Consider the following 55,580-nt stretch of genomic DNA (forward strand, 5'->3'; position numbering starts at 1 on the left):
GGGAGAGCCTGCTTCTCCCTCTCCCTCTGGTGCTCCCCCTGCTTGTGCTCTCTCTGTCAAATAAATAAAATCTTTAAAAAGAAAAGAATTTCCCATTTTACACATGGAGAAACTGAGGCACGGGGAAATTAAGTAACTCAACTCTAGCTACTAAATGGCAGAACCAAGACTCCAACTTAGTTCTGACTTCAAAATCCACTACCTTTGCTTCCTCATTTTACAAGAGGAGGGATGACTTGCTGAAGGTCAGCACATTCTCCGTACCTCCGTGCCACAGCCGTGGCACCCATTTCAAGATGGCACGAATGGACCTCTGAGCCTCTGTGCCACTGCCCTGGGCGTAAATGCAACAGGAAAAGGGAGGCAGGGGCAAGGCTTTAGTTACATGCCACCTAGATTCCTCCAGCTGCTTCTTGGATACACAGGATTCAAGATTATTCAGGAAACCAACCCCCCCCCCCCCCCCCGCCACTCACTCCCCTCAACTCCGTTCCAGCTCAGTCTTGATGGTCTTCTAAGCACCACACGGACTGGGGCCCATCACCCTTACCCGGCTCAGAAAAAGGCAAGAGGAGTATCCAATGATGGAGTAGGAAAAAAATAGAGCTATTTTACTGCTAAAGACGCATTTTCTAAAAGCAAGGGGGTTGCTGTCTTGAAGAGACGAAGACTTCGGGACGAAGACGGAGCTCCAGTCCCGCTCCACCAGGCGGGCCCTCAGCGGCCTCGAATGCGCTGGGAGATCCGGTAGAGCTCCATGGTCGCCCTGGCGTCTTCCACCGAGCTGTGTCCAAAGCGGCTGTTCTGTAGACATAGGTACAAGCAGGGGTGTGGGCTGGGGGTGAAGGCAGAGACCCCGTGTGACCCGGGCCTTCCCCGCTCACACCCCAGGTTCCAGGGCCTGGATGTGGGTCAGTGGGAGAGCCGGGCTGTGCCCTCCAGGTGCTAATCCACCAGTGGGGGTAGGGGGTGCTGCAGACTTGCTGTCAGACACTTGGGGAGCTCCAGGGCACCAGGCCCATATAAAAAATAGGTCAAAACGATGTTTCTAAAGTGCTACCTCAGTGAATCCGTGTGATGACCACTCTGTCCTTGGTCCTGTGTGCCACAAGGCTAACAGAGGGGCCCAAATTCAGGTCCCTTCCCTGTGACCTACACAATCCCCGGTCACCCGGCCAAGCGTGCCTCACACCTCAGGCTGGGGCTCCTGCTCCCCCCTCCCCGTCCCCCTCCACGAAGACTCACCCTTCGGACCAGTGCACACCTGCCCTCCTCCCGGCCCACCCGTCCACCAAGAGTTGCTCAAGCACAGGGTCCAGCCCTGCCGAGCCGTGCGTCTCCAGTACCCCGTCCAGCCTGGCCCAGAGTAGGTGCTGATAAATGGCTGTTGACTGGGAAGGCCCCCACGTGGAGCTGCGACTGTTAGTGTCTGGCCCACCGCCCTGGGCCCTGCCAGCTTGGTGACCTCCCAAGCACCAGCACCCAGGCGCCTTCGCCTGGAGGTGCTGAGGAGTGGGGGGCCCCGGGAGCAGCAGTAGCTGTGCCTGATGGGAGCTGTCAATACCTCCACTCCCTGCATAAATCTGAGGTCTGTGGGATTTCCCAGAGGCCTGCAGTGGGGTTAAGCTTCAGTCATCCCGGGGCAACTGGCTTGAGTTTAAAAACACATGAACAAAACCTTTATTGGGTGCCTTCCCTTCCCTGCCTCACATCCTCGCTCTCCCAGTGCAACCTGGGGTCACCTCTTGAATAAACCTCCCGCACTCTGGTGCTTGTCTGGGGCCGGGGGCCGGGGAAGCCCGAAGCCAGCACCCCTCCTTGCTCGCGAGCCCACGGCTGCTCAGGACTTTGTGGGGGGGGGCAGGTGGTGGGCAGAGCATCTTTGGGGCCAAATGTGGGGGTTCTGGAGACCCTGGGGGGAGGGGGCCCCCCGGAGCCCGGGAAGGCAGGGGGTTGCTCACCTGGATGTGCCGCCCGAGGAGACGCTTGCTGAGCACCCGGAGGGAGACCCGCTTGCAGGATAGCAGGTTGGCTTCTTGCCACAGCAGCCTGTCGGTGGATGTGTCGTAGATGGTGTAGTTGCTCATGTTCTCTTTCAGCACCTGGAAATCGTGCTTCAGGTCGTGACCCACCACCAGCTTGCCTCTCAGGAGCTGCAGGATCTGGCCGGGAAGACACACAGCCCATGCCTCACGCAGGGTCCTCTGCGTGGATCTGGGGCAACTGGTAGGAAGCAGCCCCTCCTCGGCTTGCTGTGTGACTGTGAGCAAACTGTCCCCCCTCTCTGGGCTTCCAGCCTATCCTCTATAAAATGAGGAGACTGGACCGGGCCCCTCCTCACGCTCAGTAGTTGAGGTCCATGCCAAAGGCGTGTCCCCAACTCCTTCAGTGGCTTCCACGTGTAATAGCAGTGGCCGTTGCTGAGCACGGCCCATGTGCCAGGCTAAGTATGTCATCTAATCCTTTCAACAACCCTACTGTGGCAGGCACAATAATGACCTCCCAAAGATGCAGACGCGTTGCCTGGCAGAAGGGAGTTAAAAGTTGCAGATGGGCTTCAGGTAGAAGACAACCTCCCAATAAGGGAGATCACCTGGATTACCCGTGTGGCCCAACATAATCGCAAGGGCCCTTATATGTGGATGTCAGTGATTTGCCCTGAGGACTTGACATGCAGCTGCTGGCCTTGACAAGGGAGAAAGGGGCCAGGCGTCCAGGACACGGCGGCCTCCAGAAGCTGGAAAAGGCAAGGAAACGCACCCTCCCGCAGAGCTTCCAGAAAGGAACGCAGCCAGGCCCACACCTCGATTTCGGCCATTGAGACCCGTGCCAGACTTCTGAACTGTGGAACGGCGAGCTAACACATGCCACTCAGCTTATGCTTTGTTACAGAACCATAAAAAGCTAACACAGCGATGAGAGAGGCCTGTATTTGACTGACATTTTGCAGAGGAGAAAAACTGAAGCACCAAGAAAGGGAAATAATTTGCCCCAGGTTACTCTGCGGATTTTAAAGCAAGTTTGCGGATCCCTTGGCACCTCTGCTCTCCAAAGATGGAGCTCAATCCCCCTTGCCTCAAACGAATATGGGCCAGCCTGTGTGACTTCTGACTTCTCTGGGGGCCAGTCCCCCAGCAGCCCCGAGCTACCCCGAAGCCACCTGCTGGAGCGACCACAGGCAGGCAGAGAGCCATGCCCGAGGGGCCCCGGCGCCAGCCACCGGATGGGTGGGCAAGTGAACCTCCGATGATTCCGGCTCCGGGCCTGTGGGACACCTGAGCCTCCCAGCTGGCCCCATCAGCCAAGCCCTGTCCAAATTGCAGATGCACGAGTGAAGTAAATATTGACCTTTGTTCGAGCCACTCTGTTTGGAGGTGATGCGCGAAGCACCGTTAGATCACTGGGATAGTCACAGAGCTAGTTAGTGACTCTGCGAGAGCCAGCCTTCAAAGCCAGCAGGCTGCTCATCTCCACCACACTCCCAGAGAGGCTGCTCCAGGCCCCCACCAGCCACACAGCTGAGCTTTGGGGAGCAACCCCTGAAGTACCCTCACACGTGCCCAAGCCCACCGTCTTGCCTCTATCCTGACTCCTTTCCCATGGTGGCCCAGTGGACAATCTCCTACCTCGAGCCACAGGGGCCACTCCCCTCTCTTTACCTTGGCTGCCATCAGAGAGGATGGGAGGGGGGATCTCGGGCGGAGCTGGAGGGGCAGCTTGGGGCTCAGGCCCCCCTTTGGACAGCTCTCCAATAGCTTCTGCGCTGTCTTCTGTGCCTGGGGGAAGACTTCTTACAGGGCTAACACCCTCCCGTGCCCCGCTTCTGCTTCTAGTGGCCTCCTGGGACATCACGTGGGGCATTGCACGCTCTCCCTTGGCCACCACAGGATCCCTGTGGCCACTCTACAGAAGGGGAAGCCAAGGCTCAGAGACACGAGGCGACTTGTCCATGGGGTCTGTCCATCTCCTGTCAGCAGGCAGTGTCACCAGCCTGCCCATCACCCCCTCCCCGTTCCCGTGGTTTTGTCGGTTTGTCAAGGCCACCGCTGCACAGAGCCCACAGTCAGCCTAGGGACTGGGGAGGCTCGCTTGAGGAATGGAGCTGGGCCGGTCGGATGGACACCAGGGCTGCTCACGCTTGGGCTGAGGCGTCACCCGGTGAAGCCCCAGACATCCAGGACTCCCGATTTTGCATTTCGACAGCTGGTGCCGCCGCTGCTGATCCAGGGCTCACGTGAGTGGCGAGGGCACACGGCCTCAGCAGCAGCTCAAGGCCTGCGTGTGGAGGAGAGCGCAGTGGCCAGCCCTAGGGCCGCGCTGGCGGCCGGGGGTCACGCGCCCTTTCTTGCAGACATCCTTTAACATTCCCGAACAATGTGGCCTGTTTTCCCCCAATGAGGAGCTGGCTCGGGGCCCAGTTCACACAGAGCCCCGAGGGACTGTTTGCCATCCCAGAAACGGCAGCCACGGGGTCCCAGGCACAAGATGACGAGTCCCTGGGAGGTGGATTCCTGGGAACTTAATCACTTCCGGAGCCCGAGGGTCTGGGGGCTGGTTGGGGGGCAGGGTGTGTGGTGGTGGCTACAGTCAGCACCACGGGACTCAAGATGAGACAGATAAAATACAAGGGGAAGACAAGCAGAAGGAAGAGGAAGCCAGGAAAAGAGAAGAATCTATTTGGCAGAGAGATGCCCGCAACTGTGCAGGCCAAGGATGCCGGGCGCGGGGCAGGGAGAGACTGCAGGTCCCGGCTGTGTGCTCTCAGAGGTCAAAGACCACGTCTGGGCTTCGGCTCCCCAGCTGTACGGTGAAGGCCGGGAAAGGTCAGGCTCCAGCGGCCCCTTCGCAGCCAGGGCTCCACGGACTTCCTGAGGCAGGACTGGGGAGGGAAGTGGGGGGCCTGCTGGAGCCCGGGGGCGGGACCTCAGGGCTGTGCGACCTGCTTTGGCCGCGGGACCTGCCCTGAGTCAGCGTCAGGAGGCAGGTGTGTCAGACACAGAGGCAGAGTCTCAAATTCCTGGAGAGAGCCCAGTGGATTGGAGGAGGGCCATTCACCCACCTGCTCTCGTCGCTGGCCCCGGGCCAGGGGACTTTCTCACCTCCCCCGGGGCAGCTCTCAGCACGAGGATTCCGATTTCCCCGCCACAGGGGAGGGGACTGGGGGCCAGAGAGGTGGAGAGGCTTGCCCAGGGGACATAGATGGTGACTTGAGAGCTGCAGCGAGGTGGCCGGATCTGCCTGACCCCGTCCCTATCATTACAGTTGTCCTTGTCACCACCTGCTGAGAACCTAGTTCAGCGGTAATGATGTCGGAGGGGAGAGTGGTGACGGACCCGCGTCAGCTCTCTGAGGATTTGCTGAAGCAGGAATGGGGCCCCTGTGAGGCTGGAATCGTCATGCCATCTTACCGACGGGGAAAGGGGGACACGGTGGCGTGTGCCGGTGCCACACGGAAGGGGGGTGACAGCCTGATGCCACCGCATTCCCACTCTCGTTCCAAGTATTTCCCAGATGTGCCTGATCAGAAAAATCACCTGGGGCCCTTGTTAAAAATCCGGAGGGCCAGGCCCTTCTGTCACCTTCTGGAGTGGCCCCGGTCCCCTCCTTCCTCCGGTCCCCTGCCCCACTCTGCAGGTGTGCCCACCCCAGCTTGTGCCTGCATCCCACAAGGCTGCTTCTGCTGGGGGAACCCTGGATGGTGAAGTCATCCTCCTCCAACTGGCCAGGCCCCAGAGATACCGGCCCAGTGGCGGGGCCCCGACAGTGCGCTTGGCCCAGGCAAGGGCGGCTATACTGGAAACAGCTGTAGGAGGGCTCCCTTCTGCTGCATTTCCCTCCTAAACCAGAAGGCTTCATGGGATTCAGTTGGTTTGTGTGCCAACTAAAAATGTAATTATCCCTCCCCAATCCCGGTCACGGGTAGATGCTATTCAACAGACTGGGTTAACATTAAGAGAGCATTAACTTACAAAAAATAAACTATAACCGATTAAAAATTACTGTTAGAAAAACAACAACAACCGCATTAACCCACCAGGTGAGAGCCCTGAATCCGAACATCGAGTTGAATCACAGCTTTGCTATGTGTCCTTAAGCAAGTCGCTGCCCCTCTCCGGACCTGTCTCCTTATGGGTTCTCTCCTGCGCTGACAGCCTGATTTGTGGGGCTCTACAGAGCAGTTTCTCAACTTGGACACTGTCGATACTTCTTTGGTGTCTGTGTGGCCGGGGAAGGGGCTGTCCTGTGCATTATAGGATGGCTTAGCACCATCCCTGTCCTCTCCCCACTGGATGTCAGTAGCAGACCCCCTGCCCCACTTATGACAACCAGAAATGTCTCCAGATACTGCTAAATGTCCCTTGGGGGGGGCAAAATCACTCCACATTGGGAACCACCGCTCTAGATGATGGTCAGACCTAGAGGTTTCAGAAGATAACAGGCAGTCACTTTCCACTATAAAAGTAATGTGACCACATTTCAAAAAAATAAAGAGAGAAGGGAGTAGGAGTAGCAGGATCCCATGTACAACCCTCCTGGGTGGGCCGGGTGGGGCTTCGTGGCTCCCCAGGGCCCTGCTGGCCGCCATGGGCTAGTCTATGGCTCAACAGGAGCAGGGCCCACTTGCGGCTCCCGTCGGAGGAAGACAGGCTGGTGAGCAGCGTTTGAAAGTTGCCTGCGTGAAACCAAGGCCTGGCGAGCCCTAGACTCACCTGAGAGGTGTCACCCAGCCCTGGGGGGGGGGGGGGGGGAGGGGTCTGATAAATGGCTGATAGGCTTCTTCCTTTTGGGACCCCCCCACCCCAGCGCATCTTGGGACCCGTGAGCCCCGTCTCTGACTTTGGGATTAGAACCTATGGGTGATAGAGTGGATCGAGCTGCCTCTGTGTCCTTATTCATGGAAACAAATGACTGCTGTTGCGTTGTCCCACATCTTCACGCACAGGCTGGGCCTGACACCGTCCCTTTATATACACTGGACACTTAGCATTCCGAGAGCACATTTATACATGTCGATCATGGGACTGAATATCCCAGAGCAAATTCTGGAGCAAATTCTGATTTGGGTCTCTGCTCTACGCCTTCCTTGGACAGTTTGCTCAGCCTTGTGCCTCTGTTTGCTCTTCTGTAAAATGGGGTAGCGATGCTGGTTAACGACTTCCCAGGACTCTTGTGGGGAGCAAAGGCAGTGGTGTGTGGAGAGTGCTTAGAACAGAGCCAGGACATGGTGCTGGATTCCCCTGTGCTGCTTCACCCACCCTGTGTCACAGATGCTCCTACCGGCACAGAGAAGTTTAGCAACAAGCCAGAGGCCACAGACCCATCCACACACGTCTAAGGACAGTGTGCTTGCCCTCCGGCCCCAGGCTGGGTGTGCATCCCTGCCTCCTGGCAGCCAAGGCCAGCATGAGGGCAGAGGCAATTTTGTTCCACACAGCTGCCGGAACTCCTGTATTTTGTGAAAATCAATTCGACTCTAATCCCACAAACATTCTCAGGGTACCTTCTGTGCGCAAAGCACACCATCCAGTCTGGGGGCAGAAAAAAATACATCGCAGCCATGTGGAACTAGGCAGACCAGGTGTGTGGACGCGCAAGCTTTAAAGTACAGGGGCCACAGCAAGGAGAACTAGAGGCCCCACTTGGGGAGGTGGGGATGGTGGGCAGGGTGGGGGAGCGCATCACAAAGGACTCCTCTGGCCTGAGCCCGCCAGCCAGCGTGGTAGCTGACTCCGGGGCAGGGATGGGGGCTGGGGGAGAGTAGGGGTGTGGCTGGAGAGTGGCTGAGCTAGGAAGGAAGGCAGGAAAGGCAGGTCGGTAGGGTTTGGAGGTCCACGAGTGTTGTGCTGGGGGACCTTGGGCAATGGGGAGCCATGGGAGGTATTTGAACAGTGGTATGGGGAGGCTGTGATCTGAGCCAGGCCTGGGAAAGTTTCTCTGGAACAGCATCCCTGCTGTTCAGGCAGAAAATGAGAGCCCGAATCTAAGACCACGGTTCTCAAGGGAAGTCAGAAAGGGGACTCAGACCTATCATGTGAGCGTCTGCCCTTCTTTCTCCATGGGCACAGCTAGTGACCATCGGCCGCGGGCCCGGCATTGTGCTTTGGGCTACAGGCCGTGGCACTGCATGCAACCTACTGGAGGCCAGGGAGGAGGCATTAGCACCCCCTGTCACTGATGAGCAAACAGATTCAGAAAGGTTCGAGAACTTGCCAAAGGTCACGCCAAGCAGTGAGTGATGGAGCAGGAGATGTAAACCCCAGATGTGGTTCAAAGGTCTGCCTGGTCTCTAGATTCTTGGCTCCCTCTCTGGGCAGGGCTCTGAGCTACACACGGGAAGCCTCGTGCCTGGCCCGATCTCAGCTGAGATTCGAAGCATTCTGCACCGAATGTGGATGGGGACCTAGGCAGCCCGATGCCCAGGCCGGTGCTCAAAGGCATGCAGGGACTTGGTTGCATGTCGAGACCAGGGAATGTGAGCAGCATTTCCCTGCTGCCTCCTCTCCCCCCCCGCCAACTCTGGGCTCTCCAGCCTTTCTGCCGCTCTGCCAGGGAGGCAGTGGAGGGCTGGGGAGAGGAAGACCGTGAAGGATGGAGACACCTGACTGCTCAGTGGGGAGCTGAGTGTGGGGAGCTCCTGCCGTGTCCCCGGGCCTCCTGCTGACCCCTGAACATCCAACCCACCCTTCCTTATGTTGCCCTCCCTTGCTTGGTGACTTTGGCCACCTCCATCCTGACATGTTTTTTCTTCCCAGTCCACTGTCCGCTGACGCCTTCCCAGGGCTTCTGACTCGCCCCCTACTGCCATCTCTGCTCACTACCGTCTGTCCTCCACAGCAAGCCCCAGTCTAGTCTTCTCGAAACTTGGGTTTGATCCTGCCATGCTCTTGCTCAAGAATCTTCCATGGCTCTCTGCGGCCCACTGGGTTGCAGACACAGGCTCCAAAAACCCCTTGTGAATACCACCAGCCTCACGGAGTCTTTCCAGAGCCCTGCGGACGTACCGCATCCCCAGCTCAGGGCTCCCTGGCCTCCTCTTAGTAGGTATGTACACATGTGTAATTTTAAATCATCCAATCACCATATTTAAAAAGGTAAAAAGAGGGGAATTTAGTTTTAATATGTTTCATTGAACCTAATATTCCAAAATACTATCATTTTAACATGTAAGTGATATAAAAAAGTATTGAGGTATTTTATGAATTTTTTTAATACAAGTCTTTGCAATCCCATGTGTATGTTACACTTACAGCACATCACGGTTCAGACCAGTCACTTTTGGGGCGCTCATAGCCACATGGGGCTCGGCGGCCCCCTACTGGACACACAGCCCTAGAGGTCTGAGCCTAAGCTCTAAATCCTGACCACCTTTCATTATGTGAACCTTTGCGAGTCACTTAGTGTTATGGGTTGAATTCATACGTTGAAATCCTAACCCCTAGTACCTCAAAATGTGACTTACTCGGAAATAGGGTCATTGCAGATGTAATTGGTGGAGGCCATCAGGGCCCTAATACGACAGGACTGCTGTCCTTATAAACGAGAACAGGGGCATAAAACACGCACACAAGGAGAACACAGGCGAACATGAAAGCAGAGGTTGAGCTGACGCTTCTACAAGCCAAGACACACCCAGGACTGGCGGCCGACCCCCAGATGCTGGGAGAGAGACGCAGCATGGACTCTCCCGCACAGCCGCAGAAGGAAGCAAGCCTGCCGACACCCTGAGCTTGGACTTCCAGGCTCCATGACTGTGGGACAATAAATTTCTGTTGTTTGAGCCCCCAGTCTGTGGTACTTCGCTACGGTGGCCCCAGCAAACCAATACACTTAGTTCAATCAGGCCTCAGTTTGCACATCTGTAATATGGGGATAACAGACGATTGTAACAGCTAAGGAGTCCTTATAGAGGCACTCTCTCTAGGCACTTTCTCAGTCCTCATGATAATCCTATGAAATTGCTACTATTATTACACTCAGTTTCTGTTTCAGGAGCTGGAAACTGGGTACACAGAGAGGCTGCCCAAGCAACTTGCCCAAGGTAACTCAGCTGCTAAGTCACCAGCCAGGATTCAAGACTGGCCCTCTTAACTCTGGGTTTACAGCTCCTGAGAACCCTCCTGGTGGTTGTCCCGTGAGGTGTGAGCGAGCTCCAGACCACCGGTGCTTGGGAAACAGGAGCTATGGTTGCTTATGTTTTGCGTTTAAATCGGGCATGTGGTGTGTGCACCTGGGCCAAACCTTGGTCCTCTGTTCCTCCGGGACTTCCCCCAAGCCCAGGCAGCCTAGAAACTGGTGAATTTACTTGCCCTTCTAATCTTCCCAGAAGTGACTAAAGCTGGTGCAAGAGAGACTGAGTTTGCTTTCCATCTAGTGATTCAGAGAAACAGAAACAGAAACCGGGACCGGGCACCTGGGTGGCTCAGTTGGTTAAGCGACTGCCTTCGGCTCAGGTCATGATCCCGGAGTCCTGGGATCGAGTCCCGCATCAGGCTCCCTCCTCAGCGGGGAGTCTGCTTCTCCCTCTGACCCTACCCCCCCTCTTGTGCTTTCTCTCTCACTCTCTCAAATAAAATAAAATCTTTAGAAAGAAACTGGGACCTGAACAAGTTATCACAACTAGGTGAACCGGGAGGGTGGGAAATCTTGGGGCCACATACTGACCTCAAGCTGATGGAAGGCCTACCATGGGTCTGGGCACAAGCTCTCCCCTCCGTCCAGGGGCTCCAGCCTATTCTCCAAGACCAGGAGCCCCCTACCAAGGGCCCAGCCAGTGAGAGCCCTGTTTCCTCATTTCCTCGTGGGGCTGACCAGGGGCAGCCAGGGGAGAGAAAAGAATCCCACCGTGGGGAACATCAGGTGGAACCCATCACAAGGCCAGCAGGGTGGACCGGATGCCCTGAAGTTTCCCCAGGTGTGAGTTTAAGGCTGTCTGAGGGCAGGAGGCCTTCGAAGGGATGCCCTAGTGCACCCTCATGTAGAGGTGGGGGGAATCTGCCACATCTGGGGTCACAGGTCACAGATTTGGCATCTGGGGAAGGTGCCAGGGAAGTGTGCATGTGGATGTGTGGCGGGGGCGGGCGGGCGGGCCGCGGCCTCCCCGCCGCGCTGGCCTGACCGGCGGACAGCCCTCCACTCACCTCCTGCCGGGCCACGGCAAATGGCGTGGCCGCCTCCATGAGCTGAGGCGTGATCCCGCTGACCGGGGTCCTGTAATCAGTGATCTCCCCCTCGGGCCGGATGAACTTGTCGTAGAGCACGGTGCCATGGAAGTCCACAAGGCTGCAGCGAGCCAAGCCGCTCTGCCGGCTGGGCCCCAGCCCCACCATCTCGCAGTCCATGGCCACCACCTCGAGGCCGCTTGCCATGCTTCAGCGGGACCCTCAGACGTACTGGAGAGGGGAGGCAGGGGGGCATCACCCAAGGGCCAACCATGGCCCCAGGTGTCTTCGGCCACCACCCCACCAGCCTGTGCCCTCTGCCCGTTTGTCATGAACACCACCCAGCAACAGGCAAAGCTGGCCTCTTGCCCATCCCGCCCGGCTTCCCGAGCCCAGCAGTCCCGGGTCCTCGAGACAGGAAGGGCCGCCCCCCACGCCCTCTCCCCCCACACCCCCCACACCGCCCCAGCTCCCACTCACCTGCCTGCCTCTGCTGCCCTCAGCTCACGTCTGCCTGTCTGGTACCACTTCTCCGCTAGTGCAGTCACTCTGAGCTGTGACTCATCTCTGACTTCACGCCGGGAATCCCGACCCTGTTTCAGTTTCTGTTTTGTTATCAGGCGAAGTCAGGGGCAGGAGGCCGGGTACACGGGCTGGGCCGTTCCAGCTCCTCGGGCTGCCCGCAGCCTCCCTGTGCTGGTGGCTCACCTTCGCCCCTGCGCCCCCCCCCCCCACCAAGTTCTCGGAGCCTTCCCCTTCTCAGATGATGTGGCTGATAGGAATCGAGCGGATTGCCACACCTTCCCCTTCCCTTTCTCACCCTCCGCCTACCTGGAGAATAAACATCCCCAGGATCAGAGACCACAGAATGTCCCACAACTTCCGGGACCACTACCAACCTGACACTCAGGGGGCGGGGGGGGGGGCTCTTGGGACATTGCGGCTATTAATAGGCAGGGCACGAGAAGGCTGAGAGTGGGGCTAGCCCACCCCCACCCAGGGAAGGCGAGGAGGCCGGGAGGGAGCCCCTAGGGTCTCCAGGGCTTCAGGGGTGTCTCAGAATCCACCATCTGTCTGCCCTCAACAGGTTCTGCCTCCAGCTGGGCTGATACTGTTGGAGGACGATGACAAGAAAGCCCGGGAGGAGCCCCCACCAGCCTGGCTACACTTCCCAGGAACTACACGACCCCCTCCCAGGCTAGAACTCTTACCTCTTAAGACAGGGCCTGACACATAGAGCACTCGGTACTTACTGAATAGAGGAATGAATTACAGCTGGGACAAAAACAGAACCAGCTTTCAATAAGGAAGGCGTCACCGTGGACTGCAGTGAGATTCTTGCCTCCAGCCCCAGGCCCACAAGGAGTAAGCTTTGAGTGGTGGGATCTGACTGCCCCTAGATGTCACCAAGATGTGTGGCTTGGAAAGGAATTCCCCCCAGGTCCCTGGTGTTTTCACCAAGTGACATCTGACGTGAAGAGGCCTCAAAAATAAAATCAAGTCCTGAAGTATGTCTAAATGGTAAGGCATTGCTCATGTTTGTCGTTCAATTGGTTCAAATTTGAGATACGAGATTATTTTGGGTTCCCATCCTGAATGAGCAACTTTTGCTTGAATTCAGACTGTTTGGGGACTTTTTGTTTCTCAGATGCATAAAGGATTGTGACCCTGATTTAGGGAGATGAAGCAAAATGTGCTACTTGATGTGAATGTGCATTGAAAAAGTAACCCCCTGAAGATCCAATGGTGGGTGAGGTTTCTGCTTCTACAACCCCCCCTAGGACCCCACGCACCTCAACCCTTCACCCTGCTGGCCTCCTCAGGTCTCAGACAGAACATATGCCCACCCCTCCTGTTCTTTGCCCCGCATTTCCCCTTTGCCCCATCCCCACCTGCCCATCAGCTCCCGGGTCTTCCTGCCGCCACCTTCGTGCCCTGCTCCGAATGTCCTTCAAATCCGAAGACTTTCGTTTCCCCACATCTAACCTCTTGCACTGTTTGGGACAGTAGGTTCTTGCTCAAGAACCTACAGTGGTTTCCTGTTGTCCAAAAAAGAAAGCAAACCTCAGCTCCCGTGCAGTTTCCAAGACCCTGTCACCTGCCCCACCAGCCTTTCCAATCTCATCTTGCATCACTGTTTACACCTAAACCTGAGGTCTCTGTGTTATTCACATGGTGCCTCCGCCCAGGCAACGCCCCCCCCCCCCCCACCGAGCCCCCATCCTCCCATTCTGGGTCCTAGGGCCAGTAGGGCAGGATCAGGTCTCCGGTCATGCTGCAAAGGTCAGCCCCTCTCCACGCCTTCACCACCCCTTCTCACCTCCTTCCATCACACTGGCTTTGTCTGTTCCAGAGGGCCTGGGCATGTGCTACCCGGATCTCAAAAGCTCTGCCTCCAGGTTACCTACCCAGTTTGCTCCCTCTCCCCCAGGCCTCCCACTGAGGCCTTTTCTGGCCTCTATTTAAAACTGTACCTCCTCATTCTTTTTTTTTTTTTTTTAAGATTTTATTTATTTGACAGAGAGAGAGGGAACACAAGCAGGGGGAGTGGGAGAGGGAGAAGCAGGCTTCCCGCCGAGCAGGGAGCCCGATGTGGGGCTCGATCCCAGGACCCTGGGATCATGACCTGAGCCGAAGGCAGCCGCTTAACCAACTGAGCCACCCAGGCGCCCCTCCTCATTCTTAATCTCAGGAAACAAACTGAGTGTTGCTGGAGTGGTGGGGGGTGGGAGGGATGGGGTGGCTGCGTGATAGACATTGGGGAGGGTATGTGCTATGGTGAGCGCTGTGAATTGTCTAAGACTGACAAATCACAGAGCTGTACCCCTGGAACAAATACATTATATGTTAAAAAAAAAAAAGATAGTAGGAAGGGAAAAATGAAGGGGGGGAATCAGAGGGGGAGAGGAACCATAAGAGACGATGGACTCTGAGAAACAAACTGAGGGTTCTAGAGGGGAGGGGTGGGGGGATGGGTTAGCCTGGTGATGGGTATTGAAGAGGGCACATACTGGGGCGCCTGGGTGGCTCAGTCATTGAGCGTCTGCCTTCAGCTCAGGTCATGATCCCAGGGTCCCGGATCGAGCCCCACGTCAGGCTCCCTGCTCAGCGGAGAGTCTGCTTCTCCCTCTCCCTCTGCTGCTCCCCCTGCTTGTGCTCTCTTGCTCATGTTTTCTCTCTCAAATAAATAAATAAAATCTTTAAAAAAAAATAAAGAGGGCACGTATTGAATGGAGCACTGGGTGTTATACACAAACAATGAGTCATGGAACACTACATCAAAAACCAATGATGTAATGTATGGCAATTAACATAATAATATAAAATTTAAAACAAAACAAACTGTACCTCTTCTCCCTTCTGGATTTCTTCTGTAGGAATAATTAGCATCATCGGAAATAACCGTGTATCTTGTTCATTTACTTTTCCGGCTCCCATTTGTTTGGTTTGCTGCAAGGCCCCCAGCACCTGGAGCCCTGCCTGGGACCTACTGAATTTTTTTCCCAGGTATTGTGCACTGAGGTTAGACACAGGCAGTGTGAAAGCCCAGGGGAGGAAGCCCTGACCCCAGCCAGGGGGGAGGGGGCAGGTGGGGGAGGGGCTGCTCCTAGAGGGGATGCTTCCCCAGTTTAACAGGTGTCACCCTTTGGCCAGACCATGCCGGCAAATCCCAGGTCAGGTGAGTCACTCAGGGCAAACCTCTCAGCCTTACAAGACACACGTCCTGCCTCAGTTGGCCCACCTGTGATTGTACAAGGTTCAGAGGCTGCCAGTGTATGGCCCCAGGCACAGGGCACAGGGCACAGGCTGGATGGATGATTCATAACAGTGGGTCAGACACCACTCCCTACGGGCACCCTGACCTTTGAATTCCTGTCCAGCCATCTGTCTCTGCTAGGCCTATGCTCCAAAATGTGATGTGTAAATTTCTCAATCCTGGGTGGCAGGCAGAAGCGTCCCAGTCAAACGTCAGCAATTTCATGTGGGTCATGCAAAATTGCTAATGGGATACATTTTTTAAAAGACATAAAAAATGAAAAATGAACTATATATCAATAAACATGCAAAAAGAAGTTCAAAATCTACTTGTTAGGGAAATGCAAATTAAAACCAGAATGAGGTATCACCCCACACCCACTAGGATACCCTACCAAAAAAAACAAAACAAAACAAAAAAAGTAAGTGTGGGTGAGGATGTGGAGACACTGGAAAGCTTATGGGCTGTTGGTGGGAAGGCAAACTGGTACAGCCACTGTGAAAGACGGTATGGCAGTTCCTCCAAAACTTACAACACAGAACCACCATATATGACCCAGCAATCTTACTTCTGGGTCTACACCCATGGAACCGAAAGCAGAATTCCAAAGATACTGTACATCCACATTCACAGCAACATTATTCACAACCAAAAAGGGGAAGTAACCCAAGTGTTCACTGAGATCAACAAAATGTGGTCTATGCAGCCAAATGATTATTCAGCCTTAAAAAGGAAGGAAATTCTGACACATACACATGAATGCACTTTGCGGGCCGTAGGCTAAGTGAAATAAGCTAATCACAAAGATACATACTGTACGATTCTACTTATATGGGGTATCTAGTCAAATTCAGAGAAACAGAAAGTAGAATGGTGGTGGCCAGGGGCTGGAGGGAGGAGAGGGTAGACAGTGTTTAATGAGCAGTTTTAGTTTCGCAGGATGAAAAAGCTCAGGAATTTGGCTGTACGACAGTGTAAATATATTTAACACCACTTAGAAATAGTTAAGATGGTAACTTGTATGTTATGTGTATTTTATCACAATTAGAACTAAACATTTTCTTGAAAAGTGAGTACATAGCTTCAGGAGAAACAAACTTTGGCTCTACAATAAGGCAGTTATAAAACTTTTAAAAATAAACAACATAAATTCTGTAGCAATTCTAGAATGTTCTTGTCACATCCCAAAGCATCATCTTGAAAGCTCCCACCTCAAAGGCCAAAGCACCCAGCAAGACTCAGTGCCCCAGCACCCCACATCCCTCCACCAAGCCAGCCCACTCCAGCCTGAGAATCCAGAAAACGCCCCTTCACCCACTTTTCTAATTGAGTTTTATTCCAGAACAAATGGGTTTTACAAAAAAGCTGATTTTAAACCCAGTACATTTTCCCACTGGTAATAGCTCCATCTCCCTTCAACCCATAGCCCAAAGAAACTATGGCATGGCTGGGCTGGGAGTTTGGCGCCGACTACACACTTTGAAGGACTCCAGAACAAAGCGTGGAGCCAGGCCAGCAGAGGTCAATGCCTCAGGCGGCTCCCTGCCCTGCAGTCGGGGAGGGAGCTGGTGACAGACAACTTGGAAGTAGTGTGGTTTCAGTAGTGTCTCTCAGTTCCTGGCCCTGCTGCTGGGGTCAGACTGACATAAGAACCCTTGTCATTTCCTGCACACAGAGGAGGGAGATGCTGAGTGTACACAGGTCGCCCAGCCGCAGGGCACAGCGAGGACCGGGAACCTCCATGCTATGTCATCAGCCCGCCCCCACTGGAGCAGCCAAGTGAGGACAGCCTTGTCGCAAAGTCACTCAACTCCAGGGGCGTGGTTCAGATGTTATACCCAGAAGAGGCTGAAACGGATCCCTAAAGAAAACACAGCGTGCCAGGCACGGTGCTGAGCACTCAGCACTTGATCCCCAGGACAACCCTATGAGGTAGGCTGTAGCATCATCCCCATTTTACAGAGGAGGAAACGGGCTCGAGTGAGACTTCGCTCAAGGTCTCAAAGCTATTAAGTGGCAAGCAAAGATGGGGCTCAAAGGTCAGTGTGGACCTGAGCTCTTGGTTAACCTCAATACTCCCAAATTGCCCCTTGGGAAAGAAGGAAAAAGGGGTGGCAGATGAGATCCTGACAGAGAACCTATCCAGAAAGTTGGAGAAAACCCAATGACCACAGCAACTGTGGGTCAAAGTGCCTGAGGGGACACCAGCCCGTGTGTGGACATGGCTGCCCTGGCCTGGCCCTCGCCCCGCGGACACGTCCTTGGCGCCCCCTACACACTGGTGGCCTTGCAGAGGGGTCCCAGAACTCAAACTTCTGTCTTGTTTCTCAGGCTTGTGCCTGAGTTGGGTCAAAATTAATACGCCACCCTCTCCACCCAAAGTTCCCATCCGCCTTCCCCGCTCACAACAGTGCCTGGTGAGTCCTGGTGCCACCTCCCCACGAGCCTGGACGCTCTGCTGTCCGTCACAGCCTAGCTGGGTTCCTACTATGGCGACAGCCAGAGTTCTAGTTCAGACAGAAAGGAAGGGAATGTCCCACAGAGTGGCCTCAACTCTACAGGTTCAGGGACATATTCATTCTGAACCTGACAACGCCTGTGGAGGAAGAGGCAGAGGAAAAGTAAGAGCAGAGAGCTTTACCCCAAGTCACGGAGCTGAGTGACCACCACAGGGAGGAGACACCACCCGCCAGGACAGCACAGCACGGGGGTGGGGAAGGCCTGCCAGCATGGCCTCCTCCCACTGGGTCCTCCAAGCTTGCCGCCCTGACATTTTCACAGTGCCTGTAAAGTGCCATTAGCAAACCACAGGGCTGGGGGTGGGGTGGGGGGTAAGTGCCCACAACGGCCCTGGGCAGAGGGAGCCAAGAGGACAGATGGTCCCAACTCCCTGGACGCCAGCAGCCGGCTGGCCACACCCTGCCCTGCCCGCGGTGCCATGCCCAGGGCTCTGCTGGCCCCCCCGCGCCCCACTCCTCCGCTCGGAGGCTGCCTGGGGGCCTCTCCCGCCTCACTCCCTTCTGTCCCCTGCCTCCCCCGTGCCCCCGCGGGCGCCCTGGGCCAGGTCCTCGGGCCAGTACTGGTCCTCCATGTACTGCTCCATGTCCGTGCTGCTGTCCGGCTCTCGGTCCTCGGGCTGGGGCGGGAGGCTGACGGCCTCCTGCTGCTCCCACTGCGCCTCCACCAGCCGGTAGAGCTCCATGGCCGTCACGGCGTCTTCCACGGACGAGTGCCCGTGCTGGCCGGCCTGCGACGACAGCCCTCATCACCGAACGCGTCCTCTCGGGACGGCGGGGGGCGGGGCTGGGTGCTACTCGGGAAAGCGAGTTACTGGCTGCCCCTGAGGGAGGCCCCACCTCTCGGGCTGCCACAGGTGGGTTCCGTGTGACGTGCAGGGACAGAGCCTGGAACTGGGTGGGGGACAGGTCTGGAAGAGCCCAGCCCGCAAGCCTGCGGCCGACTGTCACAATCCGCTGGGGACGAAGGACGGTGAAGAGAACACCCAGGGCTGCCCGTACGTGTGGGACACCGTGCTTTACCCAAGTCCCCGGGGAGGGGGGGGAAGAATGACAAGCAGCCTGGAGGTACAGCCGCCTGCCCTGTCCCAGGGCCCCTCCTCGCTTGCACCACCTGCTCCTGTCCCACGCACCTGGATCTTCTTGTGTAGCAGCTGCAGGGCCAGGTCCTTCAGCGAGACCCGGGTGCGGGTGTGGAGGCCAGGCTGGTGGAGGAGGCTGGGCACATAAGTGGTGTCCCGGGTCTGGCTCCGAGGGTGGACATACTTGAGGGCCTGGAAGTCATTATGGAGTGCGTGCCCCACCACCACCTTGCCCTTCAGGAGCTTGAGGATCTGTGAGCAGACAAAGGAGGCGGGGAAGGCCCCACTGTCAAGGAGGCGCAGGCCATGTGCTGCCGTGCTGCTGCCCTGACCACCAGGGCGTGGATCCCTGCGAAGGGTGGCAGCATGGAGACGGGAGCCTCGAGCCCCACACTCAGCCACGCTGCCTCAAGTCCAAAGCCTCGCCCCTCGACTTGCCACGCCCCGGGGGCGCAGGTCAGCTCTCTAACCAGTAAAAATGCGCTCTCAACGGGGTGGTTGGGTGCATGCAAGGAAGTCACACGTGGAGTTAAGTCTCCTAGTGAATCAATACAAGCAACTGTGTCCTGCTGGCGCAGGCTCTCCCTTCTCAGCCTGGGAGACCTCACCCCCTCCCCTCCCCCTCCCCCCTCCCCCCCCAACTCTTGCCCGTCAGGAGGCCTCCCCCACCACTGCCCCGGCAACATGAGGACCCTGTGGTTCTCTCCTGTAGTGGAGCAGATTGGTCACATTTGCCAAGCACGCCTTTAGCGCTGTCAGTCTATCCACCAGCCCTCCAAGGCAGCTCAGCTAAAATACCAGGGACCATGTTTGACTTGATGAGTGAGGCTCCACGGAAGCCTCACAGGAGCTGACTGACAAGAGACCCGCTGGCTGACGTCCACAGACCTGTGCCTGGCCCTGGAGATAAGCCCACAAGCAGCAACTTCTGTGAGCATCAGCAGACACGGCCTCTCTCCTCGGGATTCTGCCCCTCTGCCCCCCGGCCACGAAGGACTCCACTTCCCACCCTGGAAGCCGTTGCTCTCTGGCTCAGTGCTCACCATGTGCACAATGTGCGCCTCTCTTCCCTGCCTTCTGCCGTCCTCAGGCCCCAGGGAGGCCACGTCCAGGCCCCAGGCCTGCAACACCCCCCAGCCCTCGGCACTGAGCCCGGCTCTCCTTATCACCTGCCACGGGCTCCCGCGCGCGCGCTTCTGCTGGCCAGGTCCGGCTTATCACCAAACCCAGCTTTCACAGCAGATGGAGAGGGTGCCATTTAGACTTCCGTGGTGGGAACATGCCACCACACTCCAGTCACACCGCCCCACCAGCATGTGGTAGGGAGGGACCAAGCACACTCTGCACGGGCTGAGTCTGAGCAGACAAGAAACGGTGCTGTTCCTGGAGCCCCACCAAGCAGGCCACGGGAAGCAACAAGGAGCTAGACGGTTTGCCACAGGCGTCCCTTCCCGTTGCTAATACGCCCGAGCGACATGCTCGGTTAAATCATCGCCAAACTTTCTGAAGGCCATGCTTAGGCCATATCTCATGTGAAAAAGGTGGACACCAGACCACATGTACCAATATTTCCCAAATTCACCTAAACCCAAGAATAACCCAGAAACACGAAGCAGTTCTGCTATAATGCTTATTTTGAAAATGCATGTTCCGACATGATTGATATATTAGGACACTATTTGAGAATAATGCAAAATTTCACCTTTACCTATGCATGATTTTGCCCGTGAGAAACATTTAGGTGGACAAAGAAAACTGCACCTGGGGGGCGCCTGGGTGGCTCAGTCAGTTAAGCATCTGCCTTCGGCTCAGGTCACGATCCTAGCGTCCTGGGATCAAGCCCCACGTCGGGCTCTCTGCTCAGTGGGGTCTGCTGCTCCCCCTGCTCGTGCTTTCTCCCTCCCTCTCTACCTCTCGAATAAATAAAATCTTAAAAAAAAAAAAAGGCAAGAAAGAAAAAAGAAAACTGCACGCAGCTAACCTGAGGCACGTGGGAAGGCACAAAACGCACACGCCTCCAACAGCCCGCAGGGAGCTCACGGGTCACCTGTGTGATGAGCCACCTCCACTTGCACCTGACGCCACCACTGTCTCATTTCTGGGACCTCGCCACCATCACAGAAACCGCAACCGTCCTGACACCCACTCTCACAAGCAGCCACCAGGACGTTTTCAGTGCCACCCTTACTACTGACATCCCAAAGTCTCTCGTTTCCAGTGGCTAAGTGGTGACTCAAACCCAGGGCTGCCCTTCCCTGGCCATCTAGGCTGCGCAAAATGGGGGCTACCACTGTCATTAGGTTTCTAGCTTTTTGTCTTGGGGGTGATTTTATTAGGAGGGGTTTTGAGTGTTGTGTTCCTAATTCCATGTTCCCCATAAGCTCTGAGGTTTTCGTTGTGCAAGTTGGCACAGCATGGTTTTCAGGAACACACACATCAGAGCCATCCCCACGCCCACAGGGCTACGAGATGAGAATCTCCGTGGAAGGATCTGGGCACAAAGAGCTGAGACTGTTAACAAGGCTTTAGGGGCTTCCTACGGTCAAGCACAACTGGGAATTCCTGGCACATCAGTGCTGTCCCAACCACTTATTTATCTTTTTCAAAGCACTGAAAAACTAAGAAAATATATGGAAACATTAAGGCCTGAAGGTGACAGGATTGTGGGCCTTACAAATTCTAAACAGATACATAGTACTTTTATAACAGAAAAGAAAATGCAGGGGCACCTGGGTGGCTCAGTTGGTTAAGCGTCTGCCTTCGGCTCATGTCACGATCCCAGAGTCCTGGGATCAAGCCCCACATTGGGCTCCCTGCTTGGTGGGGAGCCTGCTTCTCCCCCTCCCTCTGCCGCTCCCCCTGCTTCTGCTCTCTCACTCACGCTCCCTCAAAAAAAAAAAAAAAAAAGAAAATGTAACATGTGAGCGGTCTACACCTTACAATTGGCAGTCTTTCCACAAACATTATCACGTTGGACAGCGCAACAATCCTTACATAGAGATGGGTCAGGATTTTAGGCACCCTTGTCTATGGAGGAGGAAGCCACAGTTCAGCAAATTTAAGCAACTTTCCCAAAGTCTCTCGTTTCCAGTGGCTAAGTGGTGACTCAAACCCAGGGCTGCCTTTCCCTGGCCATCACCCATCCACATAAGCCCCCACACCTCCGCCCTCACCTCTTTCTGGGCCACCTGGAAGGGGATGGCCTTGCGCATGTGCTGCCGAGTGATGCCACTCCAGCGGGTGCGGTAGTCCACGATGGGCATCTCGGGCCGGATGTACTTGTCATAGAGGACGTCACCATGGTAACTCACCACAGAGCAGCGGGCCAGCTCGCTCACCCGCCCTCGGGGTCCCGTGCCCACCATCTCGCAGTCAATAGCCACGCACTTGCTGGGCCAGGGCCCCGCGGACTCCCTGGGGGTGGGCTTTCTGCGCCACGAGGCACCTCCCGATTCATTCCTTGGACGCTGCATCCCGCTGCTGGTGGCTTCAGTGCCCTGCAGGGCCACCGACGGCGTGGGCAGTGGGGAGGATCGCGGCTCCGGGGGCATGCTCAGCAGCCCCTGCTCCTGCAGCAGCGCCTTCCGGGCCATGAATCGCTGGTGCTGTCGGCTCTTCCTCTTGTGCTTCCTCCGGAGCACATCCTTGGCATGCAGGCTAGCCAGGGAAGGGCACGGGCACCGCGCAGACTCAGGGCCTTCCCGGGGTACCATCCCAGTCAGCTCACCGCTCGGGGCAAGTAAGGCCTGGGGCGGGGGGGGGGGTGATCTGCCAGCAGGGCGGCGCTCTGCAGAGAGAACACATGGGGCAGAGGGACTGGGTGAGGTGTGCCCGGTCGCCCCTGCCTCTGCCTGCAGGGCTCATAGCAGCGCCGCCCTAGAGCCCTATGCTTTAGCTCCCACACTGAGGCCAGGACCTTGCTGAATCATCACTGCACTCAGTCAAGCCCCCATGCAAATCACTGTTCTAAGTACTTTACAGGGAATCCCTAAATATTCCCAACGACCTGAACCACAGGTAAGAAAACTGAGCACAGAGGTTAAGTAACCTGCTCAGGTAGGAAGACACACAAGCTGAGGTGAACCCAGAATCACGGTCTCGGCCTCCAAGCCACTGCTTACCTCCACGAGCATCAGCATCAACAAGTTTTAAGAGAGGTACAGATAGGGGAAAATAAAGCCTACAGAAACATATATATACACACACAGACACACACACAATCTTTTTAATTTTTTATTTAAAAATTTATTTATTTATTTAATTTTTAAAATTTATCTTTAGTAATTTCTACCCCCAGCGTGGGGCTCAAACTCATGACCCCGAGATCAAGAGTCACATGCTCCTCCGGCTGGGCCAGCCAGGCAACCCCATCCCAGATTTTTGAAAAACAAAGAATCCCTTGTGAAAGCACAGGCCCTCAGAAACTGGAGAAAAGAATTCACGAGAGGCTCACAATAGTTGTATTTTTGGTTATGTGTTGACCAAAATAAGGTAATTTATTAAGTGGTTTTCTACTTCACTCATCACAACAGTTTTCAATAGCCGGGCATGTGGCTCAGTCACCACAGCCTCCAGGCAGGGGTACGCTGGTAAACCGGCTCAGCTCACAGAAAGGAGGAACAGAAAAGGGAGTGTCTGCAGGTCCCTCCATCACTGGACACTGGAAATGTGTGAAGTTCTTTTTTAGAGTTGACGAGATCAAATCCCACGCAACAAGGCCAGCAGCTGCCCAAGAGTGAGGGGCCGTGCTTAGAAAGCTTCACTCACTTGCTAAGTCAGCTGGTACATTTTTAACAGACCAGAAAACCAGGACTTTCAAGTAGGCAGAGCAGGGTTTAACTCGGCTCTTTAGAAGGTACCTGACCTGCTGAGCTTCTGCTTCCTTCCATGCGAAATGGCCCTACTCCCCCCTTTCCTGCTGAAGACCTGACGACACAATGCACGTGCACTTGCTCTGCATACATTACATACAGGCGGGGCTCATAACTACCTGCTCCCTTTCCCCCAGAGAGGGTAAGACTCTCCCCAGGTTGGTAACCAGCTCTTCCCAGGCCAAAGCTGCCCCGGCCCGGCCTCACTGGCCCTCCCAAGCCACAGGCCTTCCCCTTACTGCTCTTCCGCCTCGCACACCTTCCTCCAGGAAGGCCTGCGGAACAAGCCTTCATCCCACTGGGTTTCAGAGACCTCCTGAGGCTCTCTGGGGTCCCAGCTGTGCCAGGTGCTGAGCCCAGAGTAACAAAGGCAGATCCTGGACTCCAAGAAGCTTAGCCTCGCCGCAGAGACAGAAACAAAGCACAAGGCGTGTGCAGGGCTGGGTCAGAAGGGCTAGGGAAGCAGAACAGGCTGGAGGCTGATTCTGGGAGCCTTGCTGGAAGAGATTAAATCTCAGTGAAGAAGAAAGAGCAACCCGCCAGCTGACAGGGAGATGAACTGGTGGCCATGTGAGGGGCAAATGCCGGAAAGAGAAGGAACCCAGGGCTAAGGAAGAGGGGCCCACGAGTAGCCTGATGCCACTGGGGCGCAAAGCACAAGGTGGGACACAGCTGGAGGAACTGTCCCTCTTCCCTTTTTACCACTTAACCTTCTGTCCCCACTCTGGGCAGGCCACCACGCACCCTGGTGGGCCTACCCTAAGCCCCTAAGCTGGTATCCCCAGACTGGTGTCTGCTGATCAACTGAAGGAGTCCCAGAGCAATGAGGGAAGTCACTGACTTCCTGACCCCAGACATTTACAGTCTAGCTGGGGAGCAAAGAAATTCACCCCTCCATGCCTGACAGCACAACCACAGAATTTACCACACTTTAAGACAACAGTTACATAGCGTCTACCTCAAAGCGCTCCGAAGGCAGGGATAGAGACGTGTGTGTCTTTGCCCCTCCCCCAACAGCCAGCCCCAGACGTGGCATTGGGCAGGTCCTCTCCAGAAGTGTGTGAAGGGAGCTGAAGCTGGGCCTGCTACCCGCCAGACTGTGGGGAAGACAGGGCTGGAGGTGACAGGGAATTGTGGCAAGGAGACCATCAGGCTCACACCAGGGTGCGCTAAGGATGGGAGCAGTGAACGAAGGACAGACTCACCTGTCCGAGTACTGGACAGACAGAAACGCTGGGTTAGTGAAGGGTGGCAGTGGAGGGACATGCTGAAGGGTTTCAGGAAGGTCTGCCAGGAGCACAGAAAGGGAAGGGCATCCAGAGAAAATCCAGGAGGCAAAGCACCTGCATCCAGGAGGCAAAGCACCTGCACTGTGAGAGGGCAAGGAGGCTGGTGGAACATTTGAAAAGGAGGTCGTGGGGGAGCAGAGAGGGTGGAGGGAAGAGTGAGAGACCACTGTTTCTGGAGGGGGGTGAAAGTTTGGGTGTAATCCAGGCACTGATGGGGAACAGGATCCCCACTGCCTTATAGGAAGAGCTCTGGAGAAGAATCTGAACAGCAGTGGCAGAGATGAAGAGGCGTGGGGAGGAGTGCTACTTGGGTGATGCCAGGGCGAGGCACAGTGACCCATCCTGACTCATCTTCCCCCTGGCTTGCTCATCCACTCCCCAAGAAACCTTCTCCCTTTTAAAAGTGCATGTAACTATAATCGACATCCTCACCTCGACAGGTCACATATTAGAGCTGACCGATACAGAACCTCAATTTGCCCCAGCCCAGCAAGGGAAAGAACAGGGCCCCTTCCCTTCTTTGAGAGGGCTCCGGGTTCTGCAGGTCAGGAGCTGAGCCCCGGAGCAGGGTCGGTGGCCTCCCTGACCCTGCTGGCAAGGTTTCAAAGAAGCCAGAAATTCAGTTCCCTGAGAAAAAGTGGCCTTGTGTTTCGAGGGATGAAAACAAGTCCTCTTCTACAGGCCCTGACCCTGCTGACAGGTCAGAACCAACAATTAATTATCTAGGACATGCCCCGCCCATCCTGGGCCCCAGTGGGAGCTCAGCGAAGTCGGAGAGAAGTTTGGCTCAAACAACACAACAGTTCGGGTAAGGACACACTCAAATCTCCCTCCAGCCAGGAACTTGGGGATCAGCAGCCACCGGGCCTTTCGCGCGGGGCTTGTGGCCTAAGGCAAGGACCCCAGCAGCAGAGTCCTCAGAGCAAAGGCCCCAAAGGCACCACGAAATCACAGTCGCCTGCGGTGGCAGGGCTGCCGACCTGCTGGCTGGTCGGGAAGGCGGCAGGCGGTTGTAGGTCCACTCCTTGGTGCCCTGGCACTGAAAGCTAGATGGCCTGGACCAAGTCTCCTTCCCCTGAACACAAAACGAGGGTTTACTAAAACCGCGGGTGGAACTAGGTTTGGGGCTTCCACCAAAGCAGTCAGAACGTCTGTTTAAAACGCCGATCCTCAGACCTACCCGCCCCCCCGCCACGCCGTCCTAACTGCCATTTTGGGGAGCGGGATCTGAGAAGCTGTATTTTGCAGAGCGCGCGACCCCACCCCCGAGCCGTGGTACTAATTAGCGCCCGAATTTGAGAAAACCGGGCTCGCCGAGATCCCCCCGTGCTACTCAAAGTTCTGGGCAAGGCAAGGAGAGGCCGGGAGCCCCGCACGATCTCCCGCGGCCGCCCGCGTTCCCCGAGGAGCGCCGCGGGGGAGGCCGGGCCTCAGCCCGGGAGGGACTCGGGCGGTGGTCATTAGCTGGCCGCAGCGGCGGGGCCGAGCCCGCCAGATCGAGCCCCAGGGCCCCAGCGCCGGGTGGCGCCGCCCCCCGCAGGCCCCAGACCCCCGAGCACGGCGGGGACGCGGCACAGGCGGCGCCCGGGCCTGCACACCGGAGGGCCCCGAGAGCCGCTTGGCCGGGCCCCTGCCATCCCTCACCGCAGGCCGGGGACGGACACCGCGCGCGGGACCCCGGGGCCGGGGACACGCCGCGCCAGCCCGCCCGAGCACCCCAACCCGAGCAGGGTCCCCGAGATCACCTGAAGCGCGGCGCGTGTCCTCCGGCCCGCACGTGGTGTCCAAGCAGCCCGCAGCTCCCACATGCCCGGGCAAGCCCCGCTCCGGCTGCCTGCCCATTGGCTCGCCGAACCGCAGCGCCCGCCTAACGTTTCTTCTGATTGGCCGGGAGTCTGGCTCGCGGCGGATAGGTGCAGGGCAGCAGAGGGGGCGGGGATTCCCAAAGGGGTGTGGTTTGTGCCAGGAGCCGGGCAGTCCCGCAAGAAATTGTAAACCAACCCGAGCGGAGCGTGACTCCCGGGTCCCGTTCCCGTGTGTGTCCCCCAGCCCCAATCCACCCCGCTGCCTGGATCGGGATGTGGCCTCCTACGAGCGGCGTGCCACTAAACGCGGAATGGCTTACAGAAGGCACACCCACATTTGCAGAACGGGAATTAATAGCCTCTCCCTCCTCTAGGTCATGGGGATTCAGGGAAATAATAGACATGAGGGGCACTAAAGAAAGATTTTTAAAGGCGGGTTTGCTCCTTCGGCGCTAGTCTTTCATTTATCCCTTTGCAATACTTTCTTCCTAAGTATTAAGTTTCTACTGTGGGCTCAGCCCTGGGATACACGGAGTAAGCACGATCCTTCAATCTCCAGTTGCTCAAGGTCTCGCCGGGTAGTAGATAGTTCACCGCGACGTGAATAATAATAAGAACAATAATAAACAGTTCACATTTATTATGTGAGCACTACTGTGTGGCAGGCAACATACATATATAATCTGCACAAGAACCCCATGAAATATGTACTATTGTTTCTGTTTTACAGTTAAGGAAGCTGACATTAAAAGAAATTAAGAGGAAACAGCCAAGGTCGAAACAAAGACCCTTCCTTACCAAAGCAGTCTGATGCCTCCTAGCTCCCTCTTGCAAGCAGAGGGCATTGCTAAGGTACCCAGAAGGCCAGGGATAACCTGTGTCCAGGAATCTGCTACTTGAGACCGCAATATAGATTTGAAGGAAGCAGGACAAAAGGCCACTAGAGAGATGAAGTCCTTCTACTCAGACTTCTGATGGCTTTGGGGAGCTAGGAGGAGTTTAATCCAGAGCTGGTTCATTTGCATTTGGGGAAGCTCCCTCTGGCTGCAGTGCAGGGAGGAATGGATTAGGTCTGGAGAAAGAGGGTTTAGGGGTGATTGTGGACATTCAGGCAAGATAAGATCCTGGGGGCCAGCGTGGTAGAGAGGATGAAGAGCTTGGTAGATTCCAGAGGTTCTTAGGAGGCAACAGCAATAGGACAGAGTGCTGGGAAGAGAATGGAAGGTCTTCAGACATGGACATTTTGTGAGAGCTATAACTCTGGGGCCACAGAGGGTTTTCAGGGACTCAACATCCAGATTCTCTATTCCCATGGGGCTGGACCTGAGCACAAGCCTGGGGTCCTTGAGGTTCAGGCTCCTTCTCCCCTTTTATAATGAGCTCCCCTTTTATAACAACCTCCCCTTTTATAACGAGTTCCCAGCTTTACAGAGGAAAGTCTTATGCACACACTTATGCTGAATTTTGCTCTGCTGCTTTACCCTGGGAAATAAAAGTAGTCTCCAGGGAGGAAAAACAATAAGGCAGTTCTCAATATGGGTTATTACTGAGGAGTGGGCAAATCAGATGGTTTCTGATTTACTTTCCCTGTGATCCAAGGAGGATTTAATCATGTTGTCAGCTAATAGGGTGTTTAAAATATATTTTTTTGAGAATAGGTGATTATCAGGAATTAAAAGAACTGAGAGACACTGACAGAATAAAGCTCCTTCCACCTCTATCCACTTTTTATATGAACAATATCAGGGCTTACAAAAGGCCCAAACTCTGTCTCGTTCTTGGAAAAATTAATATTCATCCCTGGATCTACAAACTTAGTGGAAAAATAACTGGATCAACCTACCTCCTTAAGAGACACATTTTCAAGGGCACTTCTAATGAAAACTTACTTTTTATGTGTAAAGAGGATCTCTCCTGTAACGAAACGCCATGTATTTGTTATTTGATCGCTTGTATGGAAAACGCTTGCAACAATATCTCAATTTAGAAGGGAAAAATGAACACCTAGAACTCTGTGGGTCACAGAACACTTTTTTAGAGTTGACGAGATCAAATTTATGTACATAATTCTGTGACAGAAAGGTATGATTGGCTGCCCCAGAAAATACTGCCAAGCATGAAAATACATTATGGCTGGGATTAACTCCGTAGCAGCTGAATGGAAATAGAAGTTCAAGAGGGGAAAAGAACGTTGCGTATAAGGTAAATGAAAAACAAATCCGGATTTAGTAAGGAGAGACGTTATTTGAAAGGATTACTGGGGGCAGGGTGGGGGGAGGGGAGAACTATAGTCTTAGGGGGTGGGCTCTGCTAGGTTAGGCAAAAAAAGGTTTTCTTTTATAGGGAGGAGTAAACAAGGCTAGAAAGAACGGGGATGGGGAGGAGGGATGAACGGGAATGATCAAATCCAATATCCAGATGGTAGGTCGTAGAGCAGTTGGGAAATTGTTTTCTCCTGAGGCCTGTTCTCTGGAGGGATCATTAAGGAGGAATGGTAAACTGGCTCTGACTGAGAGTGGGCCATAGCTGAAGAACCTAGAGGAAGAAGAGAATCTTAGCCAAAGTTTGGTTAATAGGCATTTTGTTCCGATTGATGGGTGTGCCCAGCAGTTCAGCTAACCACTGAGGAATCAAGGAATGGGCATTTAGAGTGTCTGCGCCATGCCTAATTAGAGGTGAACTAAGGGGAAGCCAGGAGTCTTATCTCAGTCAAATGGGACAGGCTGTTTCTTTGAATAATTTTTTTTTTAAGATTTTATTTATTTTGAGAGAGAGAGACACAGCGAGAGAGGGAACACAAGCAGGGGGAGTGGGAGAGGGAGAAGCAGGCTTCCCGCTGCCATGGAGCAGGGAGCCCAGGACCACGACCTGAAGGCAGAGGCCTAACGACTGAGCCACCCAGGCGCCCAGGATTTGAGAATTTCTTAACCATTGCTTTTTTCCAGGAGCACAGGGCTCGGGTAAAATTCAACATTGTCAGTAAGAGTTTTTCATTTATTTTTGAAATAGATAACGTTATTATCAAATTGCTATGATATTTATTTTTTTAAAAGATTTTATTTATTTATTTGAGACAGAATGAGAGAGAGAGAGAGCACATGAGAGGCGGGAGGGTCAGAGGGAGAAGCAGAGTCCCTGCCGAGCAGGGAGCCCGATGCGGGACTCAATCCCAGGACTCCAGGATCATGACCTGAGCCGAAGGCTGTCGTTTAACCAACTGAGCCACCCAGGCGCCCCTGCTATGATATTTAGACTTCACTGCATTCATTTAAGGACACTTTAAAAAAAAAGGAAAGGTATCAATATTTACAATGTATCCTTTATAACTATGTACACGTATGATTAAAAATATTATCAAGAAGGGGGGCACCTGGGTGGCTCAGTTGGTTGAGAATCAACTTTTGATTTTGACTCAGGTCATGATTTCAGGGTCGTGAGACGAGCCATGCTGGGCCTGGAGCCTGCTTAAGATTCTCTTTCCTTCTCCCTCTGCCCCTCCCCATCTGTGTGCTCTCTCTCAAAAACAAATAAATAAAATATTAAAAATATATATTATCAAGCAGGGGCACCTGGCTGGCTCAATCAATGGAGCGTGTGACTTTTGATGTTGGGTTTGTAAGTTCAATCCCCATGTTGGGTGTAGAGATTACTTTAAAAAAATAAAGTCTTAATATATATATAGTCAAGCAGAAATGTTGAAGGTCCCCAGGTATATAATATAAATGGCCCAATACCGGCATCTTGACTGTGGATGGCAGTAACCCCAACCCCACCTCTAGGGACCCCACCCTCCCATTCCTGGAGTGTAAATATCAGAGGAGTGAAAAGCCCCGGAGGCTGGGGCTTCTATATAGCAGAACTCCTTTGAACTGGGCTTGGTGGGAGAAAGCCCATAACGGGTCCTGTCACTATGGACCCCACCATTACCCCCTCCACCTTCCCAATCCCAAAGCATCTGAAACATAGGACTTGATCAGCGTTGCGCTTACAAATCATCATTGCCACGGTCAAAGCACCAATCTGCCCGCCCGTGTACCTGTTTTGAGGACTATTTGGGATGCTACGGGATTCTCATGCTGCTGGACCAGGTGCAGACTTGAAAGGGGGTGTCAATCTGGTCATTTTTTAGACCAGTGGTTCTCTAAGTGTGGTCCTAGACCAGCAGCCCAGGCACCACCTGGGGATTGGTTGGACCTACTGAGGCAGAAATCCGGAGGGTTGGGGCCCAGCAATCTGTTTTAATGAGCTGACTGACAGCTTTTGTGTTCACGTTCAAGTTTCAGGGTCCTTGTTTAGAGCGTATGAAGCTGACAAACTCTGGGAGCCAAACGAAAATAATTTACTCATTTTATTAAAGCAGATTGCCTCTGTATAGCACTCTTGATCCAACAGTGACTTTGGACTTACCCAGACACAGCCTGTCACCAAGATACCTTCCCTCAACTTCTGAGAACTTCCAGGATTCTTAAATGCAGGTTAAGTCTCATGTGACTGATTTTTTTTTTTTTTAATGGAAAAGGGAGGGGAAATGATCGAGGGGAATTGTATCCTCCACTGTTGCCGGTTCCATTCTAGACTAGGAAATTTCTTCACATATAAAATTAACCCTTGGGGCGCCTGGGTGGCTCAGTACATGAAGTGTCTGCCTTTGGCTCAGGTCATGATCTCAGGGTCCTGGGATGGAGCCCCGGGTCAGGCTCCCTGCTCAGCGGGGAGTCTGCTTCTCCCTCTCCTTCTACCTCTGCCCCTCTGCGTGTGCGCCTTCTCTCTCTCTGTCTGTCTCTCAAATAAATAAATAAAATCTTAAAAAAAAAATTAACCCTTACATTTGTGGTCCTCAATCTAGGCTGAACATTGGAATAGCCTGTAGAGCTTTAAGAAATACTGATACTTGGTCACATCCCAAGATTCTAATTTAACTGTTCTAGAGTGAGGCGTGAACATGCAGATTTTTTTTTAGTATTTATATAACTTTTTAAAAAATTTTATTTTATTATGTTATGTTAGTCACCATACATCATTAGTTTTTGATGTAGTGTTCCATGATTCATTGTTTGTGCATAACACCCAGTGCTCCACGCGGAACGTGCCCTCTTTAATACCCATCACCAGGCTAACCCATCCCCCCGCCCCCTTCCCCTCTAGAACCCTCAGTTTGTTTCTCAGAGTCCATCGTCTCTCATGGTTCATCTCCCCCTCCGATTCCCCCCCTTCATTTTTCCCTTCCTACTATCTTCTTTTTTTTAACATATAATGTATTACTTGTTTCAGAGGTACAAGTCTGTGATTCAACAGTCTTACACAATTCACAGCGCTTTTTTTAAAGCTCACCAGGGGATTCCAGTTTGCAGCCAAGACTATCTCCGCTAAAGCGCAGCTACCTACAGGACCCAGCAGAGGGCGCTACGTCCCTGCTCATCCAGGAAACCAGATGTGCGCGCTGGAAACCTGGCTGCCGGTTGCACAAATCGGGTACATGCAGTTAAGGAAAGGGGACCCAGATGTCCTGACCCTTGGATCACCAACAGTTTTGTGTTCTGAGACACCTAGAAAGTTACATTAAGAAATAGTAAGCTGTCTATTTTCCTGAACGACCTAGAGGTAAGTCACGGACTCTCTCCGATCCTTGGTTTCTATTTTTTTTTTTTTTTAACAGGGTGGTGGCGCGGAGGGAGAGGGGGGATCTATGGCCTATATTCATTCTTTCATTATATATTGAGCCTCCTGAAATGGACAAGATACTGATACAAGATACCAAGGAGGGAAAAGATAAACCTCTGAATGGGATAAAACTCCTACCTGATAGGGGAGACTATATGAGAGACATGGTAGTTCTCACGTGTTCCTACTTCAGGAAAGGGGACCTATGGCTGCCCTAGGTCAGGGAAGAGAAAAACCATGAAAGAGGAGGCAAAGAGACTAGTATTGAGTGTTTACATATACCATTATGTATTATGACGCTTCTCTTGCTTGATTATCATTAACGACCTAGCATGTTAGTTGTGATAAATTCCATTTTACAAGTGAGGAGTCTGAGGCTCAGAGATGTTAAGTGGCTGGCTTGAAGTCACACAGCCAGTAAGTGGTGGAGCCAGGATTAGAACTGGGGTGTCTGACTTCAAAGCCCAAATTCCACTCCCACCCTCCAGGGAGTGCCTAGCTCCCTCTGTTTTACATTCTGCCACATACCAGCAAGGGCTCTCTGACCCATCTCTCAACTCAGGAGTGCACCCCACTTCCCTCCCCAGATGTTCATTTCACTGAGGCAGGATCTCTCCCCCTTCTGTCTCCACACCAGGCCTGGAGGCTGAGGGCTGTCAGGGAGAGATTTGACTTCCTTCCTCTCTTGTTCCCCAGCCCGGACCCAACGAAGGGCAGACACCTGCTGAGTGACACCAATTTGCAGCCTTCTCAAGTGTGAATGAGATTTCGAATAGGACCGGTTGCCCACTGACTTCAGACATGGTCAGGAATAAAGAGAAATTTAAGAGGCAGGAATTGGGGGAGAAGTGATCGGTTTGGAGGAGATGATGGAGCAGCCAAAGCAGTGACAACCGCAGCTTCTGGTGGGAGCAAAGGGCTGATTCCTTCAGAGAGGTTAAATTCTTTGCCAGAGGTCATACAACTGGCAAGTGGAAGAAGCAGGGTGAACTCAATTAATGGTTGCATTTTTAGCATTCCCTAGAGGAGTCCAACTCCCAACCGAACTTAAGTTGGTAAGGTGCTTTAGTGTTAAGATTTTTCCAGCCTTTTTGCCCCCCAAGACTGCTGACCACTCCTTCCCTGCTTTGGCTGGAGGGTCCCAGGGTGCCTTGTGCCTGCTGTGTGGGTGAAGAAGGATGGGAATACACTTGGAAAGGACAGGGGAGGGCATTTGGGATTGTTGCTTGAAAAATGTGTCCCCAAGGAAGGTCTCATCACAGGGACTTGGCGACCACCTTAGGGCAAGTTGCCCCACATGCAGAGCCCTGCAGAGAGACCGGGAAATGGTTTGTATGTTAACTGCTTCTGTCACGGGGGGGGGGGGGGGCGGGGGGGCAAGCACAGCTACTCTATCCCAGTTTTTCCCTTGGCGATGCCTCTGAACCCAGCAGCACTGAGGCAGATTCTGGGGCTAAGAAGTTGCACACACAGGAGTCCACTCTCTCAGCCCTGGAGTACGCAGCGGAAACGCTCCAGATGAGCCGGAGGCGGCGTGTTCTCTGCGGGGGCGCTAAGCATGGTAGGCGCCTCCGCCCTGAGTACTCGCTCCTTTGTGCCTGCACACACAGAGGCTCTCTCCGGCCAAACACAACCCAACGGTGGTTGGGTGACTTCGTGAGTAATGAGAGGGATTATCTCTCGGTGCCCTTTAGTGATGTGTCCCTCCCCGCCATGCTTTTCAGCTCACACTATAATCTGTCCTTGTTTCTGGAAGAGTCGGCTTGAGGTGTGCTGCCTGCGGGGTGTGCACGGTGGTTTCAGGAGGTGGTTTGCGGACATAGAGAAAGCACAAAAAGAACACTTGGAAGGAGAGCCAGAAAGGGGGGCGCGGCCCGGCCCACACCCCGCTGGGGTGGCCGGCACCATGCGGCAGACTGGGACTTGTTGTTGGACGCAGTGAGACAACAACAAAATCACTAGTCTTCCAGATGGGGCGAGCCAGTCCACGCCGCCGCCCCCCCCCCCAGCCTCTCCCCGCACACCCCCGGCCTCTCCCGCAGGTGACTCCCTGTGCACGCGCAGTTGGCCCGCGCGCTCTGGCGGGGCCCACGCTGCTCCCCGCGCCCACCGCCCAGTCCGTCCCCTCCCAGCGCTCCTCCCGGACCTCCGAAGTCTTGGCTCAGAACGGGGAAGGAGGGGGATGTCTTCTTTTCTTGTTCTTGCCTCCGGAGTGCTTCATTTTCTGTAATGAACATACTTCTCTAATAATGAGATCTTACTTTTAAAGGGAGGCAGGCGGGCGGCTCATTTCTCTACCTTTCTTCATTAATCATAAAGCAACGTATTATTATGGGGATGAGGAAAAAGGAAGGACTCCAGGTAATGGTCCCCCCTCTTCCCAAGCCCTGCAACTCCACAGTCATCGTCCCTGGTGAAAATCCTCCCTGTGCTGAGACACAGCGCAGGATGAAGTGGGGGGTGAGGGTGTTGAGGCAAACAGAATAGAAAGGAGAGGAAAAAGGGAACCAGTTGTGAGCAGGGGAAGGATGCCCTCCCAGCGGCAGCGTCCCCCTTCCCCGACGCCCAGTGCTGGGCTCCCCAGGGAATTGCCCCAGCCCAGGTCACTGTCACCGATGAAAGAGAGGCAAGGCCCCCCAATGTCTAGCCTAGCCTCTAATTGCACTGGCAGGACATACCTGCTTCTTAATTGGCAAAAGCCACAATATCCTGGTGGCTCAGGGAGCGCGGCCCTAATTTTATTTCTGCAGCAGCTGAAGGATAATTACCCTTCCCTATTGACGCTGCTTTTAATTCTTTCTCTTTTTGATTGAGAACTCTCCCCCTGTAGCCCAGCTCTCCAACCTTCAGTTTGTTATCTCCATCCAGTGGGGCAGGGCTTGCTGGGAGCCACAGAGGGGGGACATGGAGAAGACTAGCCATGCCCAGCTCTGAGGCCCAACAACCTTCCAGCTGTTTAGCCCTCCCCATGAGAGGAGGGGCTCTTTTGCTCATTATTATATTCCAGTGCCTACCGCAGAGCCTGGCTCATGAAACTAGTTAGCAAAGAGGCAGAATTCAGACACAGAGTTCGATCATGAGGTGTGAATACAATAGATTCCATTTTCATTAGCTTTTTCCTAGCAGGACCAATGAAAGTGGACATGAGCCCCAGTTTTCTTAAATTCTTTAACTCTGGGCTTTTTCTGGGTTGGGTGAAGATGCAAATAGAGGGGTGCCTGGCTGGCTCAATCCGTGGAGCATGCAACTCTTGATCTCTGGATCATGGGTTCCCGCCCCACCTTGGGCTTAGAGCTTACTTTAAAAAATAATAAAATAATAAATACTTTATTTAAAAAAAAGATGCAAATAGCAAAGGAGGCCATTGCAGTCTCAGAGAAAGTTACCTTGAAAACATGACCTGCCCTTGAGCCCACCAGCTCCCTCTCCCCACTTCTCGTTTCTTTCCTCTGAATTTAGAGCCATCCCCTTGGCGATGCTTGTTTCCATGGTTTCCTCCTGTGACAATGATCCCCAATCCCCTCCTCTTTTTTTTCCTCCTGACAGTAATGGGTGATAGGGATCCTCAGTGTGGCCACTCCACGTAACCATGGTAACGATGAACTGAGCCTTCATTTATCTTTTGTGAAGAGAGCTAGGGAATAGAAGCTTTTGGAAGGAAGAGATGGGGGAGGGTCCAGGGCTAGAGCTGCCATTGTCATAAAGAGGAAGTTAAGGGATTGTCTTGATACTAGCCTGGAGGATTCAATTCAAACATTTGTTGAGCCCCTATTTTAAGCATGACTACATTGTAGGGAATCAAAAGTGTACAAGATATAGCCCCTAATATTGAAGGGCTTATAGTTTAGTGCTGGGGATCATGGTGCCACTGAAACCCGGACATAGATGGGGCCATTAAGGGAGGTGGCCCTTGAGAACACCATCAGGATCAAGCATCTGTCCACTCCAAGCATTCCCTCCAGTCAAGAACCAAGAAAAGACTGACCACGGGGGTCTGTGCTCACATTAAACCTTCTTCCAAACTGTTGTCAGAGTTTCTATCTTGGAAAGGGAGGAATTTAATGCCCCTTTCTTTTACAGAAGTGTAGGCTAATGGCAGAATCCCCAAATGGGACTATTTGGCGCAGGGAAAAAGAAGAAAGAAAGAAAGAAAGAAAGAAAGAAAGAAAGAAAGAAAGAAAGAAAGAAAGAAAGAAAGAAAGAAAGAAAGAAAGAAAGGAAGGAAGGAAGGAAGGAAGGAAGGAAGGAAGGAAGGAAGGAAGGAAGGAAGGAAGAAGAAAGAAAGAAAGAAAGAAAAAAACATACCTGTCCAACTCCAGTGCCACAAGGGGCTGGGATAATCTCCAGTGTCAGGGATCACCATCATCTACCTGCCACAAGCCTTCCTGGGAAGTGATGTATCTACTCTTACACTGAACTGGAGGGTCATCATCTCCATACATCCAGATTTTTTACTTGTCACTGAAAATGCAAGCCAAAGCAGTAGCTATGAAGAATTAAAGTAGAAAAACAACACTACCAGGGACACTAAAGTTGGACAGAATGAATCCAAAAGCTGAAATACATGTTCATCACAGGTAACACACAGCTCTTCCGTCTTCTAGCTTCCCCTCCTCACCCCCGAAAGTTTTCACTAAATCCCTAAGTGTTGAAACCAATTCTGAACTAATAGGAGAAATCACAAAGATTCCCTGGGACTTTTTTTTCTTTTTAAAGATTTTTAAAATTTATTTGACAGAGAGAGAGAGGCAGCAAGCACAAGCAGGGGGAGCAGCAGAGGGAGAGGGAGAAGCAGGCTCCTCACTGAACAGGAAGCCCGATGTGGGGCTTGATGTGGTGCTCCATCCCAGGACCCTGGGATCATGACCTGAGCCAAAGAAAGACACTTAACCAGCTGAGTCACCCAGGTGCCCCGTCCCTGGACCTTTCGTATGCTGATACCAATAACCTGTGCTGACTTGGAAAGATGATCGAGATATGTTTTTAAATGAAAAGAAAAATCTATAGAACAATGTATTTTTTGTTCAAGAAAGCTACAAATAACTAGGTAGCAAAATTCGTTCTTGCAAATCAAATGCAATCTGGATTAGTCAAAGTTCCTGGGTCCTAGAACTCTGAGTTCCATCCTTTGCTACTGGATGTAACTACGGCAGATTCAAACATTCTGGGCACCCTGTTCGCTCAGCTAGTCAGAAAAGCATAAATGGCATCCTCTGATTGGTTGACAAGGCAATACAAACTAACCAATGAAATAATGCTTCTCCTTTTCTGGCCAATAAGATCTCAGTTCTCTTCTCGCAAGTAGACCCTTTGTCCATAAAGAAAATGAGCAGAAAGGGAATAATAATTAAAAAAAAAAAAGAACACTGTTGCTATGGGGCTATGGGACGTTATTGATGTGATCAATGATAGCTGACCCAGAGAATTCATAAAGGAGGCACTTCTTTGGGAAGAAAAGTACAAAAAGCCGACCAGCTGTCTGGTCTGTATTAAAAAGAAGTTTCTATAGTAACATGTGAGGGAAAAGAATTTTAATGTAAATCTCCCCCAAACTAGCCAGTCAATGGAGGGTTATTTTGACCTTCAACTTAGATTGAAGTTATCATGATTAATTTTTTTTTTACATTAACAATGTGTGAAGGAAAAGGTGAGGAAGAGAAAATGAAACGTGTGTTTACTGATGCAGAGCATCAGATAATGATATGATAGTTACTGCCTGAAACAGATTTCCCTGTTGTAAGTCATAGCTCAGTTTAAAACAAGGTTTCGTTTTGGAAAGGGAAAGTTCATGGCTCTTAAGGAAAAGTATTCTAGGTGAAATAGTACACAGAACATAAGCTGTCCTATTAACTTACTAGTGATGTCCCTTGAAATCATTCTGAGACTGTTACAAATGCCTTTGGGAAATGATGGGTAAATGATTTCCCACAGATACTACAAATGAACACAGGTGGATAAGGCTGACAGATGAAAAATGGAGTCAGTGTTTGTCAATCAAGAGAAAGGAAGGAGATCAGAGGATTAAAAGCCTTGAGTGCTGCATTTGCTATGAAGGCAGGCTGGAGAGGAAATGAAGAGAGGAGACTCTCGTGGAATCAAAGGCAGGTGATGCCAGTAGCAATTTGCTAAGAAAGCGGCATTTCTACCGATCTGTACTGTGTGGTCTGTGGGGAGAGGTGAAAAGAGGGGGTGATCTAGAATTCAGCCCCTTCCCATGGCGGGTGTTGTTTAGGGAGGGACGAACCACTGCCAAACCAAGGAGAAACACTCTCTGTACCAGAGACACCTTTGGACAATTTCCCTGGCTTCCTGCCATTCATCCATGAAGAACAAATATGTTTTTCTCATTTAAAGGGGAAAAAAGGGGGGTGGGAGAAGATCGGCCCCTCTGTCTAAGGGACTAAGTGAAAAAAAAGAAAGAAAAAAGCCCTAACTGTAAATCCCAGAAAAAGGGCAGAGTGGGATAGGATTACCTCAGCGAAGGGGGTGGGGAGAGTGAGAAGGGTTGCCGTGGTGGAAAAGTAGCTGCTTCTCCATGAACCTTGACTTAAAAAGAAAAATTCACCTTCCAGGATTCCCTTTTAAGTCTCTGGGATTTGACAGGACCGGTTGTGACTCCCCTCCAGCCCAGGGAAGGCAGGGGCTCCCCAGCAGATAATTTAAAGAATCAAGGTGCTCACGGATAATCAGTGGCCCAAACCCCTCCACTCACAGTTACCAAGACAACAGGAGGCTGGGGCTGGTTGCCTGGTAACCACACTCCAGCGCCCGGGTCCTGCCCCCTCTTCTCCTCCCCACCTCCATTAGCCCTTTTGTGATAACGTCTTCCCCTCCGTGGCTTTTTTTCCTCTCTGGCTAAAGACCATTCTGCTCTTCGTGTGAAGGGCACACTCTGGGCTCCCTTGGCTAAAATTGAGGACCTTGATGTTCATTTCGGACAGATTTCACCTACACCCAGACATTTTGACCCAGATCAAATGTGCTTCTGTCCTCGGCCTCAGTATCTTCTCCCTCCATCCCTTCCTTCATCCGCGCTGGGGCGTTCGGAGATTGCGGAGGCGGGGGGGGGGGGGGCGGGGAGAAGGAAGAAGTGGGGGTGGGCGGGAGCGAGAGAGCGAACAAGGCTAGGATGTGGCGATATTTTACAGCACAGCAGTGCCTGGTGCTCCCGGCAGATCCGCTGTCCAGCTTGCCCCTAAACTCACCTTTTCCGGGCGCGCCTCCTCTCTCTTCCGCACCCTCGGGCACTTTGCACCAAGTTATTCCAATTGGTCTTAGAGAATGGGGAGATAGAATGCCCTCCTAGAATCCGACACCTACGCTCCTGGAGAGATGGGGAAGAGGAGTCCCTCCCCCCCACCCCCCACCTCGGCGAACCCTGCCTTACCTCCTGGCCTCCACCGCGTGGGGGCTGAAGAATTTAGCGCCCGCGAAGTCGGGGCGCTCTCGGGTCCGGGCGCTGTCCAGCCTCTGGTGCTGAAGCTGGAGCTTCGGATTCGCGGTGGAGGGTCTCTGGGAACCTCCAGCTGCCGGTTTCTGACCTCCGAGGTCCGGACCCGAAGAGCAGGTGCCCTTTGCCGGGGGGTAAAGGCGAGGCTAGGACGTGTCTGCAAAAGAAGTGCTTTTTCGGCAGACCGGGTTCCCTCCGGGGCATAATCCCCTGAGCCTCTCCCTTCCCTTCCCCGAATTGTGTAATTGCCACAATCGCGGCGGGCAGAAAGAGCCCCTTGCACTGGGATGATTATCCAGTGGCTTCCCGGCACTCCCCTACGTTTTCTCCTTCGGCGCTGGGTTGCCTGGGCGTCCGCAGGCAGAATCCCGGGACTCCTGGCGCACAGATCTGGTGGCGGGCAAGGCCGGGAAGGGAAGCCTGGAACACCGAACCCCGCCGCTTTTCTACATGCAACAGGTCTGCTGCACCTGGTCTCTGAAGGGCGAGCAGAGCGGAGACCAGGTTGCTGCGGTGGGCTTGGGGAGTCTGGGTCCGGAGAGCGCGCACTCCCGAGGCTGGTGCTGCCCATTGCCGAGCGGGCGCCTGACCCAGCCAGACAAACCGCAAGCCCCGTGTCTTCGTCGCCGGGCTGGTGGGTGCAAGAACGAAACGCCCCCAGAACTCGAGCGGGCCGGAGCACCCGGTAGGAGCGCTCAGCTGCCGGGCTGCGGAGCCGCCTCCCGCTTCCCAGGCGCCCTCACCGCCTTCCCGCTCCCTCGTGAATTTGTCAGCGGGCAAGGCACCTTTGGCAGGTGCTGAAGCCAACCGCCCCCCTCCTCCGGCCCTCCGAAGCGGCCCTGGGCGCCGTCTCGCGAATCTCAGCTCGAGTTGGCTGCTCCTCGAATCCCGAGCCCTTTCCCTGCGGGGGAGGATTGGACGGCGGACCCTGCTCGGGGTTTTACCTGGCACGGGTCGCCACGGCCAGGAAGGAAGACGGCTGCCCTCCACTTCTTTCTCGAAGAAAGCCCCCTTACCACCCCGCCTTGGGCTTCTCCACCAAGAACTGCAAAGCAGGGGCGGGATGTGGGGCGGGGGGAGGGGTGGGGTTTGAGGAAGGTATTTTGTGAAGCACCCGTTGAATACTTGCCTCTCTCGGGCAATCTGTTCTGTTTCAAGCGGTGGCCGCGCCGCCGGGGCGGGAGGGCAGGTCCAGAGTCGCGAGGTGCTCCGGGTGCAGATACCGTCGCTACGGCTGCGGGGGCCAAGGGAGAACAGCTGCTTTAAAGCCGAGACCAGCCCACAGGTGGCCTGTCAGGGCCACGGACGTCCATGACGTCATCCAGAGGACAAGTGGAGAAGGGAAGTTGGTGGTGCGGGGGGTGGTCACCGGGCTTCACATCAAAAGTCCCCTGTGGCCATGGCAACAGCTCGCGGAGGCCCGCGCCCCAGCAGCTCGCCTCCTTTTCTCTCTCCTGACGCGTGGTTGGGCTCCGGGATCCCGCGCTCCGCTGCGGTAGAATGCTGGAGGGAGGTGGAAGGGGCGTCCGGTTTTAGTGCCAAAGCCAACCTTACCCGCACTGGACGAAGCCCTAGAGCTAGGCCTGGGTCCACCTCTCCGTCCTTGCCCTTGTTCCTCTGTCCTGGCTAAACTGGGGCGGAGAGGGGCTGCCTGGCCTCAGGGAGACTCCCAGAGGGCGATCACACAGAAACCTTCATTTCCACAGGGACATTCCGTAGCCTTCGCCTTCCCTCCGACCGCCCCACCTTGGCAGGTGGGGCCCCAGGTCACCTGACCACACACAGATTGTCCTTCCTGAATTCAAGAATGTGAAGGCTCACCTCTCTCACCCACTCTTCACCGACCACCCCCTCCCCCCACCGCGGGCCTGGGTGCGCCCACACAGAATCCACCTGCCGGAATCCTCACTTGTGTACGCGGATAAACCGAGGCTTCCCTGATTCAGAAAGCAGCCGAAGGGATGAGAGAAGAGCAAACCCACCACGGATCTAGTGTGCTTCTAGGGTTTCCATGCTGGTGGCCAGGGAGCCACATGGGGCACAGAAGTGTGAACTGGGGGGTCTCACAGATTTTCCTTTTTTATTTTTTTTATTTTTTTAAAGATTTTTTAAAGATTTTTATTTATTTGGCAGAGAGAGAGAGAGAGAGACAGCGAGAGAGGGAACACAGCAGGAGGAGTAGGAGAGGAAGAAGCAGGGTTCCCGCGGAGCAGGGAGCCCTGCACAGGGCTCGATCCCAGGATCCTGGGATCATGACCTGAGCGCAAGGCAGACGCTTAACGACTGAGTCACCCAGGCGCCTCCAGATTTTTTTTGCTTTTTTTTTTTTTAAAGATTTTATTTATTTGTTTGACAGAGAGAGAGACAGCGAGAGAGGGAACACAAGTAGGGGGAGTGGGAGAGGGAGAAGCAGCTTTCCCGCGGAGCAGGGAGCCTGATGTGGGGCTCGATGTGGGGCTCGATCCCAGGAACCTGGGATCACGACCCCAGCCGAAGGCAGACGCTTAACGCCTCAGCCACTCAGGTGCCCCCAGATTTTCTGTTTTTAAAGAAGTACTTGTCAATAAGATTGAAAATGTTCACATAGAAATCTGGACATTCCATGTCCCTGGGAGGCAGGGCTGGGGTTCTGCGGGTGGTGGAGTAGCATTGACCCCTGTGGAAAAGGGTGCGGTCCCTTCCAACCCAAGACTTCCTCTCCTTTTTGTCCGTGTCACCAAGGCCATCATCATCAACCATTCCCCCCTCCCCTTTTTTTAATAGTAAAGAGGAAAGTGAAATGTTTTTATCTCCATCTCACTTGCTCACTTCCTTAATATCACCTATCAGGGCCCATAATCATGTGAGTTTTCTGCCCCCCCTGTGTCCAGCAGAAGCTGGTAAGGGCTTCACTCGGGCTGACCTTCTTGCTTCACTTCTGGCTGCCTGGTGCCCTGCAGGTCCAGCCTTTGACTGACACACACACATCTGTGCCGCCCATATTCAGACAACATAGGGGGCAGGATATTTCCTGCAAATAAGGCTGGTGTTTTTTTTTTTTTCTCTTCCATTTTCACATTTCAAAATATGCAGGTGTTGGAAACATTTAAAATTTTATATTTTTCATTGATCACCATCCGGTCACAAAAAGACAAAAATACTGGATGGCTGTACTCATCCGAGTTACCCAGAGTAGTCAAATTCATAGAAACAGAAACTAGAACAGTGGTTGCCAGGGGCTGGGGGAGGGAGGATGAGGAATTCCTGTTTAATGGGTGCAGAGTTTCAGTTTTGCAAGATGAAAGAGTTCTGTGGATGGGTGGTGGTTATAGTAGCACAACAATGCGACTATGTTTCATGTCACTGAACTGTACACTTAAAATGGTAAGATGGTAAATTTCATACTATATGCGTTTTACCACAATTGAAAACTTTTTAAAGGAGGTGGTTATAGTTATAATGTCTAGCAAACCTTGAATTGTTCTGTTTGGAGGCAAAAAAAAAAAAAATAGGACTCAGGAGAACAAATGCTAAGCATTGTTACTTTTTTTTTCTTTTTTCTTTTTTTTAAGATTTTATTAAGTAATCTCTATACTCAACATGGGGCTTGAATTTACAACCCTGAGACTGAGAGTCCCACGCTCTACTGGCTGAGCCTGAGCCAGGTGCCCCTGCTACATTTTTTTTCAATGATTTCTTCAACAGATATTTATGGAGTACATGGTATATGCCAGACAGTACACTAGAGCCTCAAACACAAAGATAGCGGGACAAGCAGTAAAGTCTAAAAATAAATATACTTAAATTTTTGTAAGTTCTTAAAAAGAAGGAATAAACGGGCGCCTAGTGGGTTAGTCAGGTAATCCTTGAACTCTTGATCTCTGCTCAGGTCTTGATCTCAGGGTTGTGGGTTCAAGCCCCACATTGGGTTCCACGCTGGAGCCTGCTTAAATAAATAAACTTTTAAAAAACAGCTAACATGATAAAAATTATAAGTTTAACTTCCAGACCACCAGAGGAAAGAGGAGGAATGAGGAAAGCTAGATCAACCAAATAGAAGATTAGAAAGAAGAAGAAGAAGAAGAAAAACAAGCTACGCAGAAAACAAGTAAGATGGTAGAAATACTCTTTTTGTAAAAAAAAGATTTTATTCATTTATTTGAGATAGAGAGAGTGAGCATGAGTGAGTGGTGGGGAGGGCCAGAGGGAGAGGGAGAAACAGACTCTCCACTGAGCAGGGAGCCTGGTTGCATGGTTGATCTCAGGAACCCCAGGATCATGACCTGAGCTGAAGGGAGACACTTAACGGACTGCACCACCCAGGCGCCCCTGGTAGAAATATTCTTAATATTACTAATCATAAAAGGGGTGCCTGGGTGGCTCAATTGGTTAAGCATCTGCCTTCAGGTCAGCTCAGGTCATGATCTCAGGGTTCTGGGATGGTCCCACTCCCCCTGCTCAGTGGAGAGTCTGCTTCTCCCTCTCCCTCTGCCCCTCCCCTTCCCCATCCCCCCCACTGTGCTCTCACTCTCTCTCAAATAAAAAAATATTTTAAAAATATATATCTAATCACAATAAATGTAAGTGTACAGTTACAAGTGTTCAGTTAAAAGACAGAGAGATAGCTTTAAAAACCAGGTATAACCAAATTATAAAAGACATACATAGTCTCATGAATATAGAAACTTTGAAAATCAAGAGTTGAGGAAAAAGTATATTTAGGAAATGTTAACTAAAACAAACCTGGTATGAAAACTAATGTAGAATTTAAAGCAAAAAGCATTAAATAGGGGCATGACTTAATGATTTTAATGATAAAAAAAGGTAACTGGGGCGCCTGGGTGGCTCAGTTGGTTAAGCAACTGCCTTCAGCTCAGGTCATGATCCTGGAGTCCCGGGATCGAGTCCCGCATCGGGCTCCCTGCTCAGCGGGGAGTCTGCTTCTCCCTCTGACCCTCTTCCCTCTCGTGTTCTCTATCTCTCATTCTCTCTCTCTCAAATAAATAAATAAAAATCTTTAAAAAAAAGGTAACTGGCCAAGAATATATCATTGAACTGGTAAATCTTTAACAAAATCTACCATGCTCTGCCCTAAAACACACATGACATCAAATTCAGATGGTTTATACATGCAATGTATAAAAATGGTTATACATGCAAATTCTACCATAACTTTGAGGAACAAAATATCTCTATATTACAGAACCAATCTGACCAGGAAGAAAGAAAGGGAAAAAGAAAGGAAAGGAAAAGAAAAGAAAAGAGAAAAGAAAAAAGAAACAACAACAAATCACAAGAAATAGGGGAAATAAATGTATAGAGCAAACAAATTTATAAACATAAGTGTAGAAAATAAATTTTTAGTAAGCCAAATTTCTATAATAAGCAAGTAAAGTTTATTCTATTAATGTAAGAATTTTTAACATTTGGTAAATCTATTTATGTAAATTAATTCAACTCTAATAGAGTAAAAGGAAAAAAAATCTTATGAACAACTGAATAAATCTAGAAGCATTTGATAAAATTCAATATTGATTTAAGATAAAACTTTTTTTTAAAGACTTTATTTATTTATTTTACAGGGAGAGACACAGCGAGAGAGGGAACACAAGCAGGGGAGTGGGAGAGGGAGAAGCAGACTCCCCACTGAGCAGGGAGCCCGAAGTGGGGCTCGATCCCAGGACCCCGGGATCATGACCTGAGCCGAAGGCAGACGCTTAACGACTGAGCCACCCAGGCGCCCCAAAGATAAAACTTTTTAGTCAACCTAGCATGAAGGGAAATTGCCACTCCTTAATAAAGAGTATCTATTCACAGTAGCATCACAGGTAACGTTGAAATATGAGAGGCATTCTCTTTGAGGACAGGATTGTGACTGCTTGTAATCAACATGGTACTGGATTGGACCATGAAAATAGCCAATTGTCCTCATTTCAGAATATACGTAGAATATGTAAGAGAATCTACAGACAAATGCTATGAACTAATAAGATCGTTTGATGTAACATTATTGTTGAAAGTAACAGCGCAGTTGAGAAAAATCAATGAAACTGAAAGTTGATTCTTTGAAAAGATCAAGATTAACAATTCTTTAGCTAGGCTGACTATGAAAAAGAGAGAGGAGATTCAAATTACTAAAATCAGGAGTGAAATAGGCAACATTATTATTAGCCTTACAGAATTTTTTTTTAAAAGATAGAAAACAATAGTATGAACAACTGTATTTTGACAGATTAGACAACCCAAATGAGAATGGAGAATTCCTAGGAACACACAAATTGCTGAAACTGACTCAAGAAGAAATAGAAAATCTGAACGGATCATAACAAGAGATCAAATCGATAATCAAAAAACTACTCACAAAGAAAAGCCCAGGACTGGATGGCTTCACTGTTGAATTCTACCAATTGTTTCAAGAAGTAATAGCAATCCTTTGCAAAGTCTTCCAAAATAAGAAAAGAGAAGAGGAGGGGATGTTTCCACACTCATTCTCTGAGGCTAGTATTACCTGACATCAAAACCAGACAGAGATATTAAAAAACTATAGACCAACAGCCTTTATGAATAAAGATGCAAAAATCCTCAATAAAATACTCGAAAACCAAGTCCAGCAACATATTAAAAGGATTAAACACCACAATTAAGAGGAATTTATACCAGGAATGCAAGACTGGTTTAAAATCAAGAAATCAATATAACGGTCCATATTGATTGAATAATGGATGAAATCCACAAGTTCAACCCAATAGATATGAAAAAGCTTTTGACAAAATTCCTCACCATTTCATGATAAAAACTCCCAACAAACTAAGAATAGAAAGGAACTTCCTCAACCTGATAAAAGGCATCTACAAAAAACCCACAGCTAATGTCACGTTTAATGGTGAAAGACTGAAAGCTTTCCTTCTTAGGTCAGGAACAAAATGAAGATGTACACTCTCACCACTTACATTCAATATTATACTGAAGTTTCTCTTCAGGACTATTCAGCAAGACAAAGAAATAAAAGGATTAGAAAGGAAGAAGTAAAACTTCCTTATTACACATGGTCTTTTATATGGAAAAGTCTGAGGAATCCACATACACACACAGGAACATTAGCGCCAATAAACAAAATTAGCAAGTCCGCAAAATGTCAATATACAAAATCATTTTATTTCTAGCAATGAACAATCCAAAAGTGAAGTTAAGAAAATAATTCTACTTGCAATAACATCAAAAAGAATAAAATATATAGGAATAAATTTAATGCGTGATGTGTGCAACTTGCACATTGAAAACTACAAAGCATTGTTGAAAGAAATTAAAAAATCTAAATAAGTAGAAAAATAGCCAATGTCCATGGATTGGAATAATTAATATTGTTAAAATGACAATTCCCTCCGAATTGATCTGTAGATGCAACACAATCCTTATAAAAATTCCAGCTGCTTTTTTTGTTATTGTTTTTGAGAAAATGACATGCCCATCCTAATTCATATGGAAATACAAGGGACCCACGATAGCAAAACACTCTTGAAAAGGAAGAGAAAAGTTGGAAGGACTCACACTTTGCAGTTTCAAAACTTACTGCAAAATTACCATAATCAAGATGTTATGGTACTGGCATAAAGATAAACATAAATCAATGGAATAAAATTGAGGGTCCAGAAATAAATCCATATACCTATTGTCTATGGTCGTCAAAAAGTGTCTCAAGATAGTTCAATGGAAAGAAGAGTTTCTTTAATAAATGGTGCTGGAACAACTGGATATTCATATGCAAAAGAATGAATTTGGACCTGTACCTCACACCTTGTACAAAAATTTACTCAAAATGTATTAAACATAAGAGTTAAAACTACAAAACCCTCAGAAGAAAACATATTTATAAGTCTTCGTGAACTTAGGTTAGGCAAAGGTTTTTAAAATATGACACTTAAGGGCGCCTGGGTGGCTCAGTCAGTTAAGCATCTGCCTTCGGCTCAGTTCATGATCTCAGGGTCCTGGGATGGAGCCCTGAATCAGGCTCTCTGCTCAGCCAGGAGTCTGTTTCTCCCTCTCCTTCTGCTGCTTCCCCTGCTTGTGCTCTCTCTCTCAAATAAATAAATGAAATCTTTAAAAACATAAAATACGAACTTGTATCTGATGGGGTCTAAGGATCCAACTTCCGATTGACATGTGGAGGACAGAGGAACATGTTTAACAACTGCATGGGGATGCAAAATCCAAACTGGAAAAATCTACTAGGACAAATAACCCAGTTCTCTCCAACATTATGTGTTACCAGAAAGGGGGAGAGATGCACGGACACCTTCAGCCTAAGAAACCTAAGAGACTGAATGAACTAGACCTTATTTCATTCAATCTTGATTTGAACAATTGGTTAAAGAAAAAAGGTGTTTATGAGACAATCAGAAATGTAAACTGGGTATTCTAAGGTATTAAGAAATTTTGGATTTTTAAAATATGATAAAGCATCTGAGATGTGGTAATGGTACGCAGTGTGTGTAAGTGGTATGAGGTCCACATCTGCTACAGACTGACTGGGGGCGGGAAACACACGGAACAAGCTTGGGTATGACCTGATCATTGCTGGAGATGGGTGATGAACATCTGGGGGTGAGGTGGGGAAGCCTGTATTATACTATTCTGTGTTTTAAAGTATTTTTGTCTGGGGCGCCTGGGTGGCTCAGTTGTTGGGCAGCTGCCTTCGCTCGGGTCAGTATCCTGGGGTCCTGGGATCAAGCCCCAAATCAGGCTCCCTGCTCCGTGGGGAGCCTGCTTCTCCCTCTCCCACTCCCCCTGCTTGTGTTCCTGCTCTCGCTATTTCTGTCAAATAAATAAATAAATAAAAATATTTTTGTCTAATGTATCATATGACCTCACTGATATGAGGAATTCTTAATCTCAGGAAACAAACTGAGGGTTGCTGGAGTGGTGGGGGGGTGGGAGGGATGGGGTGGCTGGGTGATAGACCTTGGGAAGGGTATGTGTTATGGCGAGTGCTGTGAATTGTGCAAGACTGTTGAATCACAGATCTGTACCTCTGAAACAAATAATGCGATATATGTTAAGAGAAAAAAAAAGAAGATAGCAGGAGGGGAAGAATGAAGGGGGGAAATCGGAGGGGGAGACGAACCATGAGAGGCAATGGACTCTGAAAAACAAACTGGGGGTTCTAGAGGGGAGGGGGGTGGGGGGATGGGTTAGCCTGGTGATGGGTATTAAGGAGGGCACGTACTGCATGGAGCACTGGGTGTTATGCACAAACAATGAATCATGGAACACTACATCCAAAACTAATGATGTAATGTATGGTGATTAGCATAACAATAAAAAATTTAAAAAATACTTTTGTCTAAAAAAAAAACATAAAATAAGACACTTAAAGCACATGCAACCAAAGAAAAAAATGGATAAATTGGACTTAATCAAAATTTAAAACTTTTTTGTTTCGAAGGACACTGCCAAGAAAATAGACAACCCACAGAAAGTATTTGCAAATTATATCTTATAAGGGTCTAGGATCTTTAAAGAACTTTTACAACCGAGTAATAAAAAGACAACCAAATTTTGGGGCGCCTGGGTGGCTCAGGTGGTTAAGCGACTGCCTTCGGCTCAGGTCATGATCCTGGAGTCCCGGGATCGAGTCCCGCATCGGGCTCCCTGCTCAGCGGGGAGTCTGCTTCTCCCTCTGACCCTCTTCCCTCTTGTGCTCTCTGTCTCTCATTCTCTCCCTCTCAAATAAATAAATAAAATCTTAAAAAAAAAGACAACCAAATTTAAAAATCAGAAAATTTGAATATACGTTCCTTTAAAGAAGACACAAATGGCCAATAAGCACGTGAAAAGATGTTCAACATCATTAGTCATTGTGGAAATGTAAATCAAAGCCACAAAGAGACCCACTAGGATGGCTATAATTTTTAAAGTGGACAATAACAGGGACTCCTGGCTGGCTCTGTCCATAGAGTATGTGGCCCTTGATCTTGGGGTCATGAATTTGAGCCCCACGTTGGGTGTAGAGATTACTTAAATAAATAAACCTTTAAAAAAGTGGACAATAACAAGTGTGGGTGAGGATGTGAAGAAATTGGAACCCTCCTGCTGGTGGGAATGCAAAATGGTACAGCTGCTTTAGAAAACAGTCTGGTGGTTCCTCAAAATGAAAACAAACGTTACCCTATGGCCCAATAACTTAGGTATATGCCCAAGATAACTGAAAACATATGGAAGGAAAACTTATATACAAATGGTCATAACAGGGGTGCCTGGGTGGCTCAGTTGGTTAAGCATCTGCCTTTAGCTCAGGTCATGATCCCAGGGTCCTGGGATTGAGTCCCCCTTGGGCTCCCTGCTCAGCGGGGAGTCTGCTTCTCTCTCTGCCCCTCCCCAGGCTCTTTCTCTCTCTCTCTCTCAAAAATAAATAAAAAATATTAAAAATAAAAATAAAAGAAATTAAAAAAAAATAAAAAACCAAACCAAACCAAAACAAAACAAATGGTCATAATAGAGTTATTCATAATAGGCCCAAAGTGGAAACAATCCACTGTCCACGAGCCAATAAATGAATAAACAAATGTGATAGATCCATATAGTGGAATATTATTCAATCATGAAAAAGACCCAAGTACTGACCCAATGTGGGTGTACCTTGAAAACATTATGCTAAATGTTATGGGGTTTCTTTTTGCAAGTGATAAAGATGCTCTGGAATTAGATGATGGTGTTTGCACAACCTTGCGAATATACTAGAAACCACTGAAATGTATACCTTAAAAGGGTAAAATTTTTATGGTATGTGAATAATTTCTTGATTTAAAAATATCAGTAACATTCTTGAGCAACACCTAATTTTAAAAAGATAGTTTAAAAAATGAACTTATTCAGGGCACCTGGGTGGCTCAGTTGGTTAAGCGACTGCCTTCGGCTCAGGTCGTGATCCTGGAGTCCTGCGATCGAGTCCCACATCGGGCTCCCTGCTCAGCGAGGAGCCTGCTTCTCCCTCTGACCCTCTTCTGTCTCTCATTCTCTCTCTCTCTCAAATAAATAAATAAAATCTTTAAAAAAAATGAACTTATTCAGAGTAACAAGAAAACCCTTTAGCTACCAAGGAATAAATCTAATAACGATGGCACTTATTGAGGAGATTCTAATATTCTATTGACAGTTATAAAAAAAAGACCTGAGTAAATGGAGAAACATGACCTATTTGTGGATATGGCAATGACATTACAATGTTAATTTTCCTAAGTTAATTTATAAATTTATTGCAATTCTAATAAAAAGCCAGGGGATTTTCTTGTGTGAACTTAACAAACTGATGTTAAACTTTATATGAAGATGGCCAAGAATAGCCAAGAGAATTATGAGGATTAATGAGGGAGACTTCCCTATCAAATATCAAGGTTTATAATAGAGCTATAGTAGGGGCACCCGGCTGGCTCAGTAGGTGGAGTGTGGGACTCTTGATCTTGGGGTTGTGAGTTTGAGTTCCATGTTGAGTATAGAGATTACTTAAAAATAAAATCTTAAATAAAAAAAGCTATAGTAATGAGTACTGTGTTGAGCAATCATAGAGATGTTAAAATAGGCTAACAGAATAGAATAGGGAGCCCAGAAACTGACCTATGGATATATGGGAGACTGGTCTATGGGTGTTTGGCAGTTGGAACATTTATATGAAAACATTTATAAGGAAAATAAAATAAAATAAGTTTCTAATCTCATACCATACCCTAAAGCAATTTACATTTAGAATTAAAAGAAAAAATGTGGTAAGTTTTTAGGAAAAAAATAGAAAAATATACAGGAGCATATCTTTATGACTTCATGACAGTGAATGATTTCTTAAACAAGACCCAAAAAAGCACAAATAAAAAAAGAAATATTCTATAACACTTACCTTTGAAACTTTAGTGGAGGCAAAAGATAGCAACTAAGTTAAAATCAAGTTAAAAATTGGGAGAAGATACTTGCAAAGCATATCAACCATAAGGAATTAATATCTAGAATTCCTTAAGAACTTGTAAAATAAGAAAAAGACAAAAAAATTAAAAATTTAATAAAGGATATAACCAGGCAATTCATAGAAAAGGACATTCCAATGGCCAATAAACTTATGAAAGATGTTCAAACTGGCTAGTCATGAGGGTATTGCAATGAAACCAATTAAAACAACCAATCACACCCATCAAATTGGAAAATTAAACAGAGTAATAATTCCAAGTGTTGATGAAGATATGGTGAAACAAGAATTTTTAGACACTTGTTGGGAGTATAAATCGCTATAATTTTGCAACATCTAATAAATATGAAGGTATATATATCCTTCAACCCAGTAACCCTCCTTCTAGGTACATACTCTAGGGAAATTCTCATGCATGGTCACAAGGAAGCATGTGAAAAATGGTCACTGCAGCACAGTTTGAAGAGTTGTGCCCCACACACATGGGTGTGCCTGGCTGGCTCAGTCAGTAGTACCCTGATTGCAACTATTCAGCACACCCTGATTATAAGATAGTTCCGCAAAAGAGCTCACAAAAACCCCTAAACTTAGAAACTCCAAGAGCAACCCTCTCGGGTCCCCTCCCTCTCCAGGAGCTTTATACTATTGCTCAATAAACTTTGCTTTGCTGCCCACCATTCTTCATCTGGTCTACCTCTTCATTCTTCGAAGTGGCGTGACCAAGAACCACGGGCAGTAAAGACAGAAATTCTGCAACATCTACACCCGACATGGGGCTTGGACTCACAACCCTAAGATCATGAGTCACATGCTCGAAAAAAAAAAAAGTCTCATGCTCCACTGATTGAGCCAGCCAGGCGTCCCTGTATCATTTTATTTCTTGTTTAAAAAGCATCTGAGGCATGTGTGTTAACAGTTGTTAAAACCAGGAGATAGATATGTGGCTATCTTTTGCATTTTCTATATTTTACATATCTTTGAAATAGTTAGCAATTTATTTTAAAAGTAGATGCAAGGCCGGGGCTCCTGGGTGGCTCAATCGTTAAGCGTCTGCCTTCGGCTCAGGTCATGATCCCAGGGTCCTGGGATCGAGTCCCACATCCGGCTCCCTGCTCAGCGGGAAGCCTGCTTCTCCCTCTCCCACTCCCACTGCTTGTGTTCCCTCTCTCGCTGTGTCTCTTTGTCAAATAAATAAAATCTTAAAAAAATAAATAAAAGTAGATGCAAGGCCTGCATAAGGTTGTTTGATGGTAGAAATTGACGTTTGACTTTGGGGGGCTGTTAGATTTCTGCCTCACAGGTTCTCTTTCCTCAGATGAGGATGGCGACCCTTCTGCTACCTGATGGGGTTTTGGTGAGCATCAAATACGCTCACGCTTGAGAGAGCACTTGGAAAACTATAAATTCTGCTTAATGCTGATACTATTGTTATCACATAAAATGAAATGGCAAAAACATAATTAGGTAAGAACGGCTCAGTCTGAGATTTATAGTTAGAGCACACGCTAATTCTGAATTAGGTTAGAGATAAAGAGAAGGTACTCAATTTCCCCTTAATGTTTCCCCAGGGTGTTCTAAGCAGTGCAAATAAAGGCCACTTGCCCACAGAGGCAGGTGAGAAGGTCCTGGGCTTAACTGTAAGTATAAATCACTCCTTTGGCAAATCTACCAGACTATGCATCAGAGGAGCCTTTTAGTGCAAAATGCCAGAGGCAGGAACCGAAGGCAATTTGTAGAAGTGATCAGTTAGTCACAGAGGCAAATTATCTGAGAGAGGATACAGGTGAATTCTTGGCATTCTTGGGACAGGAAGGCCTGTAAGACTTGCCTCTGAGCACTCAATCTCTCCCAACTTTGGGAAGGAAATTGATGAGTTAATTAATATGCACAGGAGACTCAGTGCAAGCTGACCAACTACATCTGATTCACATTATTATTACTAAAATGATCTCAGCCTTTTAGCTAGATTGGGAGAAACCAGTTTCCTGGACAAATCTCAATTAAATCATTGTTCTCCTATCATCAGGTGGAAATCTTGTTAAATGCTCCAAGGACCTTGGTTTTATGGGTTTGTGTTCCACAGCATTTGGCATCTTAGCTAGGATTTCATTCTATAATAACATTTCCCCTTGGTGAAAAATGTCTTGCTGCTCCTCCAGGTTCTTGGGCTCAATGAGGTTTATGAGTTTCTGACTCCAGGAGGCCCAGGAGTGAATTGGAGGACATTTACATATAATCTCTTAGTTGGTGTACAAGATGAAGCGAGGACTCCTGCCATAACTATCAAAACTCCTGTCCAACCATCAGAATTTGTGTTAAATGTAACATTTTTTCTTTTTTTGTATTTTTTGTTTTGTTTTGTTTTGTTTAATTTTTTAAAAAATTTAGGGTGCCTGGGTGTCTTAGTTGGTTAAGCGACTGCCTTTGGCTCAGGTCATGATCCCGGAGTCCTGGCATCGAGTCCCGCATCAGGCTCCCTGCTCAGCAGGGAGTCTGCTTCTCCCTCTGACCCTACCTCATCTTGTGCTCTCTTTCTCAAATAAATAAAATCTTTAAAAAAAGGTTTTTTTAATTAAAAATTTTTTTCTTTTTAAGTTGATTTCATATTTTAGAGCAGTTTTAGGTTCATAGCAAACTTGAGCAGGAAGTACAGAGCATTCCCATAGCTCCCCTGCCTACACATATGCACAGCCTCCCCTCTACCCACATTCCCCACCAGAGGATACATTTGTTCAACTGATGAGCCTACACGGACACATTGCTATCACCCAAAGTCCATAGTTTACATTAGAGTTCACTCTTGGTGTTGTACATTCTATGTTGTGCATTTTGACAAATGTATAATGACATGCATCTACCATGATAGTATCGTCAAAGAATAGTTTCACTGTCCTGAAAGTCCTCTGTGCTCTACCTATTCATTCCTCCCTCCTCCCAACCCCTGGCAACCATTAGTCCTCTTATTGTCTCTACCAGCCTGTTTTATCTTTTTAGACTGTCATGTGATTGGACTCACACAGTATGTAGACCTCTCACATTAGCTTCTTTTGCTTAGTAATATGCCTTTGAATTTCCTCTATGTCTTTTTTATGGCTTGATAGCTTGTTTCTTTTTAGTGCTGGATAATACTATTCCATTGTTTGGATGTGCTACAGTTTATCTATCCATTCCCTTACTGAAGGACATCTTGGTTGCTTCCAAGTTTTGGCAACTAGAATAAAGCTACTATAAACACCTGGAGGCAGGTTTTGTGTGGTTACGTTTTCAACTCACTTGCATAAATACTGTAAATACCGAGGAGCATGATTGCTAGATATTATGGTAAGAGTATGTTTAGTTTTGTAAACAAGTACCAATCTATTTTCAAACAGTGGCCCACCATTTTGCGTTCCTACCAGCCATGAATGAGAGTTCCTGTTGCTCCATATCCTCACCAGCACTTGGTGTTGTCAGTGTTCCAGATTTTAGCCTTTTAAAGAGGTGTGTAGTGGTATCTTATTTTTGTTTTAATTTGTGTTTCCCTAATGGCATATGATGTGGACATATTTCCATATGCTTATTGGTCATCTGTATATCTTCTTTGGTGAGGGGTTTGCTCAGGTTTTTCCTTTTCTTATTATGAGTTTTAAGAGTTCATTTATATTTTAGACATACATACAGATATTTACCAAACATTTATAAAATATTTGTCAAATATTTCTTTTACAAATCTTTTCTCTCACGATGGACTCTGAAAAACAAACTGAGGGTTCTAGAGGGGAGGAGGGTGGGGGGATGGGTTAGCCTGGTGATGGGTATTAAGGAGGGCACGTTCTGCATGGAGCACTGGGTGTTATGCACAAACAGTGAATCATGGAACACTGCATCAAAAACTAATGATGTCATACATGGTGATTAACATAACAATAAAAATTATTAAAAAAAACAAATCTTTTCTCTCAGCTTGGGGCTTGTCTTCTCATTCTCTTGACAGTGTCTGTGGCACAGCAGAAAATTTTAATTTTAATGGAGTCCAGTGGATCAATTATTTCTCATATGGATCATGCCTTTGGTGTTATGAG

At 50.1% G+C, this 55,580-nt stretch overlaps 2 protein-coding genes across 5 annotated transcripts; both read right to left on the reverse strand.

The window, feature by feature from the left end:
* Positions 1 to 585: 585 nt before the first annotated feature.
* Positions 586 to 11,731, reverse strand: ISG20 (interferon stimulated exonuclease gene 20). Its single transcript, XM_028122083.1, has 4 exons — positions 11,640 to 11,731; positions 11,139 to 11,390; positions 1,962 to 2,162; positions 586 to 804 (listed from the first exon to the last, which is right to left on the reverse strand). The coding sequence occupies exons 2-4, from the start codon at positions 11,364 to 11,366 to the stop codon at positions 718 to 720; spliced, it is 516 nt and encodes a 171-aa protein (XP_027977884.1). The 5' UTR covers positions 11,367 to 11,390; positions 11,640 to 11,731; the 3' UTR covers positions 586 to 717.
* A 1,389-nt stretch (positions 11,732 to 13,120) lies between these two features.
* Positions 13,121 to 26,520, reverse strand: AEN (apoptosis enhancing nuclease). 4 transcript variants are annotated; one of them, XR_015768598.1, is made up of 6 exons: positions 26,420 to 26,520; positions 21,688 to 22,301; positions 18,566 to 18,766; positions 17,558 to 18,163; positions 14,171 to 14,357; positions 13,123 to 13,198 (listed from the first exon to the last, which is right to left on the reverse strand). XR_015768598.1 is itself a non-coding variant. In XM_028122082.2 (4 exons), the coding sequence occupies exons 1-4, from the start codon at positions 26,514 to 26,516 to the stop codon at positions 17,927 to 17,929; spliced, it is 1,149 nt and encodes a 382-aa protein (XP_027977883.2). In that variant the 5' UTR covers positions 26,517 to 26,520; the 3' UTR covers positions 15,930 to 17,926. The 4 variants fall into 4 exon arrangements, 1 of the variants encoding a protein (XP_027977883.2); XR_003612113.2 differs by lacking the exon at positions 14,171 to 14,357 and having other exon boundaries at positions 13,121 to 13,198; XR_003612112.2 differs by lacking the exons at positions 13,123 to 13,198; positions 14,171 to 14,357 and adding an exon at positions 14,438 to 15,159.
* Positions 26,521 to 55,580: the final 29,060 nt, after the last annotated feature.

Source organism: Eumetopias jubatus, unplaced genomic scaffold, assembly GCF_037043125.1.
Source record: "Eumetopias jubatus isolate StellerSeaLion01/CBP00866 unplaced genomic scaffold, mEumJub1_p1.0 scaffold_7, whole genome shotgun sequence".
NCBI classification, from domain to species: domain Eukaryota; kingdom Metazoa; phylum Chordata; class Mammalia; order Carnivora; family Otariidae; genus Eumetopias; species Eumetopias jubatus.

Excerpts from the sequence above, each read along its gene's own strand:
- ISG20 (XM_028122083.1), bottom strand. The coding sequence starts at position 11,366 with ATGGCAAGCGGCCTCGAGGTGGTGGCCATGGACTGCGAGATGGTGGGG. Across the intron at positions 2,163-11,138 it reads TTGCCGTGGCCCGGCAGGAG|ATCCTGCAGCTCCTGAGAGG; the intron begins GTGAGTGGAGGG and ends CTTCCCGGCCAG. Across the intron at positions 805-1,961 it reads TCCTCGGGCGGCACATCCAG|AACAGCCGCTTTGGACACAG; the intron begins GTGAGCAACCCC and ends CTATGTCTACAG.
- AEN (XM_028122082.2), bottom strand. The coding sequence starts at position 26,516 with ATGGGCAGGCAGCCGGAGCGGGGCTTGCCCGGGCATGTGGGAGCTGCG. Across the intron at positions 22,302-26,419 it reads GGACACGCGCCGCGCTTCAG|AGCGCCGCCCTGCTGGCAGA; the intron begins GTGATCTCGGGG and ends TTCTCTCTGCAG. Across the intron at positions 18,767-21,687 it reads TCCAGGTGGCCCAGAAAGAG|ATCCTCAAGCTCCTGAAGGG; the intron begins GTGAGGGCGGAG and ends GTCTGCTCACAG.